We start from the raw sequence: 69,095 nt of genomic DNA, 5'->3' as shown, positions 1-69,095 counted from the left end.
CATGAGAGCTTTAGTAACTTAACTAAGGCCACACAGTAAGCAGTGTAACTATGATTTAACTCAAATAACAACCCAAATGGGGTACAGATCATTTTTCCTACTTTTTGGACAAGGACTATGAGCCTCAAAGAGGTCAAGTGACTAACCTAAATTCACACAATTAGTAAAAGCAGCAAAATCAGAATCAAACCCAGGCTCCTTCCTGATCCTGTTTGCAAGCTTCTAACACAACTTCAGTCGCATTTAAATCCTGTACAAAACTTCTTACTTTGGTTGTTTTTGACTTAGAGGAAATCAAAGACCATTCTTTCAGACAGAAAATAAGGGATCTAGAAATAAAGCTCCCAGGAAATAAAAATGTTCTCTATATTTCTTGCTCTCCCCATATGTGAAAGATTAATAAAAAAGGGTAATGTGCTTAATTGCTTCAAACTTTACTGGCAAGAGGAAACAAGTTTAAAGAATTGTACACACTCAAAATATCAATAGCACAGAAAAGGAGATGAAAATGTGTATCAGTGTCCTGTCAAGAACAAAGGAATTTCAGCTTACTTCACTTAAATTCAGTTAAGGATGAGATACATTGGCTCTTTATTTCTAATAAATGAACTATTTACCTTGGCAAACATCAGAGTTGAACTTGCTTTCCGAAGCACAATGTCATTTGTAAAAAATGCACTCATCCCTGCATAATAAGGACACTTGCACTGACTTCAAGTGTTTATAATCTTAGAGAGAAAGCAAAATGGTTTTGGCAGAATGGTTTTTAGGCTTAGAGTTAGATAAACCAGGGCTTAGACAAAGAACTTGCTCTTGGCAGTTCTTTGTGAAGCAGCCAAATTTTGCTGTCAGCACCTCTGCAGCTTACCGACCTCCCCTGCCTCCAGGTGTGTTCTTAAGACTTACATACTGTTCCAGGGGTGTTCACCAAAAGACCCACCCCACCACTGTTAACACTGCCTCCATGAAAAGTCTGATGTGGCTCTCTCTTTCTGGCACAACAAAGACCCACTTTTCTTCCTTAAGTAGAGAGAATGCAAGGGTATATTTTTGAGAGGGGAGAGGTGTGACTTGAAAGAATATAAGATATTGCTAAATGTCTCCCCAATACTCATTCACTCTTTCTATATTTTTGTAATATCATTCCCCTGCCCATGTAGAGATTGCATAGCACAACATCCCTTCCACCTAGCCTTGACCACAGGACTGACCTAAGTACTGGCCAATAGAATGTAAGCAGGGGTGACGCATGCAACTCTTTAAAACTCCCTGTCTTAAAAGTGAGTCCCCTGGTCTCTACTCCCTTTTACCCCTTCCATGGGGGTGGATAAACCAGTTTCAAATATCTGGAGGAGGGTAAAACCCAAGGAATGGTGGAACAACAAAACAGAAGGAACCCAGGTCCCTGGATGTCCTCAAGGAACAAAACTTCCTATAAACCCAGGACCATCTGCCTACCATCATATTACTGTGAGAGAGAAGTAAACTTTAATTTTGACAGAGCCTCTGTTATTTTGACTCTGTATGGTGGTCAAACCAACATCCTAAGTAGTATGGGCAAGAAGAGAAAGGAAAAGACTTGTATCAGACAAAATACACTTTATTTTTTTTTTCAACGTTTATTTATTTTTGGGACAGAGAGAGACAGAGCATGAACGGGGGAGGGGCAGAGAGAGAGGGAGACACAGAATCGGAGACAGGCTCCAGGCTCTGAGCCATCAGCCCAGAGCCTGACGCAGGGCTCGAACTCATGGACCGTGAGATCGTGACCTGGCTGAAGTCGGACGCTTAACCGACTGCGCCACCCAGGTGCCCCCAAAATACACTTTAAAACAAAGACTATCGTACTCACTTTGGCAGCACATATGCTAAAATTGGAATGACACAGAGAAGATTAGCATGGCCCCTGCACAAGGATGACATGCAAACTCATGGAACTTCCATATTTTTCCAGACTTCAATCTGTATTACAAAGCTGTAATGATCATGACAGTATGGTACTAGAACAAAAACAGACACTCAGATCAATGGAACAGAATAGAGAACCCACAAATGGACCCACAAAAGTAGGGCCAACTCATCTTTGATAAAGCAGGAAAGAATACCCAATGGAATGAAGACAGTCTCTTCAGCAAGTGGTGCTGGAAAAACTGGACAGTGACATGAACAAAAATGAACCTGGACCACTTCCTTACACCATACACAAAAATAAACTCAAAATGGATGAAAGATCTAAATGTAAGACAGGAAGCCATCAAAATCCTTGAGGAGAAAGCAGGCAAAAACCTCTTTGATCTTGGCTGCAGCAACTTCTTACTCAACACGTCTCCAGAGACAAGGGAAACAAAAGCAAAAATGAGCTTTTGGGAACTCATTATAATAAAAAGCTTCTGCATAGCAAAGGAGACAATCAGCAAAACTAAAAGGCAACCGACAGAATGGGAGAAGATATTTACAAACGACATATCAGATAAAGGGTTACTATCCAAAATCTATAAAGAACTTATCAAACTCAACACCCAAAAAACAAATAATCCAGTGAAGAAATGGGCAAAAGGCATGAATAGACACTTCTCCAAAGAAGACATCCAGATGACCAACTGACACATGAAAAAATGCTCAACATCACTCATCACCTGGGAAATACAAATCAAAACCACAATGCGATACTACCTCACACCTGTAACAATAACAATTCAGGCAGCAACAGACGTTGGAAAGGATGCAGAGAAAGGATCTCTTTTGCACTGCTTGTGGGAATGCAAACTGGTGCAGTCACTCTGGAAAACAGTATGGAGGTTCCTCAGAAAATTAAAAATAGAACTACCATATGACCCAGCAATTGCACTACTAGGTGTTTATCCAAGGAATATACAGGTGTGCTGTTTCAAAGGGGCACATGCACCCCAATGTTTATAGCAGCACTATCAACAATAGCCAAAGTATGGAAAGAGCCCAAATGTCCATTGATGGGTGAATGGATAAAGAAGATGTAGTATATATATATATATATATATATATATATATACAATGGAGTATTACTCAGCAATCAAAAAGAATGAAATCTTGCCATTTGCAACTACGTGGATGGAACTGGAAGGTATTATGCTAAGTGAAATTAGCCAGTCAGAGAAAGACAAATATCATATGACTTCACTCATATGAGGACTTTAAGAGACAAAACAGATGAACATATGGGAAGGGAAGCAAAAATAATATAAAAACAGGGAGGGGGACAAAACAGAAGAGACTCTTAAATATGGAGAACAAACAGAGTGTTTCCGGAGGGGTTGTGGGAGGGAGGATGAAATAAATGGGTAAGGGCATTAAGGAATCTACTCCTGAAATCATTGTTGTACTATATGCTAACTAACTTGGATGTAAATTTTAAAAATAAGTGAAATAAAAATACAAGAAAAACACACAGAGACTAAAACAAGAGATAAAGAGGGGAACTATGATAAAGGGGACAATCCAACAATAAGATATAACGATTGTAAATATTTATACATCCAACATACGAACAACTAAATACATAAAACAGTTAATGACAAACATACAGGAATTAATCAATAATAATACAATAATAGTAGAAGACTTTAACACCCTATGTACATCCATGGATGATCATCGAAACATAAAATAAACAAGGAAACAATGGCTTTGAATAACACACTACAAAAGATGAATTTAACAAATATATTCAGAACTTTCTATCCTAAAACAGAATACATATTCTTTCCATGTGCACATAGAACACTCCACAAGAGCTCACATATTAGGCCACAAAACAAGTCTCAACAAATTCAAAGGGATCAGATTCATGCCATGCACTTTTTCTGACCACAATGCCACGATACTAGAATTAAATCACAAGAAAAAATATGGAAAGACCACAAATACATGGAGGTTAAATAACGTACAAAAAACACTGAATGGGTCAATCAAAAAACCAAAGAAAAAATCAAAAAGTACATGAAAACAAGTGAGAATGAAAACACAACCTTTCAAAACCTCTGCAATACAGCAAAAGCAGTTCTAAGAGGCAAGTTTATAGCAATAAAGGCCTACCTAAAGAAGTAAGAAAAATCTCAAATACAACCTGACCTTACACCTAAAGGAGCTAGAAAAATACAACAAACAAAACTAAAATCAGCAGAAGGAAGGAAATAATAAAGATTAGAGCGGAAATTAATGATATAGAAACAAACAAACAAAAAATAATAGAACAAATCAATGAAACCAGGAGCTGATCCCTTGAAAAAAAAAATCAATAAGATTTATAAACCTCTAGCCAAATTTATCAAGAAAAAAGGAGAAAGACTCAAATTAATAAAATCACAAATGAGAGAGCAGAAATAACAAACACCACAGGAAAACAACCAATTATAAGAAAATATTACAAAAAACTATATGCCAATAAATTGGACAACTAGAAGTATTGGATAAATTTCTAGAAACATGTAACCTACCAAAACTGAAACAAGAAGAAATAGAAATTTTGAACAGACTGATTATCAGCAAGGAAATTGAAACAGTAATCAAAAACTCCAAACAAAAGTTCAGGACCAGATGCCATCACAGGCAAATTTTACCAAACATCTAAGAAGAGTTAATACCTATTCTTCTCAAACTATTCCAAAAAATAGGAAGGGAAGGAAAACTTCCAAATTCTTTCTATGAGACCAGCATTACCTTGATACCAAAACCAAATAAAGACACCACAAAAAGAGAAGACTACAGGCCAATATCTCTGATGAACATAGATGCAAAAATTCTCAACGAAATACTAGCACACCGAATCTGATAATACATTTAAAAAATCATTCACCAGAATCAAGTGGAATTTATTCCTGGGTTGCAAAGATGGTTCAATATTCGCAATCAATGTGATATCACGTTAATCAGAGAAATATTAAGAACCATATGATCATTTCTTTTTTTTTTTGAGAATTTATTTATTCTATTTTATTTTATTTATTTTTTATTTTAGAGAGAAAACACATGTGGGGGAGATGGGCAGAAGGAGAGAGAAAGAGAATCTTTAGCAGGCTCCATGTTCAGTGCAAAGCCTTATGCAGGGCTCGATCCCACGACCCTAGGATCATAACCTGAGCTGAACTTAAGAGTCAGACACTGAATTGACTGAGCCACCCAGGCGCCCCAAATCATATGATCATTTCAATAGACATAGAAAAAGCATTTTACAAAGTACAACATCCTGGGACGGCTGGGACTCCCTCTCTGTCTGTCCCTCCCCTGCTGGTACTCTCTCTCAATAAAAATAAATAAACTTAAAAAAAAAAAAAGGTACAACATCTTTCATGATAAAAACCCTCAACAAAGTAGGTTTAGAGGGAACATTCCTCAACATAATAAAGGCCATATATGAAAACCCCACAAGCTAACATCATCTTCAATGGGGAAAACCTGAGAATCTTTCCCCTAAGGTCAGGAATAAACAAGGATGTTCACTCTCACCACTTTTATTCCACATAGTACTGGAAGTCCTAGCCACATTAATCAGACAGCAAAAAGAAATAAAAAGCATCCAAATTGATAAGAAAGAAGTAAAACTTTCACTATTTACAGATGACATGATACTATGTATAGAAAACCTGACAGACTCCACCAGAACACTACTAGAACTGATAAAAGAATTCAGTAAAATTGCAGGATACAAAATCAACATACAGAACCTGTTGCATTTCTATACACCAGTAATGAAGGAGTAGAAAGAGAAATTAAAAAAAAAAATCTCATTTACAACTGCACCCAAAATAGTAAGATATCTAGGAATAAACCTCACTAAAAAGGTAAAAGATCTGTACTCTGAAAACTATAAAACACTGATGAAAGAAGTTGAAGAGCACACAAAGAAATGGAAAGGTATTTCATGCTCAAGGATTGGAAGAACAAATATCAACAAAATGTCTATACTACCCAAAGAAATCTACACATTTTATTTTTTTCTTTCAAATTATCTATTCTTGTTTGTGAGGATTTTCTCCATTTTTAGCTGAAATTAAAGTGTTTCTACTCACAAAAAAGAGAATAATTTGTCTCTAATCCATAAAACAATTCCTTTTCCTAACCGAAATGAAGATAAGTAAATAGGTCTTATTTTAGTTTATGGAAAGCATTTAACTCCATATAGCTTACAGGGGAAATGGGCATATTTGAAAACAGCCACAAGGACCGAAGTAGAACATGGGATGGTAATGAGCAAAGTCACAGAACCTACTGAAGAGGTGTGTAAGGCCAGTCTCACTGGAACCTGTAAAGCCACATTCTTATATACTGATCTAGATTTCAGATTGCTCCTTTGGCAGATGTCCTTATTCTTCAAGGCACAAGGAACTGCCACTTCAGACTGAGCCCAGCATTTCAAAATTGGAAATTCTTGGTGACAATACATCAATAAATCCAGGTTACTGACTACAATAAAGGTTTTTCCATCTTTACTACATGGCCGATGATAGCAATAGTGCACAGGTGAAAAAGCTTGGCAACAATACATTGTGAGTCTTGTCTGGCATGTATTAGAACTTTAGATTTTTTGGACTACTAATTGGGAGCTCCTATATTAAAATTTTCTGAAACCATCATTGCCTCTGTTATGTTTCTCTGTCATAATGAAGCTAACTCATATGGATCCACAAAAAGTCCAGGATGTACTGTTTAATTAAGAGCTGGCAGGTCCATCAGTTCTCAACAATTTCTCCAAATTTCACTGTTATTAAAAGGTCTCTAGGGGACCCATCTTTCAAAACTTATTCAAAATAATTTCAGAGCAAGAGTCCTTATGCCAGGGTCAGTGGGAGATAGCAGTGTAGGCCGTGGCTGGTATGCCGGTGAGCCCAGCCACCTCCCAGAGGAACAGCCAGGCCACTGCCCAGACGCCCATAGCTCTGTCAGCCAGGACACTAGAGAATGAGCTTCCTAGAGGAGCACACAAAGAAACACAGGTGGAGGAGGGAGCGCACGCAGCATGGTGCTCCTAGAGCATGCTACTGGCGAGTTAGTGACCCTGATGGAAGGCTTGCTGATGCACGCCTGAGGTCCTCCTAGTCCCTTGGTCCCTCCAGCTCTGGCCAACAGGAAAGTTCTGGCAGGTGGAGGCAGCAGCCTCAGCCACCTTGTTTGCTCCCCCACCATCCCTTGCAATCTACACATTTTTCAAATGTTTATTTATTTTTGAAAGAGACAGAGACAGAGCATGAGCAGGGGAGGAACACAGAGAAAGGGAGACACAGAATCAGAAGCAGGCTGCAGGCTCTGAGCTGACAGCACAGGGCCCCACATGGGGCTCAAACTCACCAGCCACGAGATTATGACCTTAGCCTAAGTCAGTGGCTTAACAACTGAGCCACCCAGGTGCCCCACAATCTACACATTTAATGCAATCCCTATCAAAATACCAACAGCATTTTTCATAGAACTAAAACAAACAATCCTACGATTTGCATGGAATCACAAAAGACTTCCAAAATAGCCAAAGCAATCTTGAAAAAGAAAAAGCAAAGCTGGAGGCATCACAATTCTGGATTTCAATTTATATTACAAAGCTGTAGTAATCAAAACAGTATGATACTGGCACAAAAATAGACACACAGATCAATGGAACAGAAGAGATGATCCAGAAATAAAGCCACCACTATATGGTCAATTAATCTTCAACAAAGCAAGAAAGAATGCCCAATGGGAAAAGGACAGTCTCTTCAAGAAATGATGCCGGGAAAACCAGAGAGGTACATGCAGAAGAATGAAATTGGACCACTTTCTTACACCAAACACAAAAATAAATTCAAAATGGATGAACTAAATGTGAGACCTGAAACCATAAAAATCCTAGAAGAGAGCACAGGCAGTAATTTCTCTGACATCAGCCATAGCAACTTGTTCAGATAGGTCCCCTGAGGCAAGGGAAACAAAAGCAAAAATAACTATCAGGACTACATCAAAATAAAAAGCTTCTGCACAGCAAAGGAAACAACCAACAAAACTAAAAGGCAACCTATGGAATGGGAGAAGATATTTGCAAATGACATATCAGGTAAAGGGTTAGTATCAAAACACATGAAGAACTTATATGACTGAACACCCCCCAAAATAATAATAATCCTATTAAAAATGAACAGAAGACTTGGACGGACATTCCTCCAAAGAAGACGCACAGATAGCCAACAGATGCATGAAAAGATGCTCAACATCACTCATCATCTGCGAAATGCAAAACAAAACCACAATGAGATATCGCATCATACCTGTCAGAATGGCTAACATCAAGAATGTAAGAAACAAGTGTTGACAAGAATATGGACTAATAGGAACCCTCATGCACTGTTGGTGGGAAAGCAAACTGTTGCAGCCACTGTGGAAGACATTATAGAGGTTCCTCAAAACATTAAAAATAGAACCACCATATGATCCAGTAATTCCACTACTGGGTATTTACCCAAAGAATATGAAAACATTAATCAAAAATATATACATACCTCAATGTTTATTGCAGCATTATTTACAATAGCCAAATTATGGAAGGAGGCCAAGTATTCACTGATGGATGAATGGATAAAGAAGATGTGGTATGGGGCGCCTGGTTGGCTAGTTGGTAGAGTATGCAACTCTTGATCTCAGATAGTGGTAAGCAAAATAAGTCAGTCAAAGAAAGACAAATACCACATGATTTTACTCTTATGTAGAATCTAAGAAACAAAACAAATGAGCAAAGGGGGAAAAAAAGAGAGAAAAAGGCAAACCAAGAAACAGACTCTTAGCTATAGAGAACAAACTAATGATTACTAGAGGAGAGCTGGGTAGGGGGATGGGTGAAATAGATGATGGGGACTGAGAGACATTTATCTTGGGGTGCTTGGGTGGCTCAGTTGGTTAAGCGCCTGACTCTTGGTTTTGGCTCATGTCATGATCTCACAGTTCTTAAGTTGAAACCCTGCACCAGGCTCTGCACTAGTGGTGCTTTGGATCCTCATGTGCTCTCTCTCTCTGCCCCTCCCCTGCTCATTCCCTCTCTCTCTCTTTCTCTCTCCCTCTCTCTCTCTCTCTCAAAACAAATTAAAAAAAAAAAACATTAAGAAAAGAGTCACTGGGGTACTTGGGTGGCTTACTCAGTTAAATGTCTGACTCTTGATCTCAACTGAGGTCATGATCTCACAGTGAGTTTAAGCCCTGCATCGGGCTCTGTGCTGGCAGCGCGGAGCCTACCTGGGAGAGCCTGTCTTGGTAAGTACTGAGTAACCTATGGAATTGCTAAATCACTATAGTGTACACATGAAACTAATATAACACTCTATGTTAAGTATACTGGAATCAAAATTGAAAAAAAGAACTATAATGAGATACAACCTCACACCAATTACTACATTTTGGATAACAATGCCAGAAAATCCCAGAAAATAACAAGTGTTGGAGAGCATGTGGAGGAATTGAAACCATTCTGCATTCTTTTATTTTTAATTATTTTTAATGTTTATTTATTTTTGAGAGAGACAGAGAGCGTGAGCGGAAGAGGGGCAGAGAGAATCCAAAGCAGGTTCCAGGATCTAAGCTGTCAGCACAGAGCCCAACATGGGGCTTGAACCCACGAGCCGCAAGATCATGTCCTGAGCCGAGTCAGATGCTTAACCGACTAAGCCACCCAAGAGCCCATGAAAGCATTCTGTATTCTTGATGGGAATATACAGATGCTGTGGAAAAGAGAATAAAGGTGCCTCAAAAAATTAACAATAGAATTACCATATAACCCAGCAATTCTACTTCTAGATATACACCAAAATAATTGAAAACAGGGCCTCAAAAATATATTGGCACACTCATGTTCAGAGCAGCGTTATCCACAATAGCTAAAATGTGGGAGCACCTAGGTGGCTCAGTCAGTTAAGCATCCGACTTCGGCTCAGGTCATGAGCTCTTGGTTCATGGGTTTAAGCCCCACATTGGGCTCTGTGCTGACAGCTCAGAGCCTGGAGCCTGCTTTGGATTCTGTGTCTCCCTCTCTCCCTGCCTCTCCCCCGTTCACTCTCTGTCTCTCTTTGTCTCTGTCTCTCAAAAATAAGTAAACATTAAAAAAAAATAGCTGGGGCGCCTGGGTGGCGCAGTCGGTTAAGCGTCCGACTTCAGCCAGGTCACGATCTCGCGGTCCGTGAGTTTGAGCCCCGCGTCGGGCTCTGGGCTGATGGCTCAGAGCCTGGAGCCTGTTTCCGATTCTGTGTCTCCCTCTCTCTCTGCCCCTCCCCCGTTCATGCTCTGTCTCTCTCTGTCCCAAAAATAAATAAACGTTGAAAAAAAAAAATTAAAAAAAAAAATAGCTAAAATGTGGAAGCAACTCAAGTGTTCATTGAAGAATGAATAGATAAGTAAAATGTGATAATTCATACAATGGAATATTATTCAGCCTTAAAAACAATGAATTTTCTGAACTATGCTGCAATATGGGTAAACCTGGAGGACATTATGCCAAGTAAAATAAATCAACCACAGAAAGACAAATACTGATTGATTCCACTTGTACGAGGGGCTTAGATTAGTCAAAATTATGGAGACAGAATGAAGAATGGTAGCTGTCAGTGAAAAGAGGAGTTATTGTTTAATAAGGATAGAGTTTCAGTTTTACAAGATGAAAGTCATAGAGATACGGATGGTGGTGACGGTTGCACAACATTATGAGTGTATCTAATGCCACTGAATTGTACAGTTAAAATGGGTAGGATGGTAAATTTTGTCATGTGTATTTTACCACAATAAAAACAATTGAAAAAAAATCTTTATGATCCATCCTTTCTCTTTGCTATTACTTAAGTCTGGCCAGAGGTCAGGACCAGACTAGCCACAGGCTGAATCCAGGCCAGAGTCATGGTTTTTGCCTTGAATTAGATGCCAATATAAAAACTGGGAGGCTCCAGATATATTTTCCACTTAGGAGAAATGACAATTCCAAGTCTGGGCAGGAAACTTTAAAAGGTGAGCTGGGACATCTTGTCATGCAAGAGAGTAAAGAAGTTATCAAACACCTCTTTGGGTCGTGCCAAATGACTCCGGAGCCAACCTGCAGAGGCACAGATATATAAAATGCGAGATGATTTTGTCATCAACAAGAACTGCAATACATTAAAAACCATCATATATATTTAAATCTGTGAGTTCATAATCATAATAAAAACAATTAATTGAGAACCAGGGAAGATCCTTGGGAGCTAAATCATTATTTTGAAAAGGAAAGAGTCAGGTGTTCTTCGTGCCCTCCCTAAACAAAGCACACTGTTAAGTAACCAAATAATGGATAAGGGAAAGTTTCCCTTCACAGAGGTATTTTAGCTAGTAGGTAAAAATGTTTATATGCACACACACACACACACACACACTGACACTACATACATATATATATAATTAGTATGATAGAAAATCACTATTCTGCAGCCTCAGAACTAGTTGAGGGGCTCCTGGGTGGCTCAGTTTGCTAAGTGTCTGACTCTTGGTTTTGGCTTAGGTCATTATCCCACAGTTTCATGAGTTTGAGCCCTGAGTTCAAGCTCTGTGCCAGCAACAGGGAGCCTTCTTGGGATTCCTTCTCTCTCCCTCTCTCTCTGCCCCTCCCCACTCAGGCTATCTCTGTCTCTCTCTCAAAATAAATAAATAAACTTAAAAAAGCACAACTAGTTGAACCAGATATTCAGTATGAATGCTTGCTAATACCATAGAAAAGAGAGCCCCTAATAGTACAGGTCTCCTGCATATGAAAGAACACAATACCACTTATTTAGTCGGTTTGACCAAAAAAGTTGAGCTGAAATTTGATCAAGCTTCTATATATGACTACCAATGGACAGAAAATACAGAGGAAAGGTGAAAATATTAAGTGATACTTTAAGGATGCAATCAGAAAAATCCAGACTCTAGGAAATTTTACAGAAGAAACACCCCAGTTTCTCTAACACAAGCAAAAAAATGCAAAATAGCCAGGAAGGATTATCTCCCAATATTCCACAGCACTGGGATTTAAAGTACAGTCTTTAAGCATCAGAGTGTCTTATAGACAAGTGCTGCCTGTGCCATTTATCAGTTATTTGCATGGAAAAAATAATGTAACCTCTTGAAGCTTAGGCTTCTTCACCTATAAAATGGTAATACTAATGGCAACTATCTCATAGAGTTGTAAGGATTAAGATAATGGACACTAAACACTTAGCTCATTGCCTAACTTATAGTACATAAACAATAAGTGTTATTTTTATAATCTTCATCATTGAAGAATTATGCTGAATGACTGAATAACTAGAATTAATCTGCTAAAAATATTAAATATGAACTATTCTGGGCACTGGAGCTGGTGCAGAAGGTACAAAAATGAGTAAGACGTGACCTATACACTTGGACTTTTGCCTTTTCAAACAGAAGTCCTACATGTCTTAACCCCAAGGAATACTAACTAGCAAGGATGTCAAGGCCCTTCTAACAATCTGCTGGGAAGAACTTTTAGAGTGGAAAGCCATCATCCATTCTTCTTTCACACAGAAACTGGCTACGGGGTGGATGATGCTCACTGTCATGATAGTGTCTTTTACATTATTGAATCACTTTGGAATCATTAAAACAGACTTTGGCTACCTTTGTCTGACTCTCTTCTGCTGTTCCTCTTTTCCAATCACAAGGTTTCATTCTGCTCCATATACCTCCCAAAGATCAAAAGATGGATGTATTCATCAGTATGACTTGGACAGGGAAGAAAATAAGCAAACAAGCTTGCCAGAATGTTAAGAGAACAAGTACTCCCTCGTTAGAGAAGAGACAACTGACCTACTTAAAAGCTGAGATTTGAATGACTAATGCAGTACAGACAGTTCCCACCTTATAAACACTCAACTTACAAATGACCTGCCCCAGCCCCATCCTAGGAAGCTGCTGTCACCATGTGAACCACCAAGTGCAGGAAGAGGGGAGGGGTGGTGGGGAATGAAGACTTTATAGAATCAGGGAGTTTAAAATAAAAGAAAAATATTGAAACAAGGATAGCATGGTTTCCCAACTATATCTCAAGTTATTCACTTAACTCTCTTTTACTCCCTAAAATACCATAGAAAGCCATGGGTTAGCAAACAGGGTTTTTAAAAAAGATGGCAGTTTTTGCAATGCTCTATTATTTTGGGGCTAATTTTTCACTAATGATAGGAGAGATTCTTAATGTCAGTATTTTTAGTAAGATACAAAGACTGCCCTTACTTCACCAACCACAGCACCCCAGGCACAGCATCCGGAACAATGAACATTCACTTGTAAGTACAATTCACAGCCACCATGTGTAGGAAACTAAACCACCATTCGTGCATGTAATACAATAGGAAAGGAACCTCCTGGAGTTCTTATTTTGGGGGAGGTGTCTCTAAGATGAATGACATAAACCTGAGACAGTCCTCAGCAAAGCCTACCCCCTGGCAGAAGGCCAAATGAAGTAAGAGAAAGAGGCCAACAGACAAAGAGAAGCTGATCTAAAAAAGTGTATAAGGAAACAGACACAGAGAAAGAGAAAGAAAAATCCTGCTGACGTCATTTGAACTACAAATTATGTACTTCCTAGTTACATAAGCCAATATAGTCTTGACATGCTTAATATACTCTGAATTGTGTTTCTTGTCCCACATAAACAAAAGCCCTAAAATAGTTTCATTCCCAGGCCTACTGGTCTCCTCCCTGACCACTGCAGGCATCCACCTGGTTTCCCAGATATTGACCTCTCTGCCTCAGGGCCTTGTCTCCCAAGGGGAGCTAGAGTAGTAATATTGGCCTGTGTTCCCCAGATCAGCTTCTCTCCCTGGATCTGGCCTATGAAGGGGGAATACTATACCTCTAGATGCAGCACCCCTTCCTTAATTATGTGATCTACGCCCTCCTTTTCCTCCTGTGATGTTGGATACACCTTGAACAGTACTAAATATAATTCCAAATATTTCTCAACAGCTTTTGAAAACAGTGGAAATATCACTGAAGGGTCACAAAAGCTGAGTTGCAAATATTTACATTGGTAGAATAAGTGAGGTTTAACAGTGTAATTCTATGTGAAATCAATGGGCATTTGTTTATTTCATATCAGGTTTTAGTTAAGGTTTTTGCCAATTTTATTTCAACGTAGTTTGTGTAGTCATTTCCTAGAAATTATATGACCTTCTAGGATCTTTTTAGATTTTTTTTACATTTTGTTACAAGGGGGAAAAATAAAATAAAAAAATAAAATAAAATAAAAATAAAAGGCCACATTTAATTCTACCTTCCTAAAATAAGTATTTCCTTCCAGTTTGCATCTAATGTATTTATTTTAAGTCAGAAAACCAATTTTTTCTTTCTAAAGCTCCGCCATATATTTCCAGTGGGTGCTGATGGTCACTTACCACATGCACACCAGGTTGTTCATGTAGCAGGCAAACAAAGTCTGTCCATCAACAGACCAGGCCGGAGAGGTACACTAGGATGGCTCAGTCTTGCTGCTAGTGTTGATAACTTCCTGCTTCAGTTCGTCTACAATTACCTTGCCTTCTAAGTCCCAGATCTTGATTCTGGGGCCTGTGGCAACATAGAGCCAATATTAGTTAGGATTGAAGCACAGGGCATTGATGATGTCCCCACCATCTATAGTATAGAGGTCCTACAGCATGGACCTGGCCATCCTTGCTTCTAAGAAGCACAGAGGGATCCATCTGGAGAGACAATCACAGTGTTCAGGTAGCCTGTGTGGCCAGTGTGATTGGTCTTCAGCTTGCGGTTTGCTTGGTTCCATACCTTGACCAGATTGTCCCAGCCACAGAAGACAATGATGGGATTGCTTCTATTGGATGTAAAGCAGACACAAGACACCCACTCCAAATGGCTCTCATCCTGGACAGTGTATTTGCATACACCCAGAGTATTCTACTGCTTGATGGTTTTATCTCGGAAGCCAGAGACTTCTGGGTTGCCAGAAGAGAAGGCCCCACTCAGCACATCCTTGTGTGGCCTACAAATCTGTGTGTGGTGGTACACACTGTGAGGTCCCAAAGCCAAAGTGTTCTATCCCAGGAGCCTGAGAGGGCAAACTACCCATATGAGGGTATAACCACATCACTAACAAAGTGGGTATGACCCTAAAGAACATGCTGTGGGATGCCCTAGTTAGTTTCATCCCTGGTCAGCTTCCACATGATAATGGTCTTATCTCAAGAGGCAGATAGTATCATGTCCGGGAACTGGGAAGTGGTGGCAATCTGGGTCATCCAGCCATTGTGGCCCTTGAGGATGCCACGAAATGTCATCTGCTCAGTCATGGAGGCAGCAAGTGCAGGTGTCTCCACAATGATGAAGATGAAGTGGGATGGCTCAGCATGGGGCCCTGCTGAGGAAGAGAGAGCTGCCTCTAATGTATTTCTGTTTTCCACACATGAAATCCCAGTAATACAATTGTCTTTTTGCTTTTTTACTTATACTGAAAAATAAAAGCTTTTCTCCATATCTGATCTTCATAAATATAATTTAATAGATGTATATGTAATATAAGTATAAAAATATAATTTACTAATTCTATCCCTTCTAATAGATGTATAATTTACATGATATTCATAATTTATATTATCTAATTGTTAGGCATTTTAATTTTTTCCCAATGGAAAGTGGAATTATTGGGTCAAAAATCTATGAACAGCTCTTCCTTCATATTATGCAAAATCCATTCTCAAAAGTATTATTCCAAGTCACTCCACTGGCCAAGTGTGGATGTTTGGCCAAGTGTGGATGCATATTGATGTTTCACTTATTATGCAAGATGTCCTGGCTTCAATATTATCTTATTTTTTTTCTTCTTATATAACAGATATTACATGTTACCTTTTAGTATAGATCCTATAAATTAAAATCTGAATTTCAGAAAGAATAACTAAGTCTTAAGAGAGGAGACTAAAATGAAAGACTGCAAGTATGTAAGTTTCCTATTTCTAAATCTTTCTAAAGTTAGCATTATTAATGTATACTATTTATAATCCTTTCCCATCTTCTAGACACTGTAACTTACAGAGAAGAATGTAATCTTGCATGGGCATGCTATTACCAGTAAAGAGTCTGGTTTCACGGAGCATTAAAACAAATATGCAAATCCATCATTTTGTACCCCACCAAAAAATGCATATACCCTGTAAAAGACAAAACTATAAGGATAAAAGTCAGAGAAGGCAAAATATAGAGATTTCCTTTGAGAAGTTTTACACAGTCACAAAGAAGAGGAATTAAAATTTATGAACCAATATCTTTCAAAAATATCTCATGTTTTTCTGACATTTGATGTATCTTGCTTCCCTTTTCCAAGGTCTAAATCTTTCCTTAAGACAAGTATCCAAGCTGTAAATCTCCAGGGTGCTTTACTTAGGAAGCAGCAACAGGCTGAAGTGGGCTATGTGGTCCTTGATGTGGACGCTGGAACCATCTTTAATTCTGAAATTTAGCCAAGAATGAGGAGTAGCTCTGGGCTCAACTTGGGACAATGAAGACTGAAATGACAGACATTTAAACAGTTGTGGTCAGACTGCAAAGACCAGCAGTCCTAAGATAGATAGGATGCAAAGTTGACAGACTACAACTCTTTGCTTGTTTATCAGAGAAATGTATGTAGTCTTCATAAAAGCAATGGAATGGTACCACATATCTAGCTATATGATGATCATATTCCAAATGCCATACTGTAAGCTCTTGGATTTACAATTCACCCCTATGTTTTTGTTGTTAAGTACATATAACAGCAAAAAAGCAGGCTAAAAAAAAGCCCATTTCTAACCCAAGTTAATCTACAAGAATATTGAAAGGCAAATATATTGTTTAGTGCAAATATATTGAAGTGTTTAGTGCATTCAACCCTTCATTCATTCGAGTTTTTACTGAGTACCTATTAAGCTTTAGAAATTCAGTGATGATTGTTTAACATAGTGTTGGAAGTTCTAGCATCAGCAATCAGACAACAAAAGGAAATCAAAGGCATCAAAATTGGCAAAGATGAAGTTAAGCTTTCACTTTTTGCAGATGACATGATATTATACATGGAAAATCCGATAGACTCCACCAGAAGTCTGCTAGAACTGATGCATGAATATAGCAAAGTTGTCGGATACAAAATCAATGTACAGAAATCAGTTGCATTCTTATACACTAACAATGAAGCAACAGAAAGACAAATAAAGAAACTGATCCCATTCACAATTGCACCAAGAAGCATAAAATACCTAGGAATAAACCTAACTAAAGATGTACAAGATCTGTATGCTGAAAACTGTAGAAAGCTCATGAAGGAAATTGAAGAAGATATAAAGAAATGGAAAAACATTCCATGCTCATGGATTGGAAGAATAAATATTGCCAAAATGTCAATACTACCCAAAGCTATCTACACATTCAATGCAATCCCAATCAAAACTGCACCAGCATTCTTCTCGAAGCTAGAACAAGCAATCCTAAAATACATATGGAACCACAAAAGGCCCCGAATAGCCCAAGTAATTTTGAAGAAGAAGACCAAAGCAGGAGGCATCACAATCCCAGACTTTAGCCTCTACTACAAAGCTGTCATCATCAAGACAGCATGGTATTGGCACAAAAACAGACACATAGACCAATGGAATACAATAGAAACCCCAGAACTAGACCCACAAATGTATGGCCAACTAATCTTTGACAAAGCAGGAAAGAATATCCAATGGAAAAAAGACAGTCTCTTTACCAAATGGTGCTGGGAGAACTAGACAGCAACATGCAGAAGACTGAAACTAGACCACTTTCTCACACCATTCACAAAAATAAACTCAAAATGGATAAAGGACCTGACTGTGAGACAGGAAACCATCAAAACCCTAGAGGAGAAAGCAGGAAAAGACCTCTCTGACCTCAGCCGTAGCAATTTCTTACTTGACACATCCCCAAAGGCAAGGGAATTAAAAGCAAAAATGAACTACTGGGACCTTATGAAGATAAAAAGCTTCTGCACAGCAAAGGAAACAACCAACAAAACTAAAAGGCAACCAACGGAACGGGAAAAGATATTTGCAAATGACATATTGGACAAAGGGCTAGTATCCAAAATCTATAAAGAGCTCACCAAACTCCACACCAGAAAAACAAATAATCCAGTGAAGAAATGGGCAGAAAACATGAATAGACACTTTTCTAAAGAAGACATCCGGATGGCCAACAGGCACATGAAAAGATGCTCAACGTCGCTCCTCATCAGGGAAATACAAATCAAAACCACACTCAGATATCACTTCACACCAGTCAGAGTGGTCAAAATGAACAAATCAGGAGGCTATAGATGCTGGAGAGGATGTGGAGAAATGGGAACCCTCTTGCATTGTTGGTGGGAATGCAAACTCGTGCAGCCACTCTGGAAAACAGTGTGGAGGTTCCTCAAAAAATTAAAAATAGACCTACCCTATGACCCAGCAATAGCACTGCTAGGAATTTACCCAAGGGATACAGGAGTACTGATGCATAGGGGCACTTGTACCCCAATATTTATAGCAGCACTCTCAACAATAGCCAAATTATGGAAAGAGCCTAAATGTCCATCAACTGATGAATGGATAAAGAAATGGTGGTTTATATACACAATGGAGTACTACTTGGCAATGAGAAAGAATGAAATATGGCCCTTTGTAGCAACATGGATGGAACTGGAGAGTGTGATGCTAAGTGAAATAAGCCATACAGAGAAAGACAGATACCATATGGTTTCACTCTTATGTGGATCCTGAGAAACTTAACAGAAACCCATGGGGGAGGGGAAGGAAAAAAAAAAAAGAAGTTAGAGTGGAAGAGAGTCAAAGCATAAGAGACTCTTAAAAACTGAGAACAAACTGAGGGTTGATGGGGGTGGGAGGGAGGGGAGGGTGGGTGATGGGTATTGAGGAGGGCATCTTTTGGGATGAGCACTGGGTGTTGTATGGAAACCAATTTGACAATAAACTTCATATATTGAAATAAATAAATAAATAAATAAATAAATAAAGACTGCTCTCCAAGTTAAAAAAAAAAAAAAAGAAATTCAGTGATGAATAAAGGTCTTTGCCCTCTGGAAACACACTTTCAGAGGTGGAACAAAAGGGAGAAGACAAATATAATGATTATAATTAACTAAACTAATAAGTATAATTGATGTAACAGAAGATTGTGTGAAGTTCCTGAAGATCACATAAGGAACTGAAATGGAGGGTGATGAAGTTGAGGAGGTGAGAAGATCTTAAACAAGATGGTCTTTGCACTTTACAGCACCTATCATTTCAAAGACTTATGCCTGTCCTCCCTTCTTCCTCTGGTCTCTATCAGCCTCCAGCTGCTGCAACGTCCCCACTCCATATGCACGTACAGTACAGTCACACATATGCACTCCCCTTTTCTGATGACCTCAAGACATGGCTCAGTATTATGAGATTAGAAAATCCTACTTTAAAAAAATTTTTTAATGTTTATTTATTTTTGAGACAGAGACAGAGTGTGAGAGGGGGAGGGGCAGAGAGAGAGAGAGAGAGAGAGAGAGGGAGACACAGAACCTAAAACAGGCTCCAGGCTCTGAGCTGTCAGCACAGAGCCCTATGCGGGGCTCAAACTCACAAACCACAAGATCATGACCTGAGCTGAAGTTGGACACTTAACCAACTGAGCCACCCAGCTGCCCCAGAAAATCCTACTTTAAAGACATTGCAAGGATGCCTGCTGGGTGGCTCACTCAGTTGGGCAACCGACCCTTGACTTCAGCTCAGGTCACAATCTCACAGACTATGAGTTTGAGCCCCGTGTTGGGCTCTGTGCTGACTGACAGTGCAGAGCCTGTTTGAGATTCTCTTTCTCTGTGCCCCTCCCCTTCTCATGCCCCCTCTGTCTCTCCCAAAATAAATAAATAAACTTAAAAAAAAGAAAGAAACTGCAGGCTATAGGTACTCCTAGTGGCCCCAAATGATACTTGATTATTGGAACTTCAGCTTGACAGGTTTTTTTTTTTTTCCAATCACCATTATAATCTCTCATAGCACATTCACCAAAAAACCATGGGACAAAGAACATTTGAGAGAAAGAGTAGCTGGCTTTTAAAACAAAGAGAGAAAAACTTGTGGGTAGGAAAGGAGCTTCAGAACTCACAAGGCCCTTGTCTACAGCACCACCATTTATACTCACTGTATAAATACAGTAGCATTAACACCTTAAATTATGAAGCTTTGGGGGCGCCTGGGTGGCGCAGTCGGTTAAGCATCCAACTTCAGCCAGGTCATGATCTCGCGGTCCGTGAGTTCGAGCCCCGCGTCAGGCTCTGGGCTGATGGCTCAGAGCCTGGAGCCTGTTTCCGATTCTGTGTCTCCCTCTCTCTCTGCCCCTCTCCCGTTCATGCTCTGTCTCTCTCTGTCCCAAAATAAATAAACGTTGAAAAAAAAATTAAAAAAAAAAAAAAAAAAGAAAAAGAAAACCAAGAGTCATGGTGTAGTTCTGTAACTCTGCCCCAAGGCACAGGTCTTAGTATTTTTTACTTTTGGCAAAACTTCAGATAAAATGAAGTCATAGAAAAGAGCTCAAAGATGCCATAGAATCTTGCTGAATCTTTCTGGCCACAGCTTAAAGAGATACACATGAGGTCTCCTTAATTGGACTCACTTGGTATAATTTAATCTTAGGGAGGAAGCAAATGAATAACAGGTTCAGTTTTTTTAAATACTATGCAGTCACCAAGAAAGAACTGCAGTTGAATTTAATCCCATTAATTACCTGGAGGGCTTGTTAAAAGTAAGATTTATCCAGAATCCTTGGATTCTTATATGGTCTGGTAAATCCACTGATATACGGGCACAACGATGTCTTCACTCAAAGAAATAAATGCCAAAGTGTGATATTTGGGGCTTTAGCATTTAGTTGGAGAGGTCCTAATGACAGCCTCTGACCTCACATCTAGACAGGTTTTTTTTATTAAATCTATGTAAGATTAGCACTGCTGGTTGAGAGGTTTCATTACACAGCTGCCACTGATATCAACATTTATTGGTCATTTGTAGGCTATGTATAGATTCTGAGTTGGTTTATAGACCACTAAAAGACCAAACACTAATTTATAGCTGCGGGATACAAATGTAATTAAGAAGATTTTTTAAAATGCGTCATTCCCAAGCAAAGCAGCCACCCCAGTGGTGCCTGGCTTACAGTTGCCAAAGGATCTGCTGCTGTGTCTTGGGCCATGTGGGTTCGTGTTAAAGAGCCCATATGGTATGATGCTCATTTTCTGCATTCTAGGCAAACAGCAGGTGGGCTGCTTTTTTACTGTCTTAACAGGCAAAACCACAACAAACTCCAGGTTTTGGCAGGTCATGTAAATCCAGGAGAAGAATGGAAGGGCACTGAAGGCAAAATAAGCACTTCCTATATGATGATGATGTGATGGTGAGAATATTCTAGTGGTGCAGTATTTCAGATTATTAAATAAATGCATTTGTATTCACAGTTAGCTCTAGTTCCTAACAGACTTGTAACTGTCATATCAAGAGCCATGTAGTGTCTTTATCACGTAGAGATTTTACCTCTCTGTCATTCAAGTTGAGAAATGAGGTTTAGTGGCATAAACATAGTCCCTATAGACAAGAAGATGAAGGAGAAAGCCTGTCTTGATCAGTACCTGGAAATCATGGGTAAGAGTGGTAGCAGGGAGAAGTAAGCTGTTTGACATGAATTGACTGGCCTGGGGGCAGGGGTTATTACATAAGTTTGAATAAAAAGCCAAAATCAAAGGAGTTTTTGACCTACTCCCATATGGAATCTTGGAATGAGACCTCCATGCAAAGGACTCTGGCAACCTCTGACTAGGGGTAGGGTGGATGGGTTGAACAAAAGTATAAGAAATGACAGTGCTCTTTGCTCCCTATGGTCTGTGCATGGTGTGCAAAAGAATCCAAAAAGGTCCTATGTGCCCTGGTGAGAGTCTGGGGAGAGGCTGGGAAGACCACTGGACTTACAGAGACCTGGAGTGGGTAAAGGAGGCCTGCAAGTTCAAGACTTTCAATGACTGGAGGCAATGTCAAGTCACCAACAGACAGCAGCACTAAAAGATCAAATGGAACTAATTTTCCTGTAATGGATGCCAGCGCAGACTAAACCATCCTTCCCATAGCAAGTCTAGTGAAGATAACATGAAAATTTCCTCTGTCACCAGGAAACCTCATAAGCTTTCTCCCTACACAGAGAAACCATCTGTGAGATAGTAGAAAATATATATATTGGTGTCTGTCCTCAGCTCCTGAAACAGAGCTCCTAAAACCCTTGTGATTTCCTAAGTGATAAGAGCACTGAGAGTATCTTTTGTTCTAATATTTGGTCTTTCACCTCATACTCATAAATCCCTTGGGATTTTCTGGGTGATAGCAATATCTTTTATTCTAATGAGGTGACTCTCGATGGGCTCTTGAATGGGTAGCTGGTCATCAGAAAGACCAAATCATGATTAGAGGCTTGGAATTTCCAGTCCCACACCTCCCATTCTCCAGAGAGGAAAGAGGGGGCTGAAAATGGAGTTAATAATCCATCATGCCTACCTGAGGAAGCCTCCATAAAAATCCCACAAGTATGGGGTTTGGAGGGCTTCCAAGGTGATAAGCACATGGAGGTGCTCGGGGAGCGGCTTGCCAGAGAGAGCACAGAATCTCCATGCTCCTTCCCACATAGCTTTCCCTACACAGGCATCTCCTCCATTTGGATGTCCACCTGAATCCTTTATATATCCTTTCACAATAAGCTGCTAAACAATAAGTAAACTGTTTTCCTGACTTCTGTGAGCCACGCTAGCAAATTAATTGATGCCAAGGAGGGTGTCATAAGAATTTCTCATTTATAGTCAATGGGTCAGCAGTACAGGTGACAACCTGAGCTCTCAACTGATGTGTGAAGCAGGGTAGGGACAGTTATGGGGTTGAACCCTTAACCTATAAGAGCTGATGCTATCTCTAGGTGGAGTGTCAGACTCTAGTTAAACTGTAGGACATCCAGGTGGTGTTGCAGGGGATTGCTTGGTGGGGGAGAACTCCCACACAGCTGTGTCAGAAGTGTTGTTAGTGTGGGAGCAGTGTGAGAGGAAAAGAGATGCACAGAAGGAAGATATGTTTTCTTTATACTACCTTTGGGGAAAAGAGGTTAAGGGAAGGGGGCAATAGCTCCATTATGAAGATGGATGTTTGGCTAAATACTTCCTTGGAAGTCTTTTAAAACCAGAAGAAGGTAATATGGTTTCTTTCACCCCCAAAAGCAGCCCTTTGCTGTCCAGCAGTGGGTTATGAGAAAGATCTCTTTTAGGAAGTGACTACATTTTCTTTGCACATCTAGGTGGAATGTATAAATCTGCTACCCTGGCATCATAACTAACATTTATTTCGTGTTTGCTATATGCCAGGTACTTACTGTGCAAAGTGTTCTATAAACATTATTTAATCTTCACTGTATAGTAACCACTATTATTACCCTCTTTTTACAGTTGAAGAAATTGAGGCACAGAAAGATTAAGTAACTTTCTCAAAGTCAGTGATGAGGTGAGGATATGAACTCAAGCACTCAAGATGTCGAACCCATACTCTTTTTTAATTTTTTTTAATGTTTAGTTATTTTGTGAGAGAGAGAGAGAGGGAGAGAGTGAGTGGTGAAGGGGCCGAGAGGGAGACACAGAATCTGAAGCAGGCTCCAGGCTCTGAGCTATCAGCACAGAACCCAATGTGGGGCTCGAACCCATGAACCATGAGATCATGACCTGAGTGGAAGTCAGACGCTTAACCTACTGAGCCACCCAAGCACCCCTAGAACCCATACTGTTTTTTTTTAACTTACATCTAATTTAGTTAGCACATAGTGCAACAATGATTTCAGGAGTAGATTCCAGGGATTCATCCCCTATGTATAACATCCAGTGCTCATCCCAACAAGTGTCTTCCTTAATGCCCTTATCCATTTAGCCCACCCCACTCCATAACCCCTCCAGCAACCCTCTGTTTGTTCTCTGTATTTGAGAGTCTCTTATGTTTTGTCCCCCTTCCTATTTTGATATTATTTTTGCTTCCCTTATGTTCATCTGTTTTGTGTCTTAAATTCCTCATATGAATGAAGTCATATATTTGTCTTTCTTTGACTAATTTTGCTTAGCATAATACCCTCTAGTTCCATCCATGTAGTTGCAAATGGTGCAAATGGCAAGATTTCATTCGACTACTGAGTAATACTCCATTGTGTGTGTGTGTGTGTGTGTGTGTGTGTGTGTGTGTGTGTGTACCACATCTTCTGTATTCATTCATCCATCGATGGACATTTGGGCTCTTTCCATACTTTGGTTATTAGTGCTATCAGCACTGCTATAAACATTGGGGTGCATGTTCCCCTTTGAAACAGCACACCTGTATCCCTTGGATAAATACCTAGTAGTGCAATTACTGGGTCATAGGGCAGTAGAACCCATAGTCTTTTTTTTTTTAATATATGAAATTTATTGTCAAATTGGTTTCCATACAACACCCAGTGCTCATCCCAAAAGGTGCCCTCCTCAATACCCATCACCCACCCTCCCCTCCCTCCCACCCCCCATCAACCCTCAGTTTGTTCTCAGTTTTTAACAGTCTCTTAATGTTTTGGCTCTCTCCCACTCTAACCGCTTTTTTTTTTTTCCTTCCCTTCCCCCATGGGTTTCTGTTAAGTTTCTCAGGATCCACATAAGAGTGAAACCATATGGTATCTGTCTTTCTCTGTATGGCTTATTTCACTTAGCATCACACTCTCCAGTTCCATCCACGTTGCTACAAAAGGCCATATTTCATTCTTTCTCATTGCCACGTAGTATTCCATTGTGTATATAAACCACAATTTCTTTATCCATTCATCAGTTGATGGACATTTAGGCTCTTTCCATAATTTGGCTATTGTTGAGAGTGCTGCTATAAACATTGGGGTACAGGTGCCCCTATGCATCAATACTCCTGTATCCCTTGGGTAAATTCCTAGCAGTGCTATTTCTGGGTCATAGGGTAGGTCTATTTTTAATTTTCTGAGGAACCTCCACACTGCTTTCCAGAGCGGCTGCACCAATTTGCATTCCCACGAACAGTGCAAGAGGGTAGAACCCATAGTCTTAATCCCTATACTGTGTGTTCTTAAAAAAACTTCCTGTTGTATACATTTCAAAGAGCTTCCTACATAGGTCTCTATTACTTGACCAAGAACAATTTTGAAATTATATTGTTTCATGACAAAAAAAACTTATTTGTATAAACATGTGTGTATATTCTTATACATGGAGAATTATCTGGCATGATGTTCACCAGAAGATTGAGAATTATTGACTCTGGGTAGTAGAAGTTGGAATGACTTTTATTTTTTTAAGTTTATTTTTATTTATTTTGAGAGAGAGAGAGAGAGAGAGAGAAAGTCAGGGAGGGGCAGAGAGAGAGGGAGACAGAATCCCAAGCAGGATCTGCGCTGTTAGCACAGAGCCCATTGTGGGACTCAAACTCACAAACTATGAGATCATGACCTGAGCTGAAATCAAGAGTCCAACACTTAACCATCTGAGCCACCCAGATGCCCTGGGAATGATTTTTAAATGTTTCTTTATTCTTTCCTGTTTAATTAAAAGTTTTATAAGACTATGGCTTTGCTTTACAAGTAGAAAAATACAGTGAAGCTTGTATTAATCAGGAGAGAAATGGTTCACTACAATAATAAATCTCAAAATCTCAGTGGCTTAACATATGCAATTTTCTTTCCCATTGCAGATCTGGTGGCTCTACAGGGCAGCTTCCTTTTGAATGTAACTCAGCAGTCGAGTCTACTTCTATCTTATAGTTCCACCATTTCTACACTTGGTTTCTAGGGTCATAGTGATAAGGGATAAAAGAGAATGAAGAATTTACACCTGCTTAAATGCCTCCATTGGCCCAGAACCAGTTATATGACATTACTAAAACTGTAAGGGATGCACGTGCCCCAGAAGGAAAGAACTGGATGTAAGGCAAACACAAGTAATCACTATCATATCATAATGTGATTTACATTTGAAGAACTTAATAAAAGAGCATGGCCTCCAGAGTCAGTCTGCCTGGATTCATATCCCAACCTAGGAGCTTATTAACTATGTGACTTTGAACAAGTTATTCAACCTCATTGTGCCTATTTCCTCATCTATCCAATGAGGAATACAATATGCTGTGCAGGTTAGATGAGGTTGTCTGTTGATAAGTACCGTAGATTGTTCACAGAGATGACTAATATAACTCCTCCTATCCTTGTATGCCTGCCCATTTGCAGTGTGATTTTTCCTTCCCCTCCATAAAAAGGCCCAGTTTGTCACCCTACTTTGGGTCTGGATTGTACTTGTAATTTGCTTTGATCAATAGAATGTCATGGAAGTGATATGTGGGATTTCTAAGCCTAGAATTCAATGAGTCTTGCAGCTTCTGCTCTTACCTCTTGGAATTCTGCCCCGAAACCACCATGTGAAAAATCCTGGCCTGGCCTACTGCAGGGTAAGAGGTCAGTGAAGGAGAGACAAACTGTCCTAAGGGAGGCCCCTTACACCCAACAACTAGCAGCTATTGCTAATCGCCAGACATAAGAGAGGGGACAAGTTAGGGTGTCAGATCTGTCAGATAATTTGCAGCCACATGCATAACCACGGGCAAGAAAAGCAGAAAAACCACTGAGTTGAGTCCAGTCCAAATTACTGACTCACAGAATCGTGAGTAAATATAATGGTTGTTATTTTAAGCCACGAAGTTTAGCACAGTATCTGTCTTAGCTTCATCACACTGCTTAACACAGTCCTGGAACATACTAAGTACTTAATAAATGTCAAGTGGTGTTATCACTATCTTCATCTAATTTAAAGCTCAAAATATTTATAGAGGCACACGGAGCAGGGATTTCTAATCTCATTTCATAGGTGAGAAAATGAAGGTTCAGAGATGGTAAATAGTTTGTCTGATATCACAGACTCCTTAAGGAGTCAACTGAGCATGTAAGATTTGACCTTGTAAATCCTTCTCCAGTGAAGGGCTATTCTCCACAACCAAATCCTTTCATGAATATGGATAGGAACCACAGTGGAATATCTGGTTCTACAGTTTTTAAATTATTAATTTCCCATCGAAGTGCATAATCAGGCTTCCAGTGCCCGAATATTTCTTGTTAGTGACCTTTAGTACCTGCAGCATCAGGTTGAACTTTAGAGAAAAGTAAGTATTTTTTCTTAATGGCATAGAAACTCATTTCTTTGGAGAAGACTGAAAAAGATGATCTCTTTGAAATCAGAAATGAGATTTGTGGCATATCCATCATCAGTGATCAAAATTCCCTGAGAATGAATTCCACCACTTTAGTGATAGACCCCACTGACCTGTCAATCACAAGTATTTACAAGTTCCAAAAGCCACTAGTTCCCCAACAATTCCTGCAAGCCTATTTTTGGTCAGGTATGTGTTTCCATAATTTTTAAAGGTTCTTATCTCTTCCAGGAGAAGTATGAGTTTTATTCCATTAAGCCAGCAGAGATCTATTTCTTCTGCATGTAAACATTTCTAATCCTTCTGCCTCCACCAAAGTAGACCTGCAAACATAGCTCATTCATCTCTTCCCTTCATTCCCTCATAAATAACTCATCAGGAAATCCTGTTGGACTTTGCCTGCAAACTCTACTTCAAGTACAACCACTCCTCACCATCTCTACTGTTACATCCACTAGTCTAAGATATCAAAGACTTTAACTTGAACTAACTGTAGCCTTCCAACTGGTCTCTCTGCTTCCCCTCTCTCTAGAATAACACTGTTTGACAGAACTTTTTGCAATGATGGAAATATTCTATATCTGCACTGTCCAATATGGCTGCCACTAACCACATATTTGAAATGTGTCTGGTATAACTCAGGAACTAAATTTTAGTTAATTTTAATTGATTTAAATTTGAATAGACACATGAGGCTAGTGGCTACCATATTGAACAGCACAGATAAAGGACATGCGTCTAATCATGTGATTTCCCTGTTTAAAATCCTCCACTGCAATTCAAATCAAATACAAAGTTCCTGACTGGTTCACAAGATACCTCATGGTCTGGCTCCTAACTACTTTCTTCCCCTAGTATACTTCCACCACAAGGACCTTCTTCATGGCTCTTAAACACATCAAGTTCACTCTCTCTGATATTTGGTCTTTCTTCCTCAGTGGATGATCTACTCCTTCTCATTCAGGTCTCTGTTCAAAAGTTACTTTCTCAGAGAAGCTTCTATAGCCATATTCCTAGAGTCTGCCCTAAATCCTATTCTATTCAACACACTATAAATCACACAGCATTTATCATAAATTGAAACTATCTCACATATGTATTTATTTCTACATATTTGTTTCTAGGTTTGATTGTGCCCTCCATCAGAAAAAAAAAGGCCACTAAATGCAGGGGCTTGGTTTATTTATCATCATCCTAGTGACTTGATGTACCAGGGACTCTGGGCTCTCCAGTTGAAATCCCAGTGGCCATAGCAGTGGCACAGCATTCTTTGAATAGGAGGGTATTATATGTTGTTTTTCCCATGACTTAGCACTCACTGAGGGCAGGCAACATGTCCTAAAATAGAATGAACCAGGCCCTGGTAGATGGACTTAGATTTACTCCAGGAAGGTGTGAGAACTGCAGAAATCATTTAGCCTTTCTTTCTCTTTCTCCGTACAATTCTACTTCTTCTTACTAGTGGCCAGAGATATAACCTCTGGTGAGAATGAAATCATGAAGAGTCTCTGACAAGGGTGACTGGTGGCTCAATTAGCTAAGCATCCAACTCTAGGTTTTGGCTTGGGTCATGATCTTGCAATTCGTGAGTTTGAGTCCAGCGTTGGGCTCTGTGCTGACAGCAGCACAGAGCCTGCTTGGGATTTTCTCTCTCCCTCTCTCTCTGCTCCTCCCCTGCGTGCTCTCTCTCTCTCTCTCTCTCAAAATAAATAAATAAACTTAAAGAAAAGAGTCTCCGACATTCACTCGCCTCTCTGAACACCATGAATGTGAATGAAAGATCTCAGGAAGAATTTTCAAAAGCTTGCCACTCAGTCACCAGCCTTTGGGAGAAGTGTTGGATTGCTGTCTTCAGTGAGGTCTCCGGAAACTGCTGCAGCTTTCCTGGCAAGCTCATGGTGCTAGTAATGATGTACTGCTGACACTGGAAGCCGCATTTTAGCCCCAGCCCCAAATACTAACTCACCTGTATGCTCTTTCATTTCCTGAAGGATCTTTCACAGGGCCCCACCACACTTCCCAAACCTTTCCTGACCTAAAGAACCCAGACTGAAGATGCAACCAGATTTTGGTGTTTTAGTCATTTTCTTTCATGTGTCGGTACCTGTAGGGTTGGCTCACACAGAATGGCCATGAAGTGGTTAAACAGCAAAATTCCTGACTATTTCTGTGGTCAGTGAGAAATGTCTGAAACAGAGTTTCATAGAATCAGAACTTCTGTGCAGAGAGGGAAACATTTCAGGTCAAGGATTCATTCATTCATTCATCAACTCATTCATTCATTCATTTCCTTTAATAAACATTTAGGAAGCTCCTGCTATGTGCCAATAACTGCAGAGTTCTGGGGAAACAGAGACAAATGCAATGTAGCCGGTGGTTTCTGACCCGGGACAGTTCTCTACCACCTCTCTGATAATAGACCAGCCCTTCCCCAGCATGACAGGGTTGGCCAACCACAGTGCACCATTTCCCCTGACTTTAGTGCCTTTCCTTTCAGGAATTTTCATCTGGGACTAATAACAAAGACTACCATTTGCCTCTGGGGACACCATTCTGAAAACCTAGTACCATCATGGTCAAATGATCCATCATGTGAAGGAACAATGTCTGCAGTAGGAGTGAAGGAAGCCACTACACAGACTGAAGCAGAGCACTGGGTGACGGGAGAGAAGAAGAGAGAGGAGGAAATAGAGGAGGAGAGAGGAGGGAGGCAAAGGAGAGAGTAAGGAGAGTATAAGTGAGACCATTTGGTATTGTTTGCTGCCTGGATCCAGTTATGCCAGCTACCAGCACCACCCCTCCCTTTTTAAAAATCAATTTCATAATCCTGAGATAATAAATATTGTCCTCCTCTCGTGCATATATCTTCTTTTATCTTACAATGATTTCAGCTACCTGCAACTGACAGAATTTAGATGAAATCAAAGAAGTTGAGGAGGTCATTTGGGTTGCATGACAATCATATACCTAAATAACTCCAAAAAAAAAATGTGACATGGACATAAATACAATATACAGTCATGGCATAAAAGGGAGAGGGAAAACTCTGACTGGATGGTTCCTAGCCTATCAGCCAGAGCTTGGTTTATTCTTTTTGGGGACGTGTTACCTCATACTTGGTAAATGCTGAGTCATTGAAAACACATCATGCAGTTGCCTTCTCACTCAAGAAAGTCTTTGTGATGCTGACATTAAGTTTGGAAGAGCATAAATCTGCCAAGCCAAGAAACTAAGGAAGATGCAAATGGAATGGTATTAGAAAAAAATAGACCTAAAAAAAAGGGAGGGGGGAGACAGAGAGAAAAGGAAAATAGGTATGGTAGATTAGAGATATCCAAAAATTCTTTGCTACTCCTCCTAGTGAGAGGTGGGGTCTAATTCCCCTACCCTGAACTGGTTTTAGTTACTTGTCTGATCAATAAAATGCTGTAGGAATGATATTCTGGGACTCCTAGATCACAAACGATAGTTGTTTTATGCCACTAAGTTTTGAGATGATTTGTTATGTAGCAATACATAACGAAGACAAGTGGCATAAGAGGAGAGTGGATTTCATGTTGGAGATAAGGCTAGAAAAATCGGCAGATCCTGGAGGGATGTAAAGAGCCTGGATCTGATCTTGTATGTTTTGAGGATCCATTAAAGACTTGATTTCTAGAACAATCATTCTGATGATATTATGGAGACTGGATTGGAAGGGATCCAATCTAGAACTAGGAATACCAACAAGGTTTAGATAATTGCAATAATCTAGGCACTAGAGGATGAGGACTTGCCCTAAGATAACAGCAATTAGGACTGAGAGGAAGGACCAGTTACATGATTATGATGGAAAGAGAAATGGGGTACTGACTCAAGGAGAAACATAAAGGAGAGAGGTAAATGTCAAGGTTTGGATGACTGAAATGGACATTACCAGGTTAGAAACTATAGAAGGATGACGTGATTTGTAAGGAACGATTAAGAGTTCAGTTTTTGACACAATAAACTTGAGGAAATCTGAATGGAGATATCTACTAAATACTTAGCTCACAACTGCAATTAAATGTTTATTCATATAATGTTTTCTTTAGTATCTGTTTTTCCCTGCTTGATTTTAAGCAGAGACTATTTTTGTCTTATTGACTATTAAATACCAGCACCTGACAGCGTGTCTAGAACACAGTCAACTTTCAATGAGTGTTTGTTGAATTAATGCACAAATGAAATTATGTCTAGTGGGGGACTCTACCACAGTGCTTCCCAACTTTAGGCAAATATAGGAATGATCTACATAGTTTTCAAAGCCACTGATGCCTGGGTACCCTGGGCTTCCCCCAGAGATTCTGATTAAATTGGTTTCAGCTGCAGCCTTGGTATTATGACTTTTAAGAACCCCCAGTTGATTTTGATGAAGAGTAAATATTGGATGTGTAGATCTGGCATGATCTGCATATAAAAGCTATGACCTTAAAGCTGTTCCTGTCCCAACAAAAAGCTAGTGTGGACTATAAAACTCTTCCCTACATAAAATTACTTCTCTCAAGTTCTGTCCACAAAACAGAGTAGAGGAGTAAAAAGAGGGGCCCTTACCAAGGGTACAGGACACAGCAGTAGGCATGTTGCCAATAAAGGAACTTAAACCTCCTTAAGTTTTACAGGTACACGAAATTATTCAGTAGATAACCAAAGACATCATTAGCCAGACTCAAATAATACCATCAAGAAAGTGACTTTGGACTTCAAACAATACCATCAAGAAAGTGAAAGAGAACCAACAGCCTGGAAGAAAATATTTGCAAAAGTATCTGATAAGGAACTTGTATCCAAAATATATATTTAAAAATCTTACAACTCACTATTAAGAAGACAAATACCCTGGGGGTGCCTGGCTGGCTCAGTTGGTGGTGCATGGGACTCTTGATCTCAAGGTCCTGGGTTTGAGCCCCACATTGGGTATAGAGATTGCTTAAAAATAAAATTAAAAAAAAAAATGAAGACAAATAACCTAATTTTAAGATAGGCAAACAGCTTTAACTATTATGTATACGTTGATAACTCCTTCATCTGTATCTCCAGCCCAGATCTTTCTTTTGAGTTCTTGCCTCATGCATCCAACTTTGCAGGGCATCTCCAATAGGATGGCCTGTGGAAAAATAAACCCCAAAGATCCAAAACTGAACGCATTATGGGCCCCCACCAAATTGCCGAACTCATAACTTGAGAATTATCTTCTGTGCCATCTCTTCTTTCATATTCTATATCTAATCAACGACTGAACCCTACTCAATTACTCTTAAAATGGTCCAGTTTTATCCAACGTCACTGCCTCTATCTGACTTCGCGCAAAAGTTCACCTTTTGTTCCCCCTTTTCACCTGGTAAACTTCTACTGGTTGATATTTAAGGTTCAGCTCAGTCACCATGTCTTCATGAAAGCCTTCCTTGATGTTCCCACTCCTACCCCATGAGGCTGAGGAGGTATCCCTTCTCTGTGTTTCTAGATACTCTATATTATCTTTTAGGGCACTCTTCATACCCTTAAAATTGGTTTTTTATCAATCTCCCCTGCTATATTAAAAATTCCCTTGTTTTGTTCATTGTGGGCCTCCACTACACATAGCACCACAGGCCTGGTACAGAGTCATTGTTGAACTGAACTTCAAGGAAGCCTGGAAATAAAGCCCACATTAGTACACATGAGAGTTCATGTATAAAAGCTTACTCAGGGGTGCCTGGTGGCTCATTCAGTTAAGCATCTGACTTCAGCTCAGGTCACGATCTCGCAGTGTGTGAGTTCAAGCCCCACATCAGGCCTGTGCTGACAGCTCAGAGCCTGAAGCCTGCTTCGGATTCTGTGTCTCCCTCTCTGTCTGTCCCTGCCCCACTTTTGCTCTGTCTCTGTCTCTCAAAAATAAATAAACATTAAAATTTTTTTTAAAAAAAAGTTTACTCAAAGTGTGTTCCATGAAACACTATTTACTTGGAGATAGGAGGAAATTAGGTTCAAATAAATATGAGGTCAAAAACATATATATCTTCCTCCTAAAGATTATTGAAGGCTCACAATGTTTTCTAACTTATGAAATACTATGAAAAGTCTTGAAATACAGAAAAGTCTTTTCAAATTTTGCTATTTGGTTTCCCAAGAAGATTGACCATGTGATCATTAACTAATATCCTGTGGAATGAATGGTCTACAAATTTCTTGCAAGGTGCAAACAAGTTCATCTCATCCTTTTTCTTTTTTTTTTCTTTTTTTTTTTTTTTTTTGAGACACTGTTTCCCTCACCCTAGATTGGGATCAGCACACCCTAGATTGGGATCAGTAATGGGCCAGGTAATAAATATAATTCTCTGGCCACATGCATCCCTGTTACATATTCTTCTTTGCTATTTTTTCCTGCCCAGCTCTTTAAAGATGCAAAAACCATTCTCTGCTCAGCAAGTGCACACACAAAAAAGGTCAGGTGCCAGAAGGCCATAGTTGCCGACATCTGCTCTGGATCTACATGATTATCATGTGGGTTATCACCCTCTTGGCCACAGCTGTTTCACCTAGAGGTGGCTAAATAACCCAAGTTGGGACAATTAGAATCTCTTCCCTAAAAAAATTAGAATATGACTAAGAGATATCTGATTGGTCTTTTAAAATGAAGAGGGTGTGGAGTGACCGCCTGGCTCAGTCGGTTAAGCATCTGACTTCAGCTCATGTCTTGATCTCTTGATCTTGCAGCCCATGGGTTTGAGTGCCTCATCGGGCTCTGTGCTGACAGCTCAGAGCCTGGAGCCTGCTTCAGATTCTGTGTCTCCCTCTCTCTCTGTCCCTGCCCCACTTGTGCTCTGTCTCCCTCTCTCAAAAATAAATAAGCAAAAAAAAATTACAAAAAAAAATTACACCATCTATTAAAAAAGTAAAAATAAACAAAAGAAAAGAAAAAAAAAAATGAAGAGAGAGGAACCTAAGAATAATTAGCAATAACTGTGTCCTGCCATGTGGCCTGAGAATGAAAAGACAGATTCCGTGACAGATGACAATGAAGCAACTGAGGAGAGAGAAACAATGAGTAGAGAATTGCTGGGGTGTCCTACACACCAGGGTTTATGTCCAGTCTTCCCTGTGTTTCATTATATTGCTGCCCTTGCATACCATGAATATCTCTCCCAACACTATCCTCAAAATAAATTTGATTCTTTCGCCTAAGATAGGTAGAGGTGGTTTCTGCCACACACAACCAAATGAGATCAAATAAATACACTTTCAGAAATTAAAAAAAGAAAATAGGCAACAGATTTCAGTAGATGTTTCTCTAAAGAAGCCATGCAAATAGTTAATAAACTCAAAACATGGGGGTGCCTGGGTGGCTCAAACTCCTGATTTTGGCTCAGGCTGTGATCCCAGGGTTGTGGGATCCAGCCCCACATGAGACTCTGCACTGAGTGTGGAGCCTGCTTAAGATCCTCTCTTCTCCCTGCCCGTCTTCCCCACTTACACACACACACTCTCTCTCTCAAATTAAAAACAAAAAAGAGTTTTTAAAAAAAGATGCTCAACATCATTAGTCATTAAGAAAATGCAAATCAAAACCACAATGAGATAATACTTCACAGACACTAAGATAACTATAATTTGGAAAAAATTAAAACTCAGAAAATAAGTGTGGGCAAAAATGTTGAAAAACTGGAACCCTCATATATTGGTACCCTAATATATATGGTAAAAAAAAAATGGTATAAGTCACTTTTGAAAAAAGTTTTTCAAAATGTTAAACACAGAGTTTCCATGCAACTCAGTAATTCCATTCCTAGGAATCAACACAAGAGAAATGAATGTCTGTGCTGAGACTTGTACTTAAATTTGTTCCTAACAGCATTATTCATAATAGCCAAAAAGTGGAAACAACCCAAATGTCCATCAACTAGTGAATAAACAAAATGTGGTATATATCTATACAGTGTAATAACATTCAGCAGTAAGAAAAAAAGTAGATTTTTAGGTCAATGAAAACACTCTGATGGTATTATAATGATGGATATATGTCATTATACATTTATACAAACCCATAGAATGTACCACATCAAAAGTGAGCTCCAAGGTAAACTATGGACTTTGGGTGATTAGCTGTCAGTGTAGGTTCATCCTTGATTGGTAACGAACCACTCTGGGGAGAAATGTTGACAATGAGGAAGTTATGCATGTGCCGGGGCAGGAGATATACGGGAAATCTCTGTCTTCCTCTCAATTATGTTGTGAAACTGCTCTTAAAAAATTACACTTTTAAAAATACATATTGTTGGGGCGCCTGGGTGGCGCAGTCGGTTAAGCGTCTGACTTCAGCCAGGTCACGATCTCGCGGTCCGTGAGTTCGAGCCCCGCGTCAGGCTCTGGGCTGATGGCTCAGAGCCTGGAGCCTGTTTCTGATTCTGTGTCTCCCTCTCTCTCTGCCCCTCCCCTGTTCATGCTCTGTCTCAAAAATAAATAAACGTAAAAAAAAAAAAAATACATATTGTTAAAGCACCTGGGTGTCTCAGTCGGTTGAGCAGCTAGCTTTGGCCCAGGTCATGATCTCACAGTTCACAAGTTCGAGCCCTGCATTGGGCTCTATGCTGACAGTTCAGAGTCTGGAGCCTGCTTCAGATTCTGTGTCTCCCTCTCTCTCTGCTCCTCTCCCACTCATGCTCTGTCTCTCTCTCTCTCTCTCTCTCAAAAATAAATAAATAAATAAATAAACATTGAAAACAATTAAAAATATATATTGTTAAGAGGAGATACAGAATAATGCATTCTACATGATTCCATTTTTACTATGTTCAAAAACTGGCTAAACTAATCTATGGTATTACCAAAGATATTGGTTTCTTATAAGGAAAAGACAAAGTTGGGAATGAGACATGAAGAGGTGCTGTGGTCCCAGCAATGTTCTATTTCTTGATGTGTCTGGTGGTGGTTTCATGGAAGTGTTTACTGTAAAAATTCTGTTGTGTTAAAATATGTGCACTTTTTGGGGCATCTGGGTAGCTCAGTTGGTTAAGTGTCTGACTTGGCTCAGGTCATGATCTCATGGTTCATGGGTTCAAGCCCCGCATCAGGCTCTATGCTGACAGTTCAGAGCCTAGAGCCTGCTTCAGATTCTGTGTCTCCCTCTCTCTTTGTCCCTCCCCTGCTCACCGTCTGTCTCTCTCTGTCTCTCAAAAATAAATAAAATGTTAAAAAACTTTTTTTCAAGTATGTGCACTTTTTCCATATGTAGGTTGTACTTTTCAATAAAAATTTATTTTATTTTTATTTATTTATTTTTTTTATTATATGAAATTTATTGTCAAATTGGTTTCCATACAACACCCAGTGCTCATCCCAAAAGGTGCCCTCCTCAATACCCATCACCGACCCTCTCCTCCCTCCCACCCCCCATCAACCCTCAGTTTGTTCTCAATTTTTAACAGTCTCTTATGCTTTGGCTCTCTCCCACTCTAACCTCTTTTTTTTTTTTTTTTTCTTTTTTTTTTTTCCTCCCCCTCCCCCATGGGTTCCTGTTACGTTTCTCAGGATCCACATAAGAGTGAAACCATATGGTATCTGTCTTTCTCTGTATGGCTTATTTCACTTAGCATCACACTCTCCAGTTCCATCCACGTTTCTACAAAAGGCCATATTTCATTTTTTCTCATTGCCACGTAGTATTCCATTGTGTATATAAACCACAATTTCTTTATCCATTCATCAATTGATGGACATTTAGGCTCTTTCCATAATTTGGCTATTGTTGAGAGTGCTGCTATGAACATTGGGGTACAAGTGCCCCTATGCATCAGTACTCCTGTATCCCTTGGATAAATTCCTAGCAGTGCTATTGCTGGGTCATAGGGTAGGTCTATTTTTAATTTTCTGAGGAACCTCCACACTGCTTTCCAGAGCGGCTGCACCAATTTGCATTCCCACCAACAGTGCAAGAGGGTTCTCGTTTCTCCACATCCTCTCCAGCATCTATAGTCTCCTGATTTGTTCATTTTGGCCACTCTGACTGGCGTGAGGTGATACCTGAGTGTGGTTTTGATTTGTATTTCCCTGATGAGGAGCGACGTTGAGCATCTTTTCATGTGCCTGTTGGCCATCCGGATGTCTTCTTTAGAAAAGTGTCTATTCATGTTTTCTGCCCATTTCTTCACTGGGTTATTTGTTTTTCAGGTGTGGAGTTTGGTGAGCTCTTTATAGATTTTGGATACTAGCCCTTTGTCCGATATGTCATTTGCAAATATCTTATCCCATTCCGTTGGTTGCCTTTTAGTTTTGTTGGTTGTTTCCTTTGCTGTGCAGAAGCTTTTTATCTTCATAAGGTCCCAGTAGTTCACTTTTGCTTTTAATTCCCTTGCCTTTGGGGATGTGTCGAGTAAGAGATTGCTACGGCTGAGGTCAGAGAGGTCTTTTCCTGCTTTCTCCTGTAAGGTTTTGATGGTTTCCTGTCTCACATTCAGGTCCTTTATCCATTTTGAGTTTATTTTTGTGAATGGTGTGAGAAAGTGGTCTAGTTTCAACCTTCTGCATGTTGCTGTCCAGTTCTCCCAGCACCATTTGGTAAAGAGGCTGTCTTTTTTCCATTGGATGTTCTCTCCTGCTTTGTCAAAGATGAGTTGGCCATACGTTTGTGGGTCTAGTTCTGGGGTTTCTATTGTATTCCATTGGTCTATGTGTCTGTTTTTGTGCCAATACCATGCTGTCTTGATGATGACAGCTTTGTAGTAGAGGCTAAAGTCTGGGATTGTGATGCCTCCTGCTTTGGTCTTCTTCTTCAAAATTCCTTTGGCTATTCGGGGCCTTTTGTGGTTCCATATGAATTTTAGGATTGCTTGTTCTAGTTTCGAAAAGAATGCTGGTGCAATTTTGATTGGGATTGCATTGAATGTGTAGATAGCTTTGGGTAGTATTGACATTTTGACAATATTTATTTTTCCAATCCATGAGCATGGAATGTCTTTCCATTTCTTTATATCTTCTTCAATTACCTTCATAAGCTTTCTATAGTTTTCAGCATACAGATCCTTTACATCTTTGGTTAGATTTATTCCTAGGTATTTTATGCTTCTTGGTGCAATTGTGAATGGGATCAGTTTCTTTATTTGTCTTTCTGTTGCTTCATTGTTAGTGTTTAAGAATGCAACTGATTTCTGTACATTGATTTTGTATCCTGCAACTTTGCTGAATTCATGGATCAATTCTAGCAGACTTTTGGTAGAGTCTATTGGATTTTCCATGTATAATATCATGTCATCTGCAAAAAGCGAAAGCTTGATTTCATCTTTGCCAATTTTGATGCCTTTGATTTCCTTTTGTTGTCTGATTGCTGATGCTAGAACTTCCAGCACTATGTTAAACAACAGCGGTGAGAGTGGGCATCCCTGTCGTGTTCCTGATCTCAGGGAAAAAGCTCTCAGTTTTTCCCCATTGAGGATGATGTTAGCTGTGGGCTTTTCATAAATGGCTTTTATGATCTTTAAGTATGTTCCTTCTATCCCGACTTTCTCAAGGGTTTTTATTAAGAAAGGGTGCTGGATTTTGTCAAAGGCCTTTTCTGCATCGATTGATAGGATCATATGGTTCTTCTCTTTTTTTTTGTTAATGTGATGTATCACGTTGATTGATTTGCGAATGTTGAACCAGCCCTGCATCCCAGGAATGAATCCCACTTGATCATGGTGAATAATTCTTTTTATATGCTGTTGAATTCGATTTGCTAGTATCTTATTGAGAATTTTTGCATCCATATTCATCAGGGATATTGGCCTGTCGTTCTCTTTTTTTACTGGGTCTCTGTCTGGTTTAGGAATCAAAGTAATACTGGCTTCATAGAATGAGTCTGGAAGTTTTCCTTCCCTTTCTATTTCTTGGAATAGCTTGAGAAGGATAGGTATTATCTCTGCTTTAAACGTCTGGTAGAACTCCCCTGGGAAGCCATCTGGTCCTGGACTCGTATTTGTTGGGAGATTTTTGATAACCGATTCAATTTCTTCGCTGGTTATGGGTCTGTTCAAGCTTTCTATTTCCTCCTGATTGAGTTTTGGAAGAGTGTGGGTGTTCAGGAATTTGTCCACTTCTTCCAGGTTGTCCAGTTTGTTGCCATATAATTTTTCATAGTATTCCCTGATAATTGTTTGTATCTCTGAGGGATTGGTTGTAATAATTCCATTTTCATTCATGATTTTATCTATTTGGGTCATCTCCCTTTTCTTTTTGAGAAGCCTGGCTAGAGGTTTGTCAATTTTGTTTATTTTTTCAAAAAACCAACTCTTGGTTTCGTTGATCTGCTCTACAGTTTTTTTAGACTCTATATTGTTTATTTCTGCTCTGATCTTTATTATTTCTCTTCTTCTGCTGGGTTTGGGGTGTCTTTGCTGTTCTGCTTCTATTTCCTTTAGGTGTGCTGTTAGATTTTGTATTTGGGATTTTTCTTGTTTCTTGAGATAGGCCTGGATTGCAATGTATTTTCCTCTCAGGACTGCCTTCGTTGCGTCCCAAAGCGTTTGGATTGTTGTATTTTCATTTTCGTTTGTTTCCATATATTTTTTAATTTCTTCTCTAATTGCCTGGTTGACCCACTCATTCGTTAGTAGGGTGTTCTTTAACCTCCATGCTTTTGGAGGTTTTCCAGACTTTTTTCTGTGGTTGATTTCAAGCTTCATAGCATTGTGGTCTGAAAGTATGCATGGTATAATGTAAATTCTTGTATACTTATGAAGGGCTGTTTTGTGACCCAGTTTATGTTTTGTGACCCATTCTCTATCTTGGAGAATGTTCCATGTGCACTGGAGAAGAAAGTATATTCTGTTGCTTTGGGATGCAGAGTCCTAAATATATCTGTCAAGTCCATCTGATCCAATGTCTCATTCAGGGCCCTTGTTTCTTTATTGACCGTGTGTCTAGATGATCTATCCATTTCTGTAAGTGGGGTGTTAAATTCCCCTGCAATTACCACATTCTTATCAATAAGGTTGCTTATGTTTAAGAGTAGTTGTTTTATATATTGGGTGGCTCCAGTATTCGGAGCATAGACATTTATAATTGTTAGCTCTTCCTGATGAATAGACCCTGTAACTATTATATAATGTCCTTCTTCATCTCTTGTTACAGACTTTAATTTAAAGTCTAGTTTGTCTGATATAAGTATGGCTACTCCAGCTTTCTTTTGGCTTCCAGTAGCATGATAAATAGTTCTCCATCCCCTCACTCTCAATCTAAAGATGTCCTCAGGTCTAAAATGAGTCTTGTTTTTTTATCCATTCTAATACCCTATGTCTTTTGGTTGGCGCATTTAATCCATTTACATTCAGTGTTATTATAGAAAGATACGGGTTTAGAGTCATTGTGATGTCTGTATGTTTTATGCTTGTAGTGTTGTCTCTGGTACTTTGTCTCACAGGGTCCCCCTTAGGATCTCTTGTAGGGCTGGTTTAGTGGTGACAAATTCCTTCAGTTTTTGTTTGTTTGGGAAGACCTTTATCTCTCCTTCTATTCTAAATGACAGACTTGCTGGATAAAGGATTCTCGGCTGCATATTTTTTCTGTCTAGCACACTGAAAATCTCGTGCCAATTCTTTCTGGCCTGCCAAGTTTCAAAAGAGAGGTCAGTCACGAGTCTTATAGGTCTCCCTTTATATGTGAGGGCACGTTTACCCCTTGCTGCTTTCAGAATTTTCTCTTTATCCTTGTATTTTGCCAGTTTCACTATGATATGTCGTGCAGAAGATCGATTCAAGTTCCGTCTGAAGGGAGTTCTCTGTGCCTCTTGGATTTCAATGCCTTTTTCCTTCCCCAGTTCAGGGAAGTTCTCAGCTATTATTTCTTCAAGTACCCCTTCAGCACCTTTCCCTCTCTCTTCCTCCTCTGGGATACCAATTATGCGTATATTATTTCTTTTTAGTGTATCACTTAGTTCTCTAATTTTCCCCTCATACTCCTGGATTTTTTTATCTCTCTTTTTCTCAGCTTCCTCTTTTTCCATAACTTTATCTTCTAGTTCACCTATTCTCTCCTCTGCCTCTTCAATCCGAGCTGTGGTGGTTTCCGTTTTGTTTTGCATTTCATTTAAAGCGTTTTTCAGCTCCTCGGGACTGTTCCTTAGTCCCTTGATCTCTGTAGCAAGAGATTCTCTGCTGTCCTCTATACTGTTTTCAAGCCCAGCGATTAATTTTATGACTATTATTCTAAATTCACTTTCTGTTATATTATTTAAATCCTTTTTGATCAGCTCATTAGCTATTGTTATTTCCTGGAGATTCTTCTGAGGGGAATTCTTCTGCTTGGTCATTTTGGATAGTCCCTGGCGTGGTGAGGACCTGCAGGGCACTTCCCCTGTGCTGTGGTGTATAACTGGAGTTGGTGGGCGGAGTTGCAGTCAGACCTGATGTCTGCCCCCGGCCCACCGCTGGGGCCACAGTCAGACTGGTGTGTGCCTTCTCTTCCCCTCTCCTAGGGGCGGGATTCACTGTGGGGTGGCGTGGCCCGTCTGGGCTACTTGCACACTGCCAGGCTTGTGATGCTGGGGATCTGGCGTATTAGCTGGGGTGGGTAGGCAAGGTGCACAGGGGCAGGAGGGGCAGGCTTAGCTCGCTTCTCCTTAGGTGATCCACTTCAGGAGGGGCCCTGTAGCAGCGGGAGGGAGTCAGATCCGCTGCCGGAGGTTTGGCTCCTCCGCAGAAGCACAGAGTTGGGTGTTTGCGCGGAGCGAGGAAGTTCCCTGGCAGGAACTGGTTCTCTTTGGGATTTTGGATGGGGGATGGGCGGGGGAGATGGCGCTGGCGAGCGCCTTTGTTCCCCGCCAAACTGAGCTCTGTCGTCCAGGGGCTCAGCAGCTCTCCCTCCCTTTGTCCTCCAGCCTTCCCGCTTTCCGAGCAGAGCTAATTTATGACCTCCCAGACGCTAAGTCGCACTTGCTGTCGGAACACAGTCCGTCAGGCCCCTCCGCTTTTGCCGGCCAGACTCGGGGGCTCTGCTTGGCTGGCGAGCCGCCCCTCGGCCCCGGCTCCCTCCCGCCAGTCCGTGGAGCGCGCACCGCCTCGCCGCCCTTCCGACCCTCTTCTGTGGGCCTCTCCTGCGCTTGGCTCCGGCGACTCCGTTCTGCTAATCCTCTGGCGGTTTTCTGGGTTATTTAGGCAGGTGTAGGTGGAATCTAAGTGATCAGCAGGACGCGTGGTGAGCCCAGCGTCCTCCTACGCCGCCATCTTCCAAAAATTTATTTTAAAAATAAAACAAAAAAGAAACAAAGCACTGACACATGCCACAATACACATGAACTTAAAAAATTAAGTTTTAGGGTTGCCAGGTGGCTCAGTCAATTAAGTGTCTGACTCTTCATTTCGGCCCAGGTCATGATCTCACAGTTTGTGAGATGAGCTCCAGGTCTGCGCTGACAGCATGGAGCCTGCTTGGGATTCTCTCTCTCCCCTCTCTCTGCCCCTCCCCCATGTGCATGTGTACTCTTTTTCACTCTCAAAAAACAAACATTAAAGAATTAAGTTTTATAAAAACATATACTAACTGAAAGAAGCAAGACATAAAACACCACATATTATAAGGTTCCATTTATATGAAATGTCTTGAAAAGTTAAATCTATGGAGACAGAAAGCAAATTAGTGATTGCCTAGCCCTGGGGATGGGAATGGGAATGATTGCGAATGGGCATGAAGTTTCTGTTTGGAGGATGGAAATGTTCTAAAATTAGGTTGTGGTGATAGTTGCACAACTTTGAGAATATACTAAAAAAAAATTGAATTTTACATTTCAAATGGCAGGGTTTAATGGCATGTTAATTACATTTCAATAAAGCTGTGAAAAATGTAGTTGAAATGGACAAATGCTTTGAAAAACACAACTTACGAAAACCAATAAAGAAAAAATAAAAATCTGAATGAAATTAAGTATCAATGAAATTGCATCTTTAATTAAAACTGTTTCGGGGGTGCCTGGGTGGCTCAGTAGGTTAAGCGTCCAACTTCAGCTCAGGTCATGATCTCACAGTCTGAGTTCGAGCCCCACGTTGGGCTCTGTGCTGACAGCTCAGAGCCTGGAGCCTGCTTCCGATTCTGTGTCTCCCTCTCTCTCTGCCCCTCCCCTGCTCATGCTCTGTCTCTCTCTGTCTCAAAAATAAATAAAAACATTAAAAAAAATTAAAAAAACAAAAACAAAAACTGTTCCACAAAGAAAAGTTTAAGTCAAAATAGCTTCAGTGGTGAATTCTTCTGAACATTTAAGGGAAAAAAAAAACCAATATTACAAAAACAAACAAACAAAACCTCTCGCACAGAGTAGAAAAGAGGAGAGAATAGATTAAATCCATTGCATGACCTTGGAGTTTCCTTTTACTCCTAAATTACTAAGAGTTCATGAAGAATTGTTAAATTTTATCAACTTTGTTCCCTGTATCTATTGAAATGATTATATGGGTTTTCTCCTTCATATAAAAAAGGTAATATTTTATGATCAAGGGTAATTTATGCCAGGAATGTAATCTTGGAATAGGCATAAAAGCATATATTATAAAAGATTGTTAAATTAGACTTCACTGAAATTAAATATTTCTAAATCTAAAAGACAAGAAATAACAAGGGATGGTGAAAATTCAGAGAAAAGGGAATTCTTGTGCACTGTTGGTGGCAATACAGCCACTATGGAAAACAGTGTGAAGCTTCCCCAAAATATAAAAAATTGGCCTACCATGTGATTCAGCAATGCGACTTCTGGGGATTTATCTGAAAAAAACAAAAACATTAACTCAAAAAGATATTGCGACTGCAGGTTAACTGCAGCATTATTTACAATAGCCAAGATATGGCAACAACCTAAGTGTCCATAAGTAGATGAATGGATAAAGAAATTGTGATTGTAGAGGCACCTGGGTGGCTCAGTCTGTTGAGTGTCTGACTCTTGGTTTCAACTGGGGTCATGATCTCACAGTTCATGGGTTTGAGCCCTGTGTCAGGCTCTGCACTGATAGCTTGGAGCCTGCTTGATATTCTCTCCCTCTCTTTCTGCCACTCCCCTGCTTGTGCACACCTGTTCTCTTGCTCTCTCACTCTCTCTCTCAAAAAGATAAATAAATAAACTCAGAAAACAAGACATTATGATTACATATTCAGCTGAATATTATTTAGCCATTAAAAAGAATGGCATCTTGCCATCTGTGACAGCATGGATGGATCTTGAGGTCATCGTGCTAAGTGAAGTAGAGACAGAGAAAGACAAATACCATATGATCTCACTAAACGTGGAATCTATATTAAAAAAAATAAATTTTTAAAAAAGCTCATGGATTCAGAGAATAGACTGAAGGTTGCTGGAGGGCAGTGTTGGAGGAGGATGAAATGGGTGAAGAGGTCAAAAGGTACAAACTTCCAATTATAAAATAAATAACTCATGGGGCTGTCATGCACAGTATGGTGACTCTACCTAATCATCTGTATTGCATAAAGTTACTAATAGAGTAAAACTTCTCATCTCAAGAAAAAATATATAACTATTCATAGTGGTGGATGTTAACTAGAATTTTTGTAGTGGTCATTTCACAATATATACAAATAGCAAATCATTATGTTGTACATCTGAAATTAATATGTTATATGCCAATTATGCCTCAAGTTTAAACAAACTTTAAAAAAAGAAAAGAAAGAAAATATATACAGGGGGGGGGAACAACTGTAATGAAAACCAGTGTACCTTCATTAATAGCAAACATATATATTTAAAATTTTTAAAGATTGCCAGAAATAGTTACTGTGTAATAACAAAAGTTTCAATTAATTGGGAAGATCATAATCTCAATACCAAATGCATCTAACATGACAGATCCAAAATATATAAAGCAAGAACTGACTGTACTACAAAAGAATAAACACACCATTATGTTGAGCAATTTTAACCTGGCAAATGCTACCTTGCCCTGTGATCAAGGTTAACCTCACCAGTGGTAAGTCATGTTGATCTAATGTGCTCCTAGTAGCTAGATGAGAAAGGCACTTTACCTTTGTGGGTTTCCCCATTAAACCTGTAACTCCCATCTAACCATGACCAAAACATCAGACAATCTCAAATTGAGGGACATTCTATGAAATATCAGAATAGTACTCCTCAAAACTGTCAAAAGTCATCCCAACATGGAGAGACTAAGAAAATGTCACGGAATAGGGAATATTAGAAGACAAGATAATTAAATGCAGTGTGGTATCCCAAACCAAATTCTGAAACCAAAACACGTCATTAGTGCTATATGTTATATATTAATTACATATGAGAAAAATGAGTGAAATTCAAAGAAAATCTGGAGTTTACTTCATTGTAGTGTGTTAATGTAGGTTTACTAGTTGTGATAAATGTGCAATGGTAATATAAGATATTAACCTTAGAGGAAACTGGGTGATAGATAGACAGTAACTCCCTGTATCATCTCTGCAACTTTTTAGTAAATCTAAAGCTATTCTAAAATCAAAGTTTATTTAAAAAAAAAAAGAAAGATCTCTGTTTGTCAAAAGATATCCCTAAGAGAAGGGAAAGACAAACCACTGACCAGGAGAAAGTATTTGTAATAAATACATTAATAAAGAACTCAATTCTTTAAAAAAAAAAAAGTGCACACACACATACGTATATACAAGTAAAAACCTTGGATTACAAGTAACTTGTTCTGCGAGTGTTCCACAAGACAAGCAAACGTTTCTAATAAATTTTAATTTGATAAACGAGAGATGTCTTGCAATACAAGTAGTGGCATGAAACAACATGATCACAACTGAGCCAATGGTTCTTGAAATTTGCTTTGATATACGAGTGCTTTGGATTACAAGCAAGTTTCCAGAATGAATTGTGCTTGCAAACCAAGGTTTTACTCTAGATACATATGAAACATCCAGTGGTGTACCAAGGGCAGGGCAGTAGGAAAGTATACCCTGGGAGCAGACAATAAAGCATTGTATTATCTGTGAAGAATGTGCAAGCAATAATAAAAGTAACTAAAAGTCAGTATGTACCATAGTAACATGGCCTGGAAATTGTAAACAATGTCATAATAAAATACGTAGGAAAAACATCATTTATTGGTGTAAGTTCTAAACTTGAAGTGTGATACATAGACATAAAGTAACCTGAGATCCTTTCAGACAGTCCATGGAGTAAAAATATTTTCATAATAATATAAATCATTATTTGCCTTCTCATTATGTTGACTATGTGTACTGATGGTCCAGAAACAATGATGAGTAAAATTGCTTGCTCCTCAGCAAGGCAAGTGCACAAATCACACTAGTACACATTGTATTCTTCACCACTAGACACTCACAGTTAAATAACCTAGTTTTACTTAAGAATATCCCTAATGAAACAGTAAATGTCAACCATTGAGCACCCATATTTGTTGTTGTTGTTATTGTTTATATTTTTTCTTTTTTTAATATGAAATTAATTGTCAAATTGGTTTCCATACAACACTCAGTGCTCATCCCAAAAGGTGCCCTCCTCAATACCCATCACCCACTCTCCCCTCCCTCCCACCCCCCCCCATCAACCCTCAGCTTGTTCTTAGTTGAGCACCCATATTTTTTGAGTAATGAAATGAAATATAAAGCACTCTGCTGTCCCAAGGAAGAGTACTTCTGTGATTATTTCAATTGTGAGCTAATCTAACCACTTCTATGGAACACCATTTTGAGTTAAAAAGTATCTGATAGACTGTAGTTATTCAAGCCTGGTTATTCAATAGGCATTATCTGAAAAATGAACAAAGTAAGGCTAGCATTACCAAAGAAAACAATGTAAACATTCATTACCTAAAATTTGAGCTTTCAAACCAAAACTGAATGTTGGAAATCTGTATCTGCCACTGTGAGTTTGAAAGCTTCCATAAGCATACAGACTCTTCTGATGAGATCAGTGGTAATGTTAACAAATGTGATTGTTTTGCTATTGTAAAAAGAAATGTATAAACATTTTTAAAAAACTGCATTAATTCAGGGAAATAGTATTTCCCAAATCACCAGTGACTAATGCTACAAAGTCATGCATGAAGAAAAAGATTCATTCAGAGGTAAGACAGGCCAAGAGACTATAATGTAACAGAGTATGAAAAGTTCATTTATGTGTTACTAACCTGTAAGAAACTACTTCTTGTCAAGTTTTGGTGTAGTATCAAAGAAGAATATCTACAATTATTTAAATAGGCTATTAAAATACCCTCTCTTCTCCCACTACATATCATGTGAGGCCAGATTCTTTAACTAGAATAACATATTGCAACAAAGCAGATGCAGAAGGATATATGAGACTCCAGCGGCATAAACGTAAAAGGACCCCTCCTTACCATTAAATTTTGTTTTGTTTTGTTTCGGAAAATTAATTACTTTTTATACATTTATATTGTGTATGTTAATACGCAGTGGATTGTGTGTCTTTAAGATGGAAATTTAATTTTAAAAAATATTTAAATTTTTGTTCAGTTTTAATTTCTAATAAGGTGACTATCAGTACATATAACTCACATAAACAAAAACAAAGAACTCAGTAATTTGTAAGAATGCAGTAACACCCTGAGAACAAAAAGGATTTTTTTTTCCTGAGACCAGAGAGTTTGAGCACTGCTACTCTGAATGACTGCAGCTACTATGTTGAATTTCAGTAATACATGTATCAAATTAGTACACCTTTATTACTTTTTTCTTTTTTCTGTAATAAGCATTTTATTCTATGTGAAAGCTAATTCAAAGAACTTCACTTCCATAATTAGCCAACTACACACAGACCCAGCTACATGCATTCATTTAGAGAGTAAATTCTTAACAATTGAGAATCATTCAAACATCCTTCATGTGTGGTTCTTGTCTCCACGTCTGTGAAAACACATAGTCCTACTTTTTTTTTAAATTAAATTAAATTAAATTTTATTTTATTTTAAATTTTAGAAGTAGGCTTCATGCCCAGTATTGAGCCCAGTGAGAGGCTTGAACTCATGACCCTGTGATCAAGATCTGAGCTTAGATCAGGAGTTGGACACTTAACTGAGCCACACAGGCACCCCCATATTCCTACATTTAAAGAGTGGTTTCTAGGGGCACCTCAGCACCTCAGTCGGTTAAACATCCAACTCTTGATTTCAGCTCAGGTCATGACCTCACAGTTTGTGAGATCAAGCCTGGCTTCAGGCCCCATGCTGACAGCACTGAGCCTGCTCAGGATTCCCTCTCTTCCTCTCTCTCCACTCCCTCCCTGCTCATGCTTGCTCTCTCTCTCAAAAATAAATAAATAAACATTAAAAAAAAAAAGAAACAGTGGATTCCAAATAATACAATATTGCAGTGATTATAGTAAAGATAATGAAGATAATAATGATATAGTATGTATATTATACAATATAGCAATGGTCATAATAAAGATAAATAAGAACTCAAGTTACTTCAATTCTGTAATTCCATGTGACCATTTGGAGCTTTTATTTGTGTTTAAAATTTAACACAACGAAACAGTGTAAACTATGAAGTGTAATTTTTTTTGCTAAGGGTAAATTTGAATCCATAAATGAAATATTTTACTAAATTTTAATAATATCTGTACAACTGAAATGTATTTTTTCAAATTGTTCATTGTGTTTTAACCTGAAGAACAAATCAAGAAAATAATTAGTTTGTCATATTGAGAAGACAAATGATGTTCTTCTTCAGGTTTTATATATACAGTAGGTAATCACTGCCGACACCACACAAAATGATGACACATTGGATACTGTCCTCCCAAGTTCAGCATCAAGGGCTTCTTTTTAAAGGATGCCTATAGTATCTGTATTCATAGGTTAGGTCCTCTTTTGTGTCTGATTTTTAATTCCACTCAAAATTATGAGGGAAATTCATCCATGTTGGTGAATGTATCAGGAGTTCAATTTCCTCAATCTTCTCAACAGAGTGTCATTTTTCACAATGTTGCTCATGTCAACTCTTAAGTGAAGCGCTCTCAATTCCTTATGTGATTAGGTCCTCTTCTGTGATTTCATAGCCTCTTGTAGGTATGCAACTCAACTATAGCACTTATCACATTGAAGTTAATCTATCATCTTTTTTCAGTTAGAGAGCTGGGGAACTCAGCGTCTAGCCCAGAACCTGACACATGATAGAATTGTATTTATTGTATTAATCAGGAGATATATAGCTGGAGACGCAGGAAAGCTGACAGTGTAGTTCCAGTCTGAGTCTAGAAGCCTAGGAAGGACCAGCATAGCTAATGGTATAGTTCTAGTCCAAATGTCAGCAGACTTAAACCCAGGAAGACCCAGTGGTTCAAATTTAGTCATGGCAGGAAAAAAAGGATGTCCCAGCTTGAAAGCAGTCAGGCAGGAGGAGTTCTTTCCTACTCAGCCTTTTTGTTCTATTCAGGCCTTCAACTGATTGGATGAGGTCCAACCACATTAGGGAGAGTAATCTGCTTTACTCAATCTACCAACTCAAATGTTAAACCCATCCAAAAACACCCTCACAGAAACATCCAGAACAATGTTTAACCAAATATCTGGGTACCCTGAGGCCCAGTCAGGTTGTAGAAAATTAACCACCACATTTATCAATGTTTCTCTGTCTGCATTGGTCTTTGCCATCAATAACTTAGAGGATGAATAGACATGTAAGGATCATATTTGTAAAGCAGAATGAAATATGGCTAATGAGGGGTATATAGGATGTAAGTTTTACTTCATCTAACAGTTAACTTCTATTGGAGGAGCAAAGGATGAGTAAGATTCTGATAGGAGGAGACTTATGTAGTGAGGGCAAGATCTTACAGACAAGAAGCAGCTTCAACACAAAAGGCTCTTCTGCAGTTTGGATTCAGATCACATTTGTAAGGCAATCTTTGGCTAAAGAAGGTTCCTGAGACAGGTGTTCAGATAACTAAACACACAGGGTGCTCCCCAACCTGCGTTAAATCCAAGAAATTTTCCAGTGCTCAAACAACCACTGTTGTTATCCTCAAGGATCAGCCTTGACTCTGAGCTAGTTACCATGGAGACCATCTAAATCTCACGCTTTTCCTTAGTGATGTCCAAGAAAACTCAGGCTGAGATCTACTCATAAAATATTCTAACATGTGACTTTATTCCGAAATAGATGATTAAGTCCTTGGTAGAAAAAAAAGCAATGGTGTGTATGTAGGAATGTGAAGGTCAGAGTTCTCTGAAAATGAAAATCTTGATAAGTAACTGTTTACATTGTATTTCACTCTTCTGATTTCTAACTAAAACATGTTTATTTTAGAAAATTTAGGGGGCGTCTGTGTGGCTCAGTCGGTTAAGCTCAGATCATGATCTTAGGGTTCATGAGTTCATACCCCACATTGGGCTCTCGGTTATCAGCACAGAGCCCACTTCGGATCCTCTGTTCCTCTTCTCACTCTGCCTCTCTCCCACCTCCTGTGCTCTCTCCATCTCTCAAAAATAAATAAACATTTTAAAAAATGATTAAAGGGGCACCTGAGAGGCTCAATTGTTTAAGCACCTGACTCTTGGTTTTGGCTCAGGTCATGATCTTGCAGTTTCGTGAAATCAAGCCTCATATTGGGCTCTGCACTGGCAGCACAGAGCCTGCTTGGGATTCTATCTCCCTCTCTCTCTGCCCCTTTCTGACTCACGCTCTCTGGCTCTCTCAAAATAAATAAATAAACTTAAAAAAAATAAATGACTAAAAAAAAGAGGAAACTTAAAATCACCCATAATCATTTTTTTCCTTTTATGGTGGGAAAGAATATAAGGTAACACCTGTAAGACTCTTCCTCCTCCCCTCCAATCTCACCAACCCCATCCCTAAAATAGTCACCTTCATCAATTTAGTCCTTATCAGCCCTGCCAATTTCTCTCTTGCTTATCCATTTATTGATTCAGCAAAAATTTATTGAATGGGCACTCTGAGTGAAACTCTATTCTAAATGAAACTGTTTCACTGCTAAATAAATCTGATAAGATTCCTATTCCCATGGGTTACACTGTAGTGAGAGAAGACCTATAATAAACCAGTAAACAAATGAATACATGGAAAAATACTAGCTGGCAATAAATGTTATACCAAAAATAAGATGGCAATATTATATCTGAGACTAAACTGTGAAGTTAAAATCAGCTCAGTGAAGACTGAGGGAAGATATTGCAAGTACAGAGAAGAGTAGGGGAAAAGGCCATGTGGTCAATAGAGAAAGAAAGACAGTGTGGCTCTACAGATGGTGGGAGTGGAGAGAAAGAGTTATGAGGTTGGAGGGGTGAGCCAGCGACACATGACAGAGAGCTTTTGGGGAGGACAGTGTCAAAAGAGCCTGGCCTTTAAGAGCAACAGGAAGCCACTGAAGAGTTTTTCCAGGGAAGTGATAAGCTCTATCTATGTTTTTGGCTTTACTGTGGAGAATATATTTAGAGCTGAGATTCCCAGCATGAGGTCCACAGACACTCCCAAGAAGTCCATAGATAGAATGCAAGGGGTTCATTACCTTTAAAGGGAGAAAACTACCTGGCCCAGGCCCTTGGAGAAGTCAAACTCTCAAAATTATTTTATTCTGTTTATTCTCCAGTTCCTCTTCCTGAAACATCAAAATCATCCTCTCTGGTTTCCCCAGTGCCATAGTGGCAGGATCTCAATTTGACAGGAAGTAGCTTCTTTTTTCTGTTTTTTCTCTTAGGGGAGTGTTTAAATGTAAACCGCATCAGAAGCCTACTAACTTAAAAGGTTTAGATTCAAAGACAAAGTTAACCTTACATGAACTGAGCAGATTAAGAGGGACTTTGGGATCAGGGCAAAAGGATCCTCATAACTTGAACTCAATACTTCTATAACCCACTCCAGCTCATCTCAGATTCTGGTTCCCTGCTGCTAACTGCAAAAGGGAAGCAGACACAAAAAATGCCTTGTAATAGGGCAGGAAAATGGGGCGTGGAAGCACACTTGTAAAGAAAGAAGAAATAAAGTGCTTCTTGAAACTGTTTGCTTAGCAATATTTCCCTAACACAGGCATTAGTTAAAAATACAAATACCTGTGCTCCACCCCAGACATTTTGACTCAGAGTTTCCAAAGGCGGGGCCCAACAATCACCTTTGGTGATTATAATGATCAACCTGTTTCGAAAACATTATAAATATCTGTGGGGGAAAAATCTAGAAGACCCCATGGAACATTTGATTAGCAGGCTCAGACTGAGGAAGCACAATCCTACTCTTTTAAGCCCTCATATAAATGGTTTTTGGCTTCAATAATTGTGGCCATTTTCATCAGCAGATTATTAGAAGAGTGACTGACTGGCATATTAACAAACTAAACAATTGATATTTGATAAAACTGCTGAGATTACTGACATTGAAAAAGAGAATGACTGAATTTATCTTCCATTGTACCCTTCAAGATGTAAAATTACTTCTTTTCATGCGGCCAGAACAAGTGGACTCCAGTTGATGTGGACGAGGACCATACAATTTATTAAATGATACTTGGAAACTCTCATAAAAGTGATTAATCTATGTGCACTCAGAGCTCTGAGGAGTCATTTTTCAGATAGTCTATTGTTTCTACATTCAGAGAACCAACCTGAGTGTGTCTGAGCTTTGTAAGAGGAAGAGCTGTTTTTCAAAAGAATCACAGAATATTGCAGTTGGTGATCTCATGTAGGCTCAAGGCTGTCAATGCTTTCTATACATTGCTAGCTCCAAATTCCTATCTCTGACCATTGCTTTCCCCCAAAGTTTGGATTCTTAGAGCCAACTGTTTACTTGACATCTCTACTTACTTTAATATGCATCTAAAACCTCCCAAGACTACGACTGAACTTCTGCTCTTTCCTTGCATCCCTCATTCTTTTCCATCTCAGTTAATGAAGACTCTGCTTTTCCAGTTGCTTAGTTATTCTTGAGTCTTGTTTATCTCCCACTCCATATCCACATCCACGAACCAATTCTTTCTGCTTTCCCTTAAGAATATATTTAGAACCCACTCACTTCTCAACACCTTCACCATAACCACCCCAATTGTCCCCTGGATAAGTGCAGGAGTCTTCTAACTGGTCACTTTTCTTCTCCACTTGCCTATCTTCTGATGAGGGAGCATAGGGCAAGCTGAGGGTAAAATACAGGCTGTCACACCCTCTCCCCAGAAGGAATGTCTGTGATATTTCTTGGACACTTCTGGCTACCTAAGAACAGAGGAAAGGGTTTAAGTGCTTGCCATTGTAATGTGGAAATGAAGGCAAATGAAAAATTAAATTCCCTTACTGCCTACAGCCCATTGACAAGTCCTTGAAACTGGCAGAGTAAACTCCCTTTAGGAGCTCAGCTGCCTGGATAATGATACTTCACTAGGGGCAAAAGGGAATCTTGGTTTAACATTATCCCAACCTCAAGGATCCCATAAGTCTACTTCCTTTATCTCAACTGCCCAAAGATATATGCCGGCAATCATACTCCAAGCTTATGGCCCCGATTTACATCTGAAGGATCTCATGACTGAAATTTGATTAAACGGTAATAAATGGTGCTTCCTTAGCAACAGCTAGCCCCTTAAGGTCCTGGAAACCTTGCTTCCAAAATTCCTTAGAGACTTACTCTATCCCTGACCCCCTCCCAACCTGAGGGTATATAATGAGTTACCTGTCACAACCCCAGTGCAGCTCTTCCTATCCATGGGTCTTGCCTCCATGCTTTAATAAAATCACCTTTTTGCACCAAAGATGTCTTCAAGAATTCTTTCTTGGCTGTCAGCTCCAGACCACCCCACCATCACTCCAAAACCTCATCATCTTCCATCTACTGTTAACACAGCAGCTAAAGAGCTCTTTTTTGTTTCTTTCATTTTTATCATGGAAAGTTTTAAACAAACATAAAAGAGGGAGAATAGCATAATAAAACCCTGTACTTACTCACTGTTCAACAATTAATTATGAATGCCTGGTCATTCTTGTTTTATCTATGTCCCCATCCACCTTCTCTCCACCACAGTGGAACCTTGTTCAAACCCTCCAATGACTTCCTATTTCATTCAAACAAAAATCCAAAATCATTTCAGTGGCATACAGGAAGCATGCTTGATCTTCCTCATCTCTCTGCTGTTGGGGAGGAAGAATTTACTCTTCCCTTCAAGGTCCTTCTAGCTGGACTAAGAATCAAATTGACATGAGATAGTTTAACAGGAGAAAATCAAATTTAATAGCATATGTATGGGGAATCCACATAGATGTGGAAATTCTAAAGACAAGCAAAATGAAGTTTATGTGAATAATAAGAAGGGTAGGGGTCTGAGGATTCAAAAGGGAGACAGACCATCAGCAGGAAGGTGAGAAGAAATGTTTGGAGAACAAAGGTTGCCCTATTATGTAGATAAGTCTTTTAAGTAAAAGTGAATCTCCATTTATAGTCCCTTTCCTGGGGCGCCTGGGTGGCGCAGTCGGTTAAGCGTCCGACTTCAGCCAGGTCACGATCTCGCGGTCCGTGAGTTCGAGCCCCGCGTCGGGCTCTGGGCTGATGGCCCAGAGCCTGGAGCCTGCTTCCGATTCTGTGTCTCCCTCTCTCTCTGACCCTCCCCCGTTCATGCTCTGTCTCCCTCTGTCTCAAAAATAAATAAAAACGTTAAAAAAAAAAAAATTTTATAGTCCCTTTCCTGGTACAAGAAGGCAATTGAGGGGGAGGCAAAGAACTTTCTCTGAATCTGCTGAGCTTGGATTGCTTTTAACTTAAAATAATGTTCATGCCAAAGCAGCCATCTTGGGAAGGCCTGCCACTGGCCCCCTCACATGAATGAATGTACCTTCCAGTGAGTAAACATGTAGAGCTGATACTGTGAGCCCAGGCACAACCCTAATTATTTCTGAAGTACAGCAGTGGTTTTAGAAAAAAAAATATTAGGGTTAATATTTTTAATAAAATGTGCATAATGTGAGTATTTCAATAAAGTATATGACAAGTAGTATTAATACTATGTTGACAAAATGACAAAGTGTGGTTTGTATTGGGGTACAGAGCAGGGCCTGTACTCCTTGAGCAAATACACCTAAAGAATACTCACTCAATTAATGTTAACAGTTGGTTAACACAAACACTTCCTATGGGTTAGTCACCAGACTAAATGCTTTACCTGCTTTAATACCATTTAATCCTCACTGCAACTATATGGGAATATTATTACTTTCCATTTTACAAATGAGGATGTGGAAGCACATCTTAGTTGGATAACTTCCACACTCACACAGCTAGTAATCATGGAGATGAGACTTGGACTCTAGCAGATTTCATATTGGTACACTCATATGTAACCGCCATGTACCCTGCTTCAACAGTAGTCTGACTGGAGTACTCCACCCTTATACACTTTCAATTTTTGTTAGTAATTTGGATGACAATATAGATGGTATGCTGATCAAATTTAGGCATAATCTAAGGCAGGGAGGAGAAGCTATGATAGTAGAGGTCAGAGTCAAGATTCAAGATTATGTCAACAGGTTTGTTTGGTGCTAGAACAGGTAACAACTGATGTTTGCAAATTAATGCATGGTTTCTCAACCTCAGTGCTGTTAACATTTTGGGCCAGATAATTCTTCATTGTGAGGAGCTGCCCTGTGCATTGTAATCTGTTTAGTAGGATCACCCACTAGGTGCTAGTAACAGCCTTCAGTTGTGACACCCAAGAGTATCTCCAAACACGGCCAGATGTCACCTAGAAGGCAAAATCACCCCTGGGTGAGAACGACTGATTTAGTCTTTTGCCACAATTGTTTTTATTAATTCTCATAATTCCAGAAGAGGCAGGTAGAGTTGACATTGACACCAAAGCTATCTGACTCAGGGTGTCACACTCTCAACAAGATGAAATTAAGGGGAAATGATGTATTACTGCACTTAGAGCCAAACAACGAAACCATAAGCCCATGATGGAAGAAGTATGAAAGCTAGCACATGTGGAAGAAAAGCTGCTCTCAGATGAGTAAGGACTAAATAATGGTAGCAAACATCTGTTAATGGTTTGCTGCGCTTTTTCAGACTCTAATGTGTGCTATATACACAAGCACATTTAATTCTCACAGGAAGCGCCATGAGACAGTATTGATGTTATTCCTATTTTAGTGTAGGAGCGTTAGGGAAAAATCTGTTATATGATGGACAACAGGACTGATAAGGGAATTTCAGTCCCTGACCGAAGACTTCCCTTCCAGATTCTTGTTCCCACCCTGCTTGCCTCAGGCGCCAAATTACTACTGTTGGGAAAATAAGTAAAGTTGTGCACCATAAGATGGCTGATTGGACTAAAACAAGTTCTAGTTCCTAGCTTAGAGACTCCTCTTCCGGGTTCTTCCTGCCCCGTTTGTGGCGCATGCAAAAGCCGCCGCGAATGCGGAAGATGACGCTATAAATTACCCTTCCCGCCTGCATTCAGGGCTCAGATCTCTGGAGAAAGATCTCCTCTGAGCCCACCAGTGTAAAATAAACGTCTTTCCTTCCAAGATCTCCAAGTGCCACTTGGTTCTTCTGCTGGGTGATCCAGACCAGTTTCCATAACATTTGGTTCCCTGACCAGGAAACCCAACTGCGCTGGCTCATTGTTGCCACCGGTTTGGGAAAACAACGAGGCAGTGATGGAATGAGGAATTGCAGTGGAGAAGGCGCACCCTGCCTGAATTTTGGCAGTCTCCTGCTCAGTTGTCTAAAGCCAGCCCCACTCTGCTATTCCCACCAGACTCGAGGAGACTTGGCAATGGAGGATCTGGGCCTGACGTTGGATATCAGTAAGGTCTGGGACCCAATTCTGTCCTGTCCTGCCCACCCTTGGTAGTGGAAGGGGGACCTGATCACTCCCCGGAGACCTCAGTGGTCTCACTAACAGGAAATCTGTTATGGTGCCCCATCAGCCTACCTGTAGTGGTGGAAGGGGGACCTGATCACTCCCCAGAGACCTCAGTGGTCTCATCTGTAGACATTCTGTGAGAGGGAATGTCATAACCTCTAGTGTGTATGTGAGTGTGAATGTGCAACTCGGTCTGGCTTGTGTGCCAAGTTCAATTCTGTGGCTCCACAGGTGGGCACCCTTAAGGTCCCCAAAAACCCTCGGAGTCTGAGTGGGCCTGTCTGTGATTCCATGGTAAATGGCATACAGTCTATGGCGGCATCAGAAGTCGTAAGTCACAAAGCTGAGATTGCCACGGCTAAGCATCACCTAAGTTCCTTCGGGACACGGCCAGACAGGTATCTGACTGGTCTCCTCATTAGAGAGGGCACCCCTATCCCTCTGTCTGTCTTTGCTCCTCCACCTCATGGGAACATTATGGGGTCAGGACAAAACAAAGGGGTTTTTGGGAGACTGTGGCATTAAGATAACCCCCGGCAAGTTAAGGACCCTATGTGAGTTAGAATGGCCCACTTTTGGTGTAGGAGGGCCCTAGAGGGAAACTTGGATGTCCCAACCATCTGCTGCATCTGGCATGTTGTCTCCAGAGACCCAGGTTACCCCGATCAGTTCCTGTATAAGTCCTGACCTCCACAAATTGTCTCCGGTGAACTGGAGGAAGAACCAATCTTGCCCCACCGTATGAACCTCCCAGTTCCCAATACTCCACCACCTTCGGTCTCCCCACCACCTCCTGGCTTGGCAGATTCTCTCTCTCCCTGGACCAGTGGCCAGATTGTGCCCTCTGCCAGGCACAGGAGCTCTCCAGATGCTGGTCCACAGCTGCTGGTACCAAGAGGCTCTCCTCTGGGGAATCTGAACAGGTGTTAAGAAGCCCATGAATATGCCCAGCCCAAGGGGAATCCCCCAGGGAATATTATGAGAGGTTATGCAAGGCTTACACTCCATTTGACCCCAAGGCACAAGAGAGACAAAAGGACGGGGAAGGTCCAGCCCCAAAAGGGGGAAAGCCCAAAACCTCCTTAGCAAGAGATCAATGCACCTGCTACAAGGAGAAAGGACTTTAAAGCAGGAATAGATTATGTGAATCCATGGGCCACATGGTACAGCATGAAGTGGGCCGCCCAAATTCAGGACTACCTTCCCCACTGTATGGGCCGAGGACAACCCCCCCAGACTTGCCTACACTGGGCCCCCATCATTGTAGAGTTAATCCCAGGGGTTCAACTGCAGAAGGAAATGCCCCCTCCCACAAGAGGCAAGGGCAGGCATCCAAGAAATCAATCAAATTCTGGTTGAATGCCACTCACCCTGGAATACCCCACTTTTGCCGGTCAAAAAGCCAAGAGGAGGGTACTGATAATTCAAGCCTGGCACTCGGTGGTCCCGAACCCATACACCCTCCTCAGCTAGATTCCAGGCTCTGCCAGCTGGTTTACCTGCCTAGACTGAAAGGATGCCTTCTTCTGCCTCTGCTTGGCCCCCCAAGCCAACCCTTGTTTGCCTTCGAATGGACCAAACCAGACACAGGGCATCAAATGCAACTAACTTGGATGCACCTCCCACAGAGGTTTAAAAACTCACCTGCCCTCTTTGGGGAGGCACTGGCTGGAGGACTTGCTGGCTTTCCAAGGGAGGCCACACACCACACCCTTCTCCAGCATGTGTATGACCTCCTCTTTGCCAGCAATACCTGAGAGAATTGCACAGAGGGCACAAGAGTGCCCTCCAACACTCCTGTCAGACTCAGGGTATGGGGTCTCATGAAAAAGAGCACTAGGGCCGGAGAAAAAAAGATCATCACCTCCCTACCCTAGTCCCAAACTAAGAGGGGGCTAAAAGAGCTCCTGGGGGCTGTGGGATTCTGCCGAATCTGGATTCCCAGATTCTCAGCAACAGCAAGACCCCTCTATAATCTCTTGGTAGGGCCAGATCAAGAACCCTCTGGGCAGAGGACAAAACCACCTTCCTAGAGATAAAGGCTGCCTCAGGACAGGCATCAGCCCTTGGTCTGCTGAATATAGAAAAGCCTTTTAAAGTGACTTTCAGAAAAGGTGGTACAGCCATTTCTGTTTTTGCCCCCTGCCCCTTGCTCCTACATTTTCCTACATCTCCAGCTATGGCCAGGGGTGTGGATGCCTCTCCGTCCACAGGAGCACAGTGTTATTGAGGGCTGAGAGGTTGATTCGTTCTGTGAAGTCATATCTCAATACCTGCTTGGGTCAGAAAGATGTGTGTTTCAGAAGCCCCAAGGAGGGGGCTGAGACTGTACCCTAAGGTGACTCTTGATGGTGGAGTGGATTTATGCTTTGGTGTTCATTTAAGGGAACTTTGCTGCATCTCAGCCTGGGAGAGGTGGAATCTCTCAGCCCTGGATGAAAAAGGAAGGCCACAGAGGCCCAGGGACTGTCACCCCTTGCTGCCAATGTCTGCAGAGCCAGAACTGGGCTCATCCTGGGGGAGGAGGAGAGTTGATAGACAGTTGTGTGGTAGGTTGGTGGGGGCTTGCTGCTCTCAGATTCTAGGGGATGAGGTCGATGTACCACTGGGCATCCTTGAGGGCCCCTTGCCAGCAGGTTTTGGCTGGCCACAGACTGGTTCAGTGTGGAGTCTCTTTGTGCATGAGAAGAAACTTTCATGCCTCTCCAAATCTTGGTTAGCACGATACCAGGGGCTCCTCTGTGACAATCCACTGGTCACTCTTAAAACAGTGCAGATGCTGAACCCTGCAACTTGCCTACCTTATGAGGAAGGGAAACCAGATCGTGACTATTATAAGGTAACTGATAAAGTATTTGCAAGCTGCCCAGATCTGCATGACCAAGCTGGACTGAACCCAGACCTCACCTTGTTAAATGATGGTAGCAGTTTCATCTTGGAGGACGTTCAAAAGGTAGGGTATGCAGTGACATGCCTTAATCTGAGCCCTGACCATTCTCAAGGACAAGAGATTCAACCGACTCCCAGTGTGCCTTTGCTACTATACATGTACAAAGAGCAGGCAATCTACAAAGAAAGGGGCCTCACTGCAGCAGGGAAGAAAACTCCTCGAGGCTGTCTGGCTTCCAAAAGAAGTTACAGTTCTACACTGCAAAGGACACTAGAATGGAGACAACCCTACAGCACAAGGAAATCATCTAGCCGACAGAGCAGCCAAGAAAGCAGCTAATAAGGACGTGCTGGACATAATGATTGGGGCTGGAGTCGCGGTGCTAGTCACAGCCATATTCATCCTCCTGCTGGTATGCAGACTATGAGTAAGTGCAGAAAACTCCAGCCCCAGATGGCCCCAGGTATTAAAGATCCTGCGCATCCAGAAAGAGGTACCAACACTGCAACGGAAGGAACCCCCACCCGCGGTGCTTGAAGCTGACTTGATGAGGGTGACCTGGATAACTCCCACCTGCCCTCCGAGGTGCTCTATATGCTCAAGAATGTCCGGGTGCTGGGCCACTTCAAGAAGCTGTTCTTCCTGGATCTCTGCCAACACATGTTCTTCCTGCAGCTCAGCCAGAGTGACTAGTCTTCCAGCCAGACCAGCTGGATGCCAATATCTAGGTGGTGCAGGATGGGCTGCTGGAGCTCTGTCTGCCAGGGCCTGATGGGAAGGAGTGTGTGGTGAAGGAAGTGGTCCCTGGGGACAGTGTCAACAGCCTCTTGGGCATCTTGGACGTCATCACCGGCCACCGGCACCCCCGGGGCACTGTGTCTGCCTGGGTGGCCCGAGACTCCACGGTGCTGCATTGCCAGTGGAGGCCTTCTCTGCCATGTTCACCAAGTACCCCAAGAGCTTGGTGCAGGTGGTGCATATCATCATGGTGAGGCTACAGTGGGACCTTCAGCCACGAGATCCAGCCCCTGTGCCTCGTCCCCAGCCCTGGCCTCCTGGACTGCACCAGCCCCGTGTATGGCTCTAAGCAGGTGGTCAGTGCCTCAGCTATCAAGGAGCCAAGGGAGACTCTTGGCCAGCAGCCTGACCACACTGGGGCCCCACTACCTGGACCTGCAGAGGACCTGGTGACCACTCCCTCCTGAACAGCCGGGTTTTGCCCCATCATGCCAAAGCTGGCACCATCATCACCCACCAAGGGGACTAGGATGTAAGCCTGCACTTTGTGCTGAGGGGCTGCCTGCACATCTATACCCCTTCTCACCAGGGGACTTGGTTAAGGTTAGAGACTGGAAAAAGACCCTCTCAAACCACAGTGGACTGGGCGTCTAAAGGCATCACTCCAGGGGTCCACCACTCCAGAGTCAAGAAGGCCAAGCCTGAGGAGCCCCAGACTTGGAAGACTGACCCAAGTCCGATCTTCAGCCCTGCCCCAGCCACACCCCGGAAGCTGGCTGGTCTACGCATGGCAGAAGCTTGAGGAATTGCCAGTCTGATAAAATAGACTGTCTTTACTCCTTGCCATCAGGTTGGCAGAGGCTGCCCAGGAAGCTGGGGAAATAATGAGAGGTTCCTGTTCGCACTCACCTTCCTCTTATGGATAGGATGTTTTGTTGGTATTGATTTCCTCTAATCTGGGCCTCATTTGTAAGTGTGGGGCACATTGAATGGAAAAAATTGGGGGGTTTAAAAGCTCATATATGTTGTAACCTCTTTCGGTCTGCTGGTTTGCCTGCCAGTAAGGAGGTTAACAATGCCATTTTTGGGAAGTGTTTACAATGATGCATGTGCCTCAAGCTTCAGGAAGAAGATTAAATAATTCTCAAAGTTGGTGCCTAAAATAACCTTCAACCTTAAGGCCTAGGCTAAATGAGTGGAGGTACTACCCATTCATCTGGGGCAGGAATAGCCACGGGAATAGGGACTGGCATAGGAGGCATAGGCTCTTCTGTGGGACTAAGGAGTGGCGGACTCCCTAATGTCCTTACAGAGGCAAATAAATTCCCTGGCAGGAGTTGCCCTCTAGAACAGATGGGCACTTGACCTCCTCACTGTCGAGAAAGGGGGCACCAGTATCTTCCTTGGAAAAAATGCTGTTACTTTGTAAACCAGTCAGGAATAGTCACAATCAAAACCAGGGAACTAAGAAAAAGAACCAGCCCATAATAAATGAAGATGATGCCTGGGGCACCTGAGTCGCTCAGTCAGTTAAGCCTACGACTTCAGCTCAGGTCATGATCTCACGGTTTGTGAGTTAGAGCCCTGCATAGGGCTCTGTGCTGACAGCTCAGAGCCTGGAGCCTGCTTCAGATTCTGTGTCTCCCTCTCTCTGCTCCTGCCTGTTCACACTCTGTCTCTGTCTCTCAAAAAGTGAATAAACGTTAAAAATATATATGTTTAAATGAAGATGATGCCCTCTAATACAGAGTAGATCTGTTTAAAGGGGGCATCAAAGTAGGGAATGTTAGGGAAAACTCTGTTATATAATGGCCGACAGGACTGATAAGGGAATTTCAGTCCCTGCCTGAAGACTTCTCTTCCTGGTTCTTGTTCCCATCCTGCTTGCCTCAGGCGCCAAATTACTACTTAGGAGGAATGCAAACTAACAGACTATAAATTGTCCCCACCGGGCCCACCGGTGTAAAATAATCCTCCTTCAAACCTCCTTCCTTCCAAGATCTCTGAGTGCCGCTTGGTTCTTCTGCCAGTGATCCAGACCAGTTTCCGTAACAGGAGAATGGTGAAGCTTGAAGAGGTAGCAAAACACAGTGGCAGAGGTAAAGTGGTAGTGCCATTATTTGAATTCAAGCAATCTAATGCTAGAGTCAGTGCTTTTAACTATTTAATAACACACACGCACACACACACAGGAATCATCACTGTAATGTGGCTGGGAGAAAAATTTTAGGGTATATTAATAGATGTCCAAAATGAGAGAGTAGAGTCCTCTCCTGCTCTGGTGCCTAGGACATACCTAACTCACAAGTGACAGCTGGGATGGCACAGGCTCTGAAGAACCTGATCAGATGGGTCTGAATCTATAGTCTGCATCTTGAGGAAGGTGAAAGCCATTCCATGAGACTTCTGTAGATTCCACTGTCTCCAGGCTTCTGTTGTGCACAAACTGTTTGTTTTTTTTTTGCACTACATCAACCCAGATGAGGAGTGGAGTCCCTTTCTTAAGGTCACAAATCATAAAAACCTGACCCAAAGCTTTCCAGGGTATAGTAAATGTCATTTAAGTCTGTTACGGAGTAAACAAGGCCCCAGATTCTAAAAATCACACTTTCAACTATTCTGTGCTGCAATTCCTGCAGGCAGGAAACACCAGGACTTTCCCTGGGGTATGCTTTGTTAAAAACAAACAAACGAACAAACAAACAAAACGGGCCCAAAATGAATTCCCTGCCCCCTGGACTGCAAACCAAGACTTAACTGGGGGAATGTGACCTTTAACCAGTCAATCTGGAATTTCCTGATCAGCACTAGTGAAGTAATTTGCATAATAGACCCCCACCCTCCCCCCAAAAGGTGACCTTGCCTGAAATAATCCTTTCTTTCCTTTTACTAATAACTTCCTTGTCCCACCCAGTTTCTGCCTATAAAAGTCTTCCATTTTGTACAGCTCCTCCTTTCTACTTGTTGGATGGAATGCTGCCTAATTCCTGACTCGGTGAATAAAACCAGTAAGATCTTCACATTTACTCAGTAGTTGAATTTTTTTTGACACCTTCCTCTCTCCGCTCTCATCCTCATCTTCTCCCTTCTGAACTACAAATAATTCTTCATCTATTATGGTGAGCAATCTGCTCTTCCCAAGGCACAAGGATCTTTTGTTTTTCAAATAGAAAGTTTTAGTCTTTGTTATATTTGGAATTTCTCATTTGTTGCTTTGGTGGCTAGACCAGTTGCAAAGGCAATTTTATCCCCCAGGGATATTTTAAAATAATTTTGTTTGTCAAAACCGGTGATGGGGGTGGGGGTTGTAACTGTCATCTAGTTCATGAAGGCCAGGGATGCTGCTAAACTACCTACAGTGTAAAGGACAGCCCCCACAACAAAGAATTATCTGATTCCAAATGTCAATGGTTCCAAGATTGATGAACTCTGGGCCACTGAAGAACAGAAGCTACTCCAGAGGAAATTCAAAGAAGATAATAAAAAAAAACTTGAGGGGGCGACTGGGTAGCTCAGTAGGTTGAGCGACTGACTTTTTATTTTGGCTAGGGTCATGATCCCAGAGTCATGGGATCCAGTCCCGTGTCAAGCTCTGTGCTGAGTGTGGCGCCTGCTTAAGATTCTCCATTTCTCGGGGCGCCTGGGTGGCGCAGTCGGTTAAGCGTCCGACTTCAGCCAGGTCACGATCTCGCGGTCCGTGAGTTCGAGCCCCGCGTCGGGCTCTGGGCTGATGGCTCAGAGCCTGGAGCCTGTTTCCGATTCTGTGTCTCCCTCTCTCTCTGCCCCTCCCCCGTTCATGCTCTGTCTCTCTCTGTCCCAAAAATAAATAAACGTTGAAAAAAAAAAAAAAAAGTTGTCTTTAAAAAAAAAAAAAAAAAGATTCTCCATTTCTCTTTCTTTTGCTTTCCCTCTGCTCCTTACCTCCTCTCTTCAAAATAAATAAATAAATAAGTAAATAAATACATAAAATTTAAAAACTTGAAATTGTACCGCCTGTGGAATGGCTGAAACCATAGCTGTTTAACATGGAAAGGGAGAAAACTTAGGAGTACACGAGAACTGCTTTTGAAAATCTGAAGAGAGTCAAAGACCAAGCTGGGTCATGGAGAGAAGGTGGTATTTACAGAGTGGCAAATTTTATGTGAATATAAGAAAGACCATCCCAAGAAAGCTGTCTGAAAATGAAATGGGCCTCCCTAATCTTTCCATTGTGTGTGAAAAGACTGGGTGACCCTTTGTCAAGTACATAGAGGAGAGTCAGGTAATAAGTCGAACCATATCAAATTTCTATTTTTGTTGGTCAGAAATGGTCACATTTGGCAATTTCATAGAACTCAAACTAATGTTTTAAGATCTCTTTACTCGAGGATTCAGTAAGCTACAATGATATCCATAAGCCAGGATTCTCAGTATTTACCTGAGTAAGAGTCATGACAATAGAATCATTTGAGGGTGGCATCTCAGTCTTGAGCCTGTCTTTCCTTCTTGTCTATATATATTTATATTCTTGGATAATTTTAGTGTGGTGGAGAATTATTTTCCTCCCATAGGAAACTGTCCTGAGGTAACACTACACAAATTATCTCAGTTCAGATAACACTTCTGCTTCTATGCAAGGAACTTGGTCCATAGCATGTATGATGCTAAGAGACTAAAGCTTTTACCTTCTTTCCACTTTTTCTCTGGGTTGCTGAGTTCCTACATGTTCTTTTTTTTTTTTTTTTTTAATTTTATTTTTTGTTTTTTTAAATTTACATCCAAATTAGTTAGCATATAGTGCAACAATGATTTCAGGAGTAGATTCCTTAGTGCCCCTTACCCATTTAGCCCATCCTCCCTCCCACAACCCCTCAAGTAACCCTCAGTTTGTTCTCCATATTTATGAGTCTCTTCTGTTTTGTCCCCCTCCCTGTTTTTATATTATTTTTGCTTCCCTTCCCGTATGTTCATCTGTTTTGTCTCTTAAAGTCCTCATATGAGTGAAGTCATATGATTTTTGTCTTTCTCTAATTTCACTTAGCATAATACCCTCCAGTTCCATCCACGTAGTTGCAAATGGCAAGATTTCATTTTTTTTGATTGCCAAGTAATACTCCATTGTATATACATATACCACATCTTCTTTATCCATTCATCCATCAATGGACATTTGGGCTCTTTCCATACTTTGGCTATGGTTGATAGTGCTGCTATAAACATTGGGGTGCATGTGTCCCTTTGAAACAGCACCCCTGTATCCCGTGGATAAATGCCTAGTAGTGCAATTGCAGGGTCATAGAGTAGTTCTATTTTTAGTTTTTTGAGGAACTTCCACACTGTTTTCCAGAGGGCTGCACCAGCTTGCATTCCCAAGAGTTTCTACATATTCTTAAGTTTTATAAGTTGTGGGAAATAATGGCCAGCTAACAAATAAAAATTGAAGCTTTATGCATCTCACTTCGACTTTTATTAGGAACAAAATTTCAAATGCAGAAGGTTGAAAGAATTGTACAATAATCACCCATATATCAACCATTTGTATTCAAACAATTTTTAAACATTTTACCCTATAAAAATATATTTTACATGTACATCTGTAAATATATATATATATGTATTTCATTTCGCTAAACCATTTGAAAAGAAGTTGCAGACAACTGATCAGTTTACCTTTAATTATGTCAGTGTGCATCTCCTAAAAATTAAAAAAAAAAAAATCCAACATAATCACAATGCTATTACCATATGTAAAAAAATAACTCCAATTCTCTAAGATCAACCAACACCCAATCAAAATTCAAATTTCTCTAACAATTTTTTTTAATTTAATGTTTATTTTTGCGAGTGAAAGTGGGGAAGGGGCAAAGAGAGAAGGGACAGAGAGAGGGAGACAGAGGGGGACAGCGTGGGCTCCGTGCTGACAGCAGCGAGCCAGATGTGGGGCTTGAACTCAGATGCTTAACCTACTGAGCCACCCAGGCACCCAAATTTCTCTAACAATTCTAAAAAATCTTCCATAGCTGTATTTTTTCTTTCAAACTAGATCCAATCAAGTCCATCCATTACATTTGGCTGTTATGTCTCTTACATATTTTTGATATAGAACATTGTTTCAACTCATCTTTGATGATGTTGAGTATTTTCTGAGAGCAGGCAGTTGTGTTGTATAATGCCCTACCTTCTGGATTTGATTTATTGTTTTCTTACAGTATGTTCAACTTGATCGTCTATCACTTGTATTTTAAACTGGAAATTAAATCCAAAGACTTAATTCAATTTGGGTTAAACATTTGTGGCATGTATCTTTCATAGATGGCTCTGTGTATGTCATATTGCATCTAACAATAGATGTACAGCCATCCTACTATTAATATTTCTAAATTTGATGACTGGGTTAAGGTGGTGACTGTCAGATTGCTTCATAGTAAAGATAGCTTTGGAATCATGAGAGTATTCTGTTTTTCAACAAACTTTCACTCAATTATTTAGTAACTATTGATGACCCTTGCCTACATCAATTATCTCAATGGAACAAGGGGATGCAGAATTCTGACTTTCTAATTAGATTGTCTCTTCTACATTTATTTTCTGATATTCTTTTGTAAAGGAGCATTCATCATCATTAACTAGGGCTGAACTATATTTCCTTCTAAAAAAGGCAGAGTAAATGTTTCCTTCTTTCACTTTAATTAAACAAATGAGGATTTTTTTAATGGTTTTTATTAAGAAGACAGTTTCTACTCTTTGAAATAAAGTAAAAATTCTCAAAACCAAAAGCAAGAAAATATTTCTAATCTTCTCAGTAAAAGAAGAGGAAAACAGAATTTTAATTACCATCTAAAAAATGCAATTTATTTCTGTAATTATCATGTCATTACATAAGAATTAAACTGAAAATCCACCATCTTCAAGAACAGAGTTTCAAAAAGCAGTAATTAACTGACTAATAACTAATTATCATATATTACTGCTGCAAACATTACTTTAAGAAACATATTAGAATATCCTTCATTAAAGGAATGAATAACCAATCGTAAAAAGTGAAGTTTTATTTGCAAAAATGTGAAATTATTACCCATAAAATTATATTTATTGGCCTTTTATGGTCCAGTAGAGTCATACTTTAAAAAGCCAAATCACTAATAGTTGTGAAGGAAAATAAAATACATATGTGAAGGTTAAAAAGTAAACTAATATTTCTTAAATAATTGATCACAGAGTTAAAAAAAATTAAAATTTTAGTGCAGAAGGCTCTATAGTCTCTAAAATTAATTTTGGAATTGACTCCAATAAGTATTCATTCCAGGGAAATTTATAGGGCCTAAATTTATAAAACTATCACAATAAACTAAAAACAAAACCTGTATAACCCAATATCCTATGTCCGTTTGGCACCTTTTCCTGTACTGCCCCATTCCTCCCCAAATTACAGAAATATGAAGAAACTTTCTTCATAAATTTGCTACACTAAAGAAACACTGCACTGATATTGCCAACACTACACATTGCTTTATCGTTTTTTATTTTCCTGTGGGGAATGGGGAACTCAAGGCCTTCAAGGACAAAAGAAATGTATTCCCAAGTGGTTAGCCATTCCTGAGGAACCTAATGGAATTCTTTCAGATTCCATTAGGAATGGATGGGCAAAAGAGCAAGAAAAATATATAAAGTGTTTACAGCGAACAACCTGAAAAATCAAAGGAAAAAGCCATTCTTCAGATGGAGTAAACTTCTCTAGAGAATTCCCTTTCAGTTTTGACCTTATAAGCTTAATATTAAAGACATGTTTGATTCTACATCATTCTTTCAAACATGTAGAAATTGATCAATTCATGCATATCAAGGAAATGAGATTGAACTCCAGCCAGGAACATCCATGACACATAATCTTTCTGAGTCAAATGACCTACCAGGCTTCCATAGTTTTACAATGTAATTTTTCAATGCTACTTGAAACAGAGGTGGAACTTTGCTATTCTGTCTGTTTTTCTATTATGCTTGTTTTGAAACTAAGAATTTATTCCAGTGCAACTGATAAGGGAATAATTCAAACATAATGCAAATTATGCGTTTGCTTATGTGTAATTTTGTCTGTGAAAACACTAGGTGAATGTAGAAAACTGCATCCAGCTGACATGCACTCTGAAACTGACTCATCACCAGTTTCTACAGAGGCCATGATTCTCACAGAGTATTGCCAGCCAATGACTAAGTGCAGCAAAGATCTAAGGCAGGCCCATTCCTAGGAGACCAGGGATTCCTATGACATGTTACATTGGCTCAAGGATTCTCCATTGGCTTTGCTGAAAGTTTCTTAAAACTGTACTGATGTCTAAAACTTTTCCTACTGAAATTTCCTTCCTTCTTTCTCTACTCCACAAAGTTTGAACTTTGTATT

The 69,095-nt window shown here is 40.3% G+C and overlaps 1 long non-coding RNA gene, 1 other non-coding gene and 2 pseudogenes across 2 annotated transcripts; 2 read left to right on the top strand and 2 right to left on the bottom strand.

The window, feature by feature from the left end:
* Nucleotides 1–1,844: 1,844 nt before the first annotated feature.
* LOC123577634 lies at nucleotides 1,845–1,950 on the top strand. The gene has a single exon (XR_006701977.1). It is a non-coding gene; the product is annotated as a U6 spliceosomal RNA (small nuclear RNA).
* Nucleotides 1,951–6,130: 4,180 nt separating this feature from the next.
* On the bottom strand, nucleotides 6,131–7,158 carry LOC123577290 (annotated as a pseudogene).
* A 7,382-nt stretch (nucleotides 7,159–14,540) lies between these two features.
* Nucleotides 14,541–15,308, bottom strand: LOC123577487 (annotated as a pseudogene).
* Nucleotides 15,309–34,108: 18,800 nt separating this feature from the next.
* Nucleotides 34,109–53,889, top strand: LOC123577486. The gene is made up of 3 exons (XR_006701872.1): nucleotides 34,109–34,119; nucleotides 42,214–42,216; nucleotides 53,753–53,889. It is a non-coding gene; the product is annotated as an uncharacterized LOC123577486 (long non-coding RNA).
* The last annotated feature ends 15,206 nt before the right edge of the window (nucleotides 53,890–69,095 follow it).

This window comes from Leopardus geoffroyi, chromosome D2, assembly GCF_018350155.1.
Source record: "Leopardus geoffroyi isolate Oge1 chromosome D2, O.geoffroyi_Oge1_pat1.0, whole genome shotgun sequence".
Taxonomy (NCBI): domain Eukaryota; kingdom Metazoa; phylum Chordata; class Mammalia; order Carnivora; family Felidae; genus Leopardus; species Leopardus geoffroyi.
This window is presented reverse-complemented; position numbering and strand designations above follow the sequence as displayed.